Source organism: Phyllostomus discolor, chromosome 4 (genome assembly GCF_004126475.2).
Source record: "Phyllostomus discolor isolate MPI-MPIP mPhyDis1 chromosome 4, mPhyDis1.pri.v3, whole genome shotgun sequence".
In the NCBI taxonomy this organism is placed as follows: Eukaryota; Metazoa; Chordata; class Mammalia; order Chiroptera; family Phyllostomidae; genus Phyllostomus; species Phyllostomus discolor.
This window is the reverse complement of record NC_040906.2, coordinates 52,049,389-52,103,141: the sequence shown is the minus strand read 5'-3', so window position 1 is coordinate 52,103,141 and position 53,753 is coordinate 52,049,389. Positions and strand designations below refer to the sequence as shown.

General features: G+C 46.8%; 1 protein-coding gene across 2 annotated transcripts; it reads left to right on the top strand.

The window, feature by feature from the left end:
* The first annotated feature begins 11,912 nt into the window (after positions 1 to 11,912).
* Positions 11,913 to 53,214, top strand: GAD1 (glutamate decarboxylase 1). 2 transcript variants are annotated; one of them, XM_028509176.2, is made up of 17 exons: positions 11,913 to 12,223; positions 13,633 to 13,776; positions 17,133 to 17,195; positions 22,886 to 23,044; positions 24,390 to 24,632; positions 31,274 to 31,364; positions 38,306 to 38,418; positions 39,636 to 39,751; positions 39,836 to 39,915; positions 40,139 to 40,193; positions 41,542 to 41,658; positions 42,724 to 42,788; positions 45,935 to 46,013; positions 47,061 to 47,210; positions 49,403 to 49,510; positions 50,830 to 50,919; positions 51,769 to 53,214. In XM_028509176.2, exons 2-17 carry the CDS (start codon positions 13,695 to 13,697, stop codon positions 51,940 to 51,942), a joined length of 1,785 nt encoding a protein of 594 aa, XP_028364977.1. In that variant the 5' UTR covers positions 11,913 to 12,223; positions 13,633 to 13,694; the 3' UTR covers positions 51,943 to 53,214. The 2 variants fall into 2 exon arrangements, with proteins under 2 accessions (XP_028364977.1, XP_028364979.1); XM_028509178.2 differs by lacking the exon at positions 11,913 to 12,223 and adding an exon at positions 12,893 to 13,079.
* Positions 53,215 to 53,753: the final 539 nt, after the last annotated feature.

The window sequence follows — 53,753 nt, the reverse complement described above, 5'->3', positions numbered from 1 at the left end:
TGTGTGAGAATGTCCACTTGATGGACCTAAGATGGGAACCCACTAAAATAGTTTTATTTATTCAATAAATATTTACTGAAGGCCTAAAGGTATACCATGGAGAACAAAACCCATAAATAGCATTTATTTTTTAAAGTTAACTTTATTGTAGTTCAAGTACAGTTTTCTGCCTTTTTCCCCCGACCTCCCCCACCCCACCCCAGCCCATAAATAGCATTTAAATAGTGCTCTTAAATACCATTGTTGTGGTTGAAATACAGGGTGATAAACATTGTCATTGAGGACATGCAATGTGCCAGGCGAGCACACGGCAGACAGGGTGGCACCTGACCCAGGCCAGGCACCCAGGGAAAGTATTCAGAAGGAAATGAAGTCTCAGCTGAGAAGGTGGAACAAGCAGGAATTAGCCACAAGATGATGTGAGCAGTGTCCTAACACTAGACACATTCTGAGTCCAGAGAGTACGCAGGTAAGATTGGATTGCAAAATGAAAATGAACCAGTTAGAGTAGACGCAGATGGAGCTACAGTGATAAAAGAGCAGGATAATTTGAGGATCGTATAAGTGGGAGGCCATTGATTGGTTTTAAGGAAAATAATGATTGTATTTTAGAAAGAAAATTCTAGTAGCCAGGTGGAAAAATGTTTTCTCAAGCTACAGGTCATGATCCATTAGTTATGAAATCATTATAGTGAGTCACAAGTAGCTGGGTTTTTTAAAAATTGTGCACAATAGGAAATAGCACACATTACAAAAGAGAATGAATTAGGGTTTTGTGAAACTTTTGGTTTGAGCATGTGTGTGTGTGTCCTAGATCTTGATGTGAAATGTAGTTCTTCCTATGGACCTCAATTACAAATATTTATGTAATAAATATTTATGTATGTGTATCCATACACATACATCTGAAAATGTAGAGAACAGACAGAATACAAAACTCCACTGGCACATAGTAATCCTAGCAGTTCAAAATTGTAGCCTAGAAAGAGTCAGTCGCAAAGAGATACAATGGGATGGGGTTATCCCAGAGGTAGAAAGAACTGACAGGAATTCATGAGTTAAACATGAGGGAGAGGTAGAGAGCAAGGGTGACCCCCAGTTGGATAACTGGTTATATGGTGGTGCTGTTTCCCCCAAAATAAGGAAAACAGAAAGATTTGCTGGAGATGTTGGCAGTTAACTTACGTAAGTTAAGTATGAGAAGTATATTAGTTTGCTATGACTGCTGTGGCAAATTACAACAAGCTTAGTGGCTTAAAATAGCACAAATTTATTATCTTCCAATTCTGGAGGTCAGAAATTAAAAATGGGTCCCCTTCAGCCAAAATCGAGGGGTCAGCAAGGCTGCCTTCTTTCTGGAGGCTCTCGAAGAAAATCAGTTTCCTTGCCTCTTCTTGCTTCAAGAGCCTGCCTGCATTCCTTGGCTCATGGCCGCATCCCTCCATCTTCAAAACCATCCATGTCAGACAGAGACATTCTCACACTGCAGTCTCTGCCGTCTTTTCTCCCCTATCTTGTGATTTTTGTTAAATTAATACTTAGTAAGTAGAACCCTGGGGTGTTGAGCCAGGGTTCAACAAAGATCCAAGGGAAAGTGAAATAGGAAAGATTATTACACTTGACATGTGACTGGGGAGATCAAGGGGCAGGCAGAAAGTGAGTAGCAGGATCTGGGGTATATGTCTTTATTGGGGTCTTCAAGTGGAATGCTTTGGGGGTTCCCAGACTAAGATCAGATTGGTGGATTCAAACCACAGTGATCAGAGTTTTGGTAAGCCCAATGAGGGTATTATCCAAGGCAGTGCACAAGGGAAATTGTTGGGAGCAGGAAAGACTGTATCAACAGGGGCTTCAGAAAGTCATATCAGCCCTGGCTGGCATAGCTCAGTGGATTGAGCGCGGGCTTGCGAACCAAAGTGTCGCAGATTCGATTCCCAGCCAGGGTACATTCCTGGGTTGCAGGCCATGGCCCCCAGCAACCGCACATTGATGTTTCTCTCTCTCTCTCTCTCTTTCTCCCTTCCCTCTCTAAAATAAATAAATAAAATCTTAAAAAAAAAGAGTCATATCAGAAACGTACTTGTGACTCTTATCCAGGCCATGCACTTGAGGGAGAGACTAGTGTCAGTTCAAAGCCCTGGAGGCTGCCCAGCCACACAAAATAGATGACAAGGCCACAATATTAGTTCACTGATGCTCTCAACACTCCACCTCCCTCTTCCTCTTTAAAGACACCTGCAGTTTCCTTGGGCCCATGTGGAAAATCCACTGACTAGCAACCTTAATTCCATCTGTAACCTTAACTGCCCTTTGCCTGTAACCTAACATGTTGATGGGACCTGGGGATTAGGACATAATCCTAATGTCTTAATTAGAACATAATTAGGGTAGGGGAGCATTATTCTGCCTACCACATGAAGTATTGGATAGAAGTTGTTTTGGAATTCCTAGTGTGGAGCTTAGGACAGATACTTTGGCTAGAGGTATACACCTTAATTAGGAGTTATCAGTGTAGGCTGAATGAGGTAATGCATAACAGATATCTCTTTGATTAGAGATAGTGATCAAAGATAGGCAGTCGTAGCTCACAGAGAGAGTGAATAGAAGAGAACTGAAAATAGAATTATCTTACATGATAACATTTAAGTGATGGTCCAAGAAGAAAAATTCACAAAGGAGCCTAAGAAGATCAGCCAGGGAAAATCGGGAAAGCAAACTTCATGGACACCATTGGTTGGTGCTCAGCATCCATCCCCGCTGCTTCTTTGCTGAGAGAGCCCTGATTTTGTCCAGATATTCACTCCGCACACACAGAGCCACAGGACTCAGGAAAGACACCCTCAGCCAACCAGTGCATAGCGTTTCTCTGGTGACTGCTACTGTTCCAAAAGTGGACATGTAACTGACGTTGGCCCAACCAAATTAAGGACTTTATTTCATGACGGGAAGGAGGGGTTCCGCCATTCCCCTGGTTAAGAGCCAGGAAGCATGCTGCCGTATTTACAGCTGGTAGCCGTTTTATGGTCATGAGAGGAACTGATCTTAGGATGAAGCTGATGCTGTGGAGAGTAAGGGAACAAAAAGAACTCAGGTTGCTAGTGGTGTTCTGCCACGGAATCAACTGCTCTGCGAGCCAGCCCTCTGAGCTTTAATATCATGTGAAATAACTTTATTATTGTCTAAACCAGTTTGGATTGAGGTTTCTTTTAACTGCTACTAAAAGCCTCCTAACTCGTAGTGAGTACACCACAGAAACCCAGAAAAGACTTTCAAGGTCAGGCCCTGACTGCTGTGGCTCAGTTGGTTGGGCATCATATTGCAAAGCGGAAGGCTGGTCACTGGTTTGATTCCTGATCTGGGCACATGCCTGGGTTGCACGCTCCATCCCTGGTTGGGGCACCTACAAGAGGCAACCAATCAATGTTTCTCTCTCACATCAATGTTTCTCTCCCTCTCTTCCTCCTTCCTTTCTCCTCTCCCTAAAAAATAAAATCTTTTAAAACAAAGTACCAATAGAAAAAACAAATGTTTCAAGAATAAATTTTTTAAAGGTCTTATTTATTTTTAGAGGGGCAGGGAGAGACAGAGAGGGAGAGAAACATTAATGTGTGGTTGCCTTTCACGTGCCCCTGACTGCAGACATGGCCCACAACCCAGGCATGTGCCCTGACTGGGAGTCAAACAGGCAACCCCTTGCTTCCCAGGCCATCACTCAGTCTGCTGAGCCACACTAGCCAGGGCAAGAATAAAATTTTTTTAAAAAAACAGTTTGACTGGAAAGGTCTGCTTTGCCAAAAGTTAGAGAGAACAATTGAGATAAGAACTAAAAAGGGTGGATGGATAGTAACAAAGAGGTGGTTGGTGACATTAGGGAGAGCAGAACCATTTGCGGGGAGAACATCATATACGCATATTTGTGAGTGTGAGTGCATCTGAAGTGAGGAAAAGGAGAACAAGCAGTTTGAGTATGAAGGAAAGGAAAACGAGGAAGTATGGTTGGAGGACATAGGCACAAGGAGTATTATTTTTTAAATGTTTAAAATGAGCATGTTTAGGAAGAATGATAATTATATGTATTGATAAGCTATTATGTGTTAGGCATTGTACATTTCATATCTTAATGCTTTCTTCACAACACCAGTGTAGGATAGACATCATCATCTCCATTCACATATGAAGGAACTGAGGCCTAGGGAGAGTGAGAGTAACTTTGTAAAGACCACATGTGGGTCACTTTCATGAGTTTCTTTTGCCCCTTTGAAATACCTTTGGCTTGCTTCCCCTTCTATCCTGAAACAAGGCTTTTGGTGTTTCATGCCTTTAGGCCCCTAAGTGTGTCTTCATCTCTAATAAAATCATTCTAAGTGTCTTTCTATAGAATTATTTGAAAATGATCATTCTGTAAAGACGGTAAGTTTCAGTTTCCTCCTGGACGGTGCATTAGGAGGAAAATCTCTCCTCCATCGTAACTGGCACCAGATCCAGTTTCTCCCTGTTGGTGTTGGAAGAACACAACCAAAGGCGGACTGAGCACTTAAATCAGCAGCCAACACCCCCATCCCAACGCTGCCTTCTTCTCTGAGCTCGAAACCCACCAAGGAAAGAAAATAAGAGGAAAAATATTAAAAAGTACATGTACTAAATGGAATTAAAAGAATACTTTAAGACACTTGTCTCAAAACTTGCTAAACAGATCTTTCACAACTCATAGCAGTGGTTTGAATACTCACATACCTAGCTGCTCCCTTTTAGGATAACTGAAGTCTCCTAGGTGGCTCTGATTTTGGGGGACTTATTTCTTCTTTCTCTCAACTTCTCTGAATCCAGATGAAGAAAAAAACTGATGCAAAATGACTGCCCACCTCATTCTGCAGTTGCTAGGGGCCTTCCAAATGGCCAGCTAAAGAGGTTGGGAATGTAACGTCCATTCAGCAGCACAAATAAAAGACAGCAACATATCCATGGGGTAGTTACAGTGTTCCAGAAACCACTCTATGCTGGGAATACCTTGGTTTAAAAAAAAAAAATCCTGCCCTCATGGAGCTTACATTTTAGTGGGAAGAAAGGAACAATAAATAAATACAATATACAATATACCAAGTGGTATAAGAAAATACAGGGAAGGGACAGGAAGTACTGTGGGAGGGGGAGAATTGAAATTTTAAGTAGAAGGATAAAGCAAGGTCTCACTGAGAAAATAACATTTGAATGTTTGAGCAAAGACCAAGAACAGGGGGAACAAATCCCAGAGCTACTCTGGGAAGAGCTTCCTTCCCAGGCAGGGGAACAGTCGCTGTCAAGTCCCTGCAGGGAGCATGCCTCGGGTGTTCCAGACACAGCAATGTCCCTGAGGCAGAGGGAGGATTCCGTTCCCAAACAGGCTCCCTCTCACCCCTCGTCAGGTGAATCTGAACATCCCATCAGAAAGTTTTCTCCTCTTGGAATCGAAACTTCTCTGGGGGTTAAAAAACCTCCAACTCACCAGAGAAAGGGTCCTCAAGTCCATGCCAAGGGGTGATCAAGCTCCACTGGAACAAATGGGCAACAAAGTCAAACACATGTGAGGCTTCACTTCCATATCCGCAGAGACATTGAAATGGGCTCAGAATCATTGCTGAACTGAGGGGGCAGGACAGGAGCAGAGTTAACATTTGTTGCACACCATAAACGAGGCACAGGTAGACTTGCTGAGCGTTATGGACATCACATACGATAGCCCACAAAGCTGGTATTCGCCCTCATTTTACAGATGAGAACATTTGGAGCAGTAAATAATAGCTGATAAAGAGAATCTAGATTTGAACTTGGCTGACTGACTTGAAAGTCTTTGCTTTTCCTCCTGTAAGAGGCTGCCGGGAAGACCTCATGAGGTCCTCGAGAGGAGTCCTTAGCACTCACAACACAAGAAGACTCCCCAGTGAGAAAAGTCACACTATTACTATTAGTGTTACTAATAGTACTATTAGTAACACTAATTAGTCACACTATTACTGAAGTAACACTATTACTAAATTATTTCAGATAAACAAAGACTTATCTGGTCTCATCTGATATCCTACCCCTCCCATTGTGGGAGTCCAGAGAGATTAAGTGATTTCCCAAGGTCAAGTGGTTCGTGGCAGAGTTGGGAAGCCTCCCTGAGCAGTGTACAGGGCACTGGGACTGAAGGGGGAAGAATTTTCAGCCCACTTCCCATGAAGGGTGTGGTTTGAGAAGTTCTGGACGCTCTTTGTACTTCAGTTTCCTCACGAGCAAAATACAGGCAGTAGTTAAATGAGAATTCATACAATAAACACCACGTAATTTCCATGAGAGTTGCTTCTCACCTTTATAATATAAATTAATTATGTTCTAAAGTGTGAGAAACATACATACAGAGAACGATGGGTCTCTAACACACTCCACTTCCCTCCACCACTACCACCATCAGGCTCGCCTCGGCCCACAGTAAGCAATCAGGGAAGCCTATGATGCCAAGGCACCTCTGGGTCCCACTTTGGCTCTCCCTGGCTGCCTTGGTGTATATGTCAGCTACTGCCACAAAAATGATGTTTGCAGATCAGCTCCATTCTGGTGGCCAAAACAGAGTTGGGAGTGGGGTGTGTGGACCAGTGGAGTATAAAGTCCTGATCTAGAGAAGATGAAAAATTTTCTTAACCATTTCAAGTCTGCCCATGCTCTGACGCTTGCCTGTGGCTTGTCCCTGGCTATGAAGTTGAGAAAAATGTGCCTGTAGCCCCAGAGAGAAGATACTGTGAGACGGCTTGAGATTTCAGGTTGTATAGATCTCAGGGATCCCTGACACACCCAAAGGCAAAGAAAACAGGACTTCAGCCCTGGGACTCAGTGAGACAGAAAGAATGAGCTCCAGGTGGCCAACTGCTCCAGAAAAACCCATGGTGGGGATTTCAGATGACAGAGATGAGACCCTTGGGTGTTGAGTTCTTACAAGAAAGGGACTGAGCCAGAGCAACAAAAACGAGGAACCTCCTTCCTTTAGGTTCAGTTTTCTCCCTTGAGCAGCTGGCCAGGATTAGGTCATGAATCCTATCTGAAATAGAAGTTATCCAGTTCTCTGAAACTAAAGCAGAACTTTCCAGAACGTTCACAAACAGTAGTCCCATACATGTAAGTCTGAAACAAGGGCTAAATACCTGTTACTTTAAATAGTTCAAGAGTGCTTTACATGGAAAGAAATGGATAAAATATTACTATACCTAGTACCCTATCCCATACCATTTCACTAAGAGCATCTCATGGGAAATCATATTTTTTGCATCCCACTCTTTTGGGAAAGGACTGAATTTGCCTCATTTACTGTTGAACGAAGAACTGAAAACAGATACATCCTAAAAGCTCTCTGTCAGAATCGCAATCCAAATCTCTTATTTCCTTGGTCTCGTTTCGCAGAGAGACACCTTGCCCAAGAGCAAAGGGGGTTCGTGAGGGTATCTTTGAGGAGCACCTCTGTGAAAAACGGATACTCTGCACCTCCTCGTCTTTCACCAAAGCGACAGGGACTCTGGGTGTTCCAAGCCACTTCCGGCGGTATCTCTCCGATTTGAAAAGGCTCTGCTTTGTGCAACGCGGCAGGGGATGAGCGTGAACTGGAAAGGGCCTGCAGTTTCCCTGGAAGAACTGCTCCCTCGCGGGCCGTCGTTGGTTCTCAGAAATTGTTATCTGTCGCCACCTGGTGGCCCCTTTGTCTTCATATTCGGAACAACGAGAATTGGGCGTCTTAAGATTTGTACAAGATCTGCCCTAATGCAAATCACTCTGTCCTCCTTGATTAATTTCTTTAATATTAGAATACTTGCATCTTCTGGATGTCAAAGGGGAAGGAACCATTTGCCTATTATCTCGGCGATTCAGATACTAGGAGAAAAGGTGGTAATTTCCGGAGTCCTCTCCAGCGATCTGGCAGCAACTGCGCCTCCCTCGCCGCCCTTTTAACCCTTCCTTCCCTGTCCCCGGGGAGCGAGTGCGGCGTGGTCGGCTGGGGCAGGGGTGTCGACTCAGCTGTGGCCTCCAAAGTCCAGAACGACCTGGGGAATTACCGTTCAAGTTCACAAACACACTGAACACGCCTAAGCCCCGACCTAAGGGAAGCCGGGTGTCAAGTTAACAACGCTTCCCACAGCCCTGGTTTCGGGGAACAGACGTTTCCATCGTGAGCACTGCCATTCATTCTCATTTTCATTCTCTCTCTCTCTCTCTCTCTCTCTCTCTCTCTCTCTCTCTCTCTCTCTCTCTCTCTCTCTCTCATTAGATACTTAAAATAGACCCCAAAGAGCTAGCTAAAATGAACAGACACCATGGCTCTAAATCACCTTTCCCGGAGGCTGTAAATGCTAAATACGTCAAAAAAAAAAAAAAAAAGAAAAGAAAAAAATCGAGATTGACGTTTCTTATTTACTCACCTTGACGTGGACGCTATTTGACGCACAAAAGTCTCCCCCGCAGCCCGTGCGGGCGCCCCGTCCACGCCCGCCTCTGTCCCCACCCCCTCTCTCCCGCGGCCGAAGGAAAGGCGCTCTCCGGGCCCGGACGGACCGTCTCTAAACCTCCGGGGAAAGGGCGCCGGGGCGCGGGGTCGTGCTCGCGGCACAGCCCTCGCTGGCCTCAAGGGGGACGAGCCGGCAGCCGGGATCGCGGAGCCGGGGCTGCAGGGCAGCAAACCCCGGGGGGAGAGAGTCCGGGGCCGGCGAGCTCGCGCCCTCCTCCCGCCTCCGGCGCCGCGGCCCCGCCGCCTCCAAGCGCTCGCCCTCAGGTCGAGTGGGAAGGGAACAGCTGGGCGGCCGCCCTCCCTCCCGGGCCGCCCCTCCGCGCGGCGCCGCTCCCCGGGGAGGAAGCCGCCCGCCCGCCCACCCCCATTGTCCGCAGCTTCTCCCCCGGTAGTAATAAAAGATGAAAAGAAGAGTGAAAAACACAGAAATAACGATTCCAAATGTTCTGAAGAGCCAAAAAACGGCCACAGCCAACCCTCAGTACGATTTTTTTATGAGGAGGCGAGAAGGGGGCGAAATACTCCGCCGCCGCCGCCCGCGAGGGGGAACCAGCCGCAGTCACCGCCCGGGAAGGAGGCGGGCCGGGCGGGCTGGCGGGGAGCTACCGGCCGGTGAGGCCAAAGGAGCTCCACGGTGGGCGCTGTCCTTGGTGCTGAAAGGTCCGGGCCCCGCCTGCGAACTCGACTCGCTGGAATCGTGTGGGATTGATTCTACACGTCCAGTTCCTTCCCGTCGCCTCTGAGCCCAAGATTCCGGCTTGGGATGAGAGGTAACGGGAAAATCAATCAAAGTCCCCCAAGTCTGTTGCTCTCCCCACCTAGCTGGAATGTCAACTCCCTGAGTGCAGGGATAATACGCTTTGTTAGGACAGTGTAAGCTCCCTGAGAACAATGCCTGGCACACAGCAGGTGCTAAATACTCGTTTAATGTCTAATATTTAATTAAACATTTAAAAAATAAGCATGAGCCCCTATCCCTCCCGGTCCATAAAGGAAAAAGGGAGGGATGTCTTTGCAGCTGGACCCACTGAGTTTTAATTTGTGATACCTGGTCTTGTAGATTGCTTTTTCCAACGAGACTTTTCTTGGCTAAAACGTTGTGGGTGAGCGGTTTGGACACGGGGGTCCGGAGGGGAGGGGCTGGAAGTTTCTCGGTCTGATGACACAGGTGAAGGTAAGCAAGTCTTCCTCTAGGAGACTCGGGCCCTGGAGAACGTCGAGGAGACGGAGGGCCAGCAGGCGCCTTCCCAGAGCAGCTGACCCCGGGGGGCGCCGGGGTGTGTTCTCTCTTCTCTCCCGCCCCCCAGCGCCAGCGTCTGGCATAATTTAGCGCTGGCGCGGGGCTCTGTGATTGGTACAACGATCCCTTCCGGGGAGGCTGGAGGGGACGGCGTGCGTGGCATTCGAGCCTCACCTGACGGTAAACCGCGCGTTTCCAGCCCCGCAGAGCCGTGGCGCGGGGCGCGGTTCTGGGGAACGTTACCTGCGCGCAGTGGGCACGCCCACCCTCCCGCGCCCCAGACTCTGGTCTGGAGCTGCGGTTACCCCGGGCCCGCCGTTCGGGATGCTCTTGTGTCTTTAAAAAGTGCCCAAGCTTTTACTGTAAAGTGAAGAGAGGGCGACAGTATTTTCTTTAGTATCAAGGACAACGCGATTGTTTCAAACCTCCCAGCGAGATCTCTTACTGATCGAACTGTGTCTGCTAGGGGCGAATCTTCCATCTCCCTTACGGAATTTTCAATGATTCGTAAGATCTCTCCGCATTTCCACTGTGTCGTGGTGGAAAGGGAGAAGACGTTAGGAGAGGAGGGGCAGGCGTCGAGTGGACCAGCAAGGCCGCCAACGTGTCCATAAATAACCTTTGCCGGCTGCGCCGCAAAAGGGGAAAAAAAAAAGTCACTGTGAAAACGTGTAAAGGTTACCCGGTGTCATCCAGACGCATACAAAGATCAATTTTGTTTTGCCTTGAATAAGAAGAAGCTCAAGCAGAGGAAAGAGGGGAACCTAATTTAGCAACGAGGGTCGCTGAAGGGTGGCTTGAAGGGACAGGAGTGCGCAGCCAGCCCCTCCAGGTGTGGGCTCTGGCGCCGCAGGAGAGAGCCAGCTAGCAAAGAGTCTCTCGGTTTCTGGGTTTCTGGCGCCCTCTGGTGGACGTTTTTCCCCGAACGCCTTTATGTGGTGAGGGGCTTTCTGAACATGGCAATTCATTAAATATGCTTAAATATTGCAAAAGGAGAATCCTTAAAAATCAAGGGCTTTTACACACACAAACACACACCGTGACAACTCAGTGCTCGGGTTCCCCATGTGGGTAGAGGAGTGCTCGGGCATGTTATTAACCTTCAGATGTGATCTATCAGAATTACTTCTTTCCCCATCACCAAGAAGACCAAAACCAGTGAGGAACAGAAAAAAGAAATGAAATGAAGTCACTATAGTCAAGCTGCTAAATTACTAAAAATCAAGTAGGTTGAGGCATGAGGAAACAATTCCACTCTTATTTTAACGAATCTGGGAACTTCGACTGTTTAACTTTCCGGTCTTACCTCAGTGCCTGGATATACATCAAACCTCCAGGTAACCCTGCAATTACCTGTGAGGACTAAGGAAAGAGCATGCAGGGGTCCAGACCACTTGACAGCCGTTATCCTCACCACCCTGTCATCTAGAGGGTACCATCTCCCATCAACCTAAGAATGCAGGACTGAATTTTCTTAAGTATTTTTACCGTACGAATCCTCCGCTTATCTTCCTTCTTCGGAACTCTCTGGGTGTTGCTTAATCGTATTTCTAGTGTGCAAACCCTAAAACCCTTGGATATATCTTTACTACTTATTTCTAGCCCAAGCCTTCGATTCGTTTATACGAGGTGGACACTACGAGGGAACGCAAATGAGTGGGAACGGGACTATTTTCTCTGCTGTGGCCCTGGGTCGCTGTGCTGTACTTTGGGGAGACCTTGAACTGAACGAGAGAACAAATGCAAAGGAAATGGAGATTCCTTCGGGGGTCTGAGTGTCCCCCCTCGTCCCTGCCTCCTTTGCTTCTACACAATCCGGGCTGAGTGGAGAGCCAGAAAGCACTCAGGGCGAGCTCTCGCGCGAAGGGTCGCCGATCTGGGGAACTACTGGAAAAGAAATCGAGGCGAAGCCACTGCCTTCGTCTTCTCAAATGTATGGGGGAGGGGGAGCTGAGGGAGGAAGAAGCGCCAGCCAAGCAGAATTCCTCGCAGGAATTAGCTTTACCCTCGTCTTACCCGACACTCCCTATTAAAAAAAAAAAAAAAAAAATAGACCGCGTTGAGTACATTCTGGATTACTCATAGGGCTTTTTTTTTTTTTTTTTCCGTGCGCAAAACCGTGATCTGGATTTATAATCGCCGTATAAAGCTCCAGAGGCGGCCAGGCACCTGCAAAGGAGCCCCGCGGCGCTGCCGACTAGCTGCCCCCGCGAGCAGCGGCCGCGTGATTCCCCCGCCGAGCGGGTCCCGCCTCCCCACTCCGCCCCCGCCTCCCCCGAAGCCCAGCGGCAGCCTCTCCCCGGCGTTCTCATCTCCTCCCGGCGTTAGCGTGCGGGACAGAGCTGGTGCGAGCGCCGCGGCAGCTGGAGGTGACGCCGGGCGGGCAAGCCTGTGGCAGAGCCAGACCAGCCGACTGGGTCGCTGGGCGCTGCGCGGAGGAGCGGCGGGAGCGCTGGGCTTGCTGTCTCCGAGCCAAGGTGGGTAAGCGCGCGGGCGCCGGACTTTCCAGTGCCCAGCCTCGGCTCTTCCGCGGGGTCTTCTTCGCCCGCGGTTTTGCGGTCAACCCCCACACCGGGCGTCCGCCGCCCACCCTCCGCAGCGAGTGCCCACCGCCCGCCCCAGTGCTGGCTTTCCGCTGGTGCGCCGCGCGGAGACCCCCGCTCTCGCCCCGCTGGCGAGATGCTCGGCCCGGGGATGCACGGCTGAGACTGAGGCTAGCGCAGAAGTGGATCAAGAGTGATTTTCCGCTGCGTTTCCTGGCTGCCAGCGCGCGTCTCACCTGAGGACTCCAGGGCGGTAGCCACCGAAGGCGCGACTCGGAGCGGTAACCTGTTACTTTCTTAGAAGCCACAGCCTACCCACTGCCGGCGTTTCCGCGCGACTGCGCGCGCGGGGCCAGGCTTGGGGTCCTAGGGAGCATGGGGCCGCGGCAGCCGGTGGGCGTTACTCTGCGGGCTCCGAGACCTACCTGCCTCGGCCCTCGCTCTCTGTCCCGGACTCATCCGACGCCATCGCGCGGGGCGCGGAGCAGGGGCGCAGCGCACCAATCCTCATCCTCCGCCGCCTGCGCGCTGGGCGCAAATGTGTTTCCCTGGTGACGTTCCCCCTTCGCGCCTCCCTCACCCTCTCCGAGTCTGTGCGCCGAGAAATCTGGGGACCTCAGAGATTTGGGTGGAGAGGAAATACAGAATCCTGCACTGAGCCTTGTCCGGGACTGCGAGATGGCTCAGAGGGGGGTGGGACCGGAGGGAGACAGGTGAGGCTGCGACCCTCTCTCTGCTTTCTGGCTATTTGGAGTGCAGATGGCTGTAGTTCGTCCCCGGCCGAGTCTGAGTAAGAACGGAAAGATCTGGGCCTTTTCTTTCCTCACCTTCTCTCACCCAAGTCCTCGGTCCCGGAGCAGTTAGCCCCCTTCTTTCCAGGGAATGAGCCAGACACAACAGCGTGAATCAGACACCGAACCAGACGTGCCCGCCCCGCGCACCCTCCCCGCGTCTGCCCGCCCGCCGGCTGCCGACAGCCCAATGGGGCTTCTCGCGGCTCGGCTGGAAAATCGCGCACTGAGTCTCCCTTGCCCTTCTAGCCCAGTCCCCGTATCCTCGCGCACTGCACTTGCCTCGGGCTCCTCTAGTCTCAGCGCTGCACTCCTGGTCGCCCGGCTACTCCGCCAGACTGGAGAGCCGCCCGGGGCTACGTTGCCGGTGCTGGAGTCTCCGAGCTCGCGCGCACGTCCACCTCTCCCCCCCCCCCCCCCCCGCGCACCCCGACCCAGCGGGCGAGCTGCCCTTCGTCCCGCTTCTTCCCCCCCGGCCAGGACTTCAGGGCGAGCCTACGGCGCGCCGGACTCCGGAAGCCCTCCCGGCACAGCTATCGCTTTTCTTGACAGCCTGCCCCTGCACCTGACCCGCCGAGGACCCGGGACAGCAGAGGCCCCGGACGACCGAGCTGATGGCGTCTTCGACCCCTTCTTCATCCGCTACCTCCTCGAACGCGGGAGCGGATCCCAATACTACCAACCTGCGTCCCACAAGTAGGTCCTGCCCCAGTTTCCTCTCTAATAGACTGCGGGGAAGGCGAGGACTCTGGGGCGTGGGGAGGCTACCTTGGCGGAAAGGGAAGGGAGAGCGCGGTGATGGTGGCTGGAAAGAACTGGGTCCCTGACCCTTCCCGGCCAGAGGTCATTAGACTGACAGGGGTGCTAGGCGATTTGGGGGCGCTGGGGAGTGGGAACCTCGCAGGGCTGGAGTGGCAGCGATCCTTGAGGGCTTCACAGCGAGGGGGAGGGACGGGCGGCGAGAGCGTTGTTTTCGTTGTGTGTGGTTTCTTTGCTGAATGGGACGTCGGGGGTCTGTATGGGGAGCAGTGTGAGGAGCGGGGAGCCTCAGCGGGAACTGAGCTTTCTGTCTCCGGCGTTCGTTAAGCGGATAACTGCCCCCCTCCTCTTTCCCCCCTGCACTGCGCTCGAAGTCTGTAATCAGCGGAAATTTAGACGTTAATTGCAGCTTTTAGAAAACTCGGGGTCCCTAATTGCTCCAAATTTGCCTTGAGCTATTGACGAGTGAGAGAGAAGCCAAAGGCGAGAAAGGTGCATAAAACAGTTTGGGGGATGAGCCTGGACGTTTTAGACAATTAATTACATCTCAGAGACCAAAAAAAAAAAAAAAAAGAAAGAAAGAAAGAAAAGAAAGAAAGAAAGAGCGGAGGGGAGCGGCATCACTTATTGTGTGGAGGGTTGGGGAAGCAGGAGGCCGGAAGGTTTGCCCCGGCAGGGGGAGAGAGCACCCCTCTCTTTTCTGGGGGGGCAGGAGGCCTGTCTTCAACTGACATGTCCCGAAGAGAGAAGAAAGGGGGAACCAGAGGGCGGAGGCGAGGAGGAAATTTATGCTTCCTTACTCCTAGCTCAGTGAGCTCTTCAGCCCATTCCAGAATCTGTCTTTAATTCAGATTTATTTCCCACTTTTCTGTAGAGCCAGGGAGATGAGGGAATTGGTTTTCTTTTTCCAATTTGGATTGATATGTGCCTCCCTCCAAATCTATCAGCTCCAGATAGTAACAGCCCCAAAATTTCTATGTAAGGGAGGCGTAGGGATGGCAGTGTGTTTAAGAGGGCTTATCGCTGTGCTTTTGTAGGATTTTCTATGAGGTTAAGGGAACGTGGATTGTTTCCACCTTGGAAGACGGGGGGGAGGGGGGGTGTTATGGGGTAAGGCCCTCTCTCCAACCCCTTAGTGCTGTCACTGGCTCCCGGCTGGAGTCCTTGTCTTCAGTCCTTAGACTGCGTTCTAGTTCCCTTTGCAGCCGCCTCTCCCGGGCCAGCTACAATTGCCCACACAACAAAGAGGGGCTCGGGAGAGCCGCCAGCCCTGGCGGCACGTGAGTCCGGCACTGGCGGTGGAGCTGGCTGGGACAGGCCGAGAGGAACGGGAGGCCTGAGCCTCTTTGTCTGTTGCTTTGGCTTTGATGGGTTTCTTCCCAGTCTTCCCCACATTTCCCGCCCCTCTTCTGCTGCCTAGTGGGTCTGGGCGGCCATTGTGTTCCTCTGCCCTTGATTCCTGCATCCCCACCTCTGACCGAGCTCCTACTTCTGGGGGGAGCGGGGCAGCCGGAGGTGGAGTGCATGTGCCCAGCCCCTGGTCCAAGACCCACTGGAGGATCCGAACTGAGTTAGCACACGGCCTGACGCGACTGGAATCCGCCGAGGCAGACGGAAGATAGTCGAAAACCCCGCGGGTAAGAGCGTACACCTGTCAGAACACAGTGGCCCGCCGCCCGCCGACAGCCCTGCTGGGGCGTGAGCACCCCAGGCGGAGCACGCACGCCTGGCTCTCCACCGGCTCTCAGCCTCCGTTGCAGGCGAGGCCTCGCGGTGCAGCTGGCTCCGCTTGTTTGCCCCTGCAGGTTCTCCTGGGAGGTGGCCTCGCTCCGTCTGCACAACTGTGCTGGCCGCTTGCTCCAGCGACCCCTTGTCCTCGCTCTCCGCCACTCACTACATCAAAGGAGCTCTCTCAGTTCCTCTCCCCAATCTCTCTTTCCTTTTCTTTTACTATCATTCCCGACTCTGAAAGACCGAGCAATAAGTCTGAATTCCCAACGCCCCAGCTGAGTGACCTTGGAAAACTCGCTTAGTCTCTCTGAGCCTCAGTGTTTTGTGTTTGTGAAGTGATCTTCGATGAACACTCCTCTTGTTTCATAGCGCTGTTATGGAAAGTAGCTGAGATGGTGTTTGAAGTGTAAGCACTTCATAGGCTTTTTACCCGCCAGGTACTGTTCTTCGGGATTTGCTTCCCACCGATTTCCTGTCTGTTGTAGGAACTCCGTCTGTGACGGGCTGTCTCACGGACGTCGGGCTATTTCTTCTCCCCGCTGGGTGTCTGTTGTGCTCCGGTTTAATGGGTGTCGCTCTTCTTATGGCAGCCGGCAGTCGTGCGGGACTGAAGGCACCGGCTGGGCTGGGGTGGGATGGGGTGGGGGGTGGGAGTGGGCGGAGGAGCGGTGCTTTGAAGGGCCCGAAGGGAGCTCCACAGTGGGCTCACCACACCACTCTCACGGGACCTCGAAGGCACCCTCGCGCTCCTCGCTGGAAGTCGAGCCCCGAGGGCAGAATAGACCTTGAGGAGTCTGATAATACGGCACCTTCCAGGCCCGAGGTTGGGACCCAGACGAAAGGTGCTTGATTCCCTTCGCCATCTCCAGACCGCAGATGTCGAGGGGAGGGCTAATGAGGGGCAGGCTGGGCAGAAAGAACGGGAATGGAGACCGGATGCGCACTATTGTCTGCTCGACTCCCCGGCCAGACTGAAGAGCATTCAAGCGAGTCCGATCATCTAGTCAAATACTATTTTTCACCCAATTAATTCCTGAACTCTTCCGCGACCCCATTTCATGCCAGTTTATTTTAAGCTGCCACTCGGCTGGAGACCCGCCAAGAAATTATGAGACGTGTTGGTCCCAGATGCCTCTGTGTTCCCTTTCCGGGCCGCTGTGGTCGCCTTTCGAGTCTTAGGGCGGCGGAGACCGAGAGACAGGGCCTGGCGGGTGGGTGCCGGGCAATTCGAGCTGCAGAGCCTGGCCCTTTGTTCTTGGGGTCAGTCTGCCCCAGCCCGACCCCCCACCCCCGCCTGCGCGGCTCCCCAGCGAGGGTCTCTTGGAGGCCGGGCGGGGCACGGGTGCGTGGTCTCTCAGAGACACTGTTCTGTACCTGAGAGCGGGAGCAGGACACGAGGCTGCCCGTCTGCCCACAGATCTGCCTTCTTGCTCCTTTCAGGAAAGAGCTTTTAAGGAGGCGCCCTGGCAAAGACCTGTCCCCCCTTTCCCAGAAAAACCTTTGCCTTCACCCGGGTCTCCCACGGTGCAAGCCTCACTGATCGCCCCTCTCTTGCTTTCTAGCGTATGACACGTGGTGCGGCGTGGCCCATGGATGCACCAGAAAGCTGGGGCTCAAGATCTGCGGTGAGTGGAAGGTCCTGCTGGGGCCGGGCAAGGCGGCGCGGCCTGCGGGTTTAGGAGAGGGATGCACGCCAAAGGGGACCATGGCTGTTGGACCTAGTTTTCTACGGCATCTACAGCCCTGAGGCGGGGCGGAGGCGTAGCTCTACAGCCCTTGAACTTCCTCTGCCCCCTCCCGACCAGTCCGGGGGTGGGGGGCCTTTCCGCTGGCGTCCAGGACTAGCTGAGACCGCAAGGCTCCCCTCCGCGTGTCTAGGCTCGAGAGCGCCAGCACAGCGCCCCCGCGCGGCAGCGCGGCTCCTCCTGCGGCGCGCTGGGGGCCGCTCCTCCCCTGGAGCTCTGCCCCGCGCGTCCAGAAGGTCGTGCAGAGAAGGTGAACTGGCCCGGCTTTCCTGGAGAGCAAGCCTGTGGCTCAGTATCTGCCTAAAGCGGTGGCTGACACGTTGTCCCCCTTCCCTCTCTACTATCTATCCTGCGTTGAAAGCGGCCTCTCGGGCTAGAGGTTTTTGCTCCGAGACACTGTAACAGATTCAGGTTTCGTTCTTGGGGGCCTCGGAGGGCAAGAGAAAGGATTGTCTGCAGCTCCCGGTGCCCTGCCTGGGGCAAGTGCGGGCGGCTCAGGCCTGAGGGTTTGCTGGGCTTGCCCTTAAACTAGAGGAGGGAAGGGAAAGGGAGCAGGCGAGGGCGGGGGTGCGGGACCCGCAAGAGAGAGAGGGGGAGTCGGGTGCGGCTTGCCAGAGAAAGGAAAATAGATCTGGGAGCTGGAGAGGAGAAAGAACAGCTCTCTGGGGACGTGAGGGTCTGAAATGAAAACGCCCAAGGGATGTAATTTTTTCCAAAGAGAAAGGAGATTCGCACAAATGGACACAGCCGAGTGGCTCCGGCTGAACAATGAGGACTTGCTTTCCTTGATACAATTCACCGTCTGAAATCTTTAGCCTTATCGGGCTAGAAAATACGGGCGTCCCCGGGCAGGGGGTGGGGCAGCCCGGGAAGATTAACGAGGGGCTTATTAAAGAGCCATCCATCAGCTGCTGCGCGCCGGAGATAGCGGCGGAGCCGCACCGGGCACGCTCACCCGCCCCGGCCCCCGAGCACCCGCGGGTGGGCGAGCGGGGTGCTCTCTGGGCCTGCTTTTCCCGGATTCCCTGCGTCCCGGGTCCCCGGGCGGCAGCCGAGGGGTTATTTAGCAGCGTCTGAGTACCACTTCCCCCTTCCGAAAGCGTGGCGCCCTCCCTGCGTTTTCCGGGCTCTGTCTCCTGGATCCTGGAAAGGTCGTTCAACTCCAGATCTAGCCATTTTACAGGGAAAGCCCAGCCCCGGGGTTTGGCCTTCTCCCCAGCACGCGAGGCCCGTGGGGCGAGTCCGGTAGCCGGGTCCCTGGCGGGGGTAGCTGGCAGCAGCCTAGCTTTGTTCTATAAATAGCTCCCTCCCCTAGCCGCCATTCCCGGCTTAATGGTCCGTTCCGCGCCGTGTCCCTTCCTCGAGGCGCTGGGCTTCGGCAGCCGTCATTGTCATGCAGTCGGGCGAGCAGAACTGAGCGAGCCCTGGGCGCCTGGCGCGGTGGAGGACCGGGTGGGAAGGCTTGGGGTGGAGTTCGCTTTTCCTGCGGTCCTGGGCCTGCCCGGGGGGCAGCCCTCATCCACCCCAATCCCCGCCTCTTGGCCTCAGCCCGGGCCATGCTCCGTGCTGCCGGAACTGAGGGGTCTTCGCGTCCAATGGAAGAAAAGGTCTAAACTCCCCTTTGGGTAAATGTGCTCCTCTTGGCCCGGGAATAGGGGACCGGAGTTTGCATCGACTTTTCCTGAGAGGAGAGCTCTTGGGCATTAAGGGGCTACCTTCCCTAGAGAGTTTTTTCTCTCTTCCTATCCCCAGCCCCAGAGCTAAGTTCGGGACAGTCGAAATCCACGTGGCAGATCAGGGCTGGTAGTCCCTTAAGGGGAAATTGCTGCTAAAATGCATGCTTTTGGGTCTACAGCTTAGGAGGCTTCAAATGAGGTTTGATTCTGAAAAGAACCAAAACAGCAGAAGATTTGTTTTCCATACCTTGGGCCAACTCCGCTTTCCATTTTAATCTAGTGGAGGCGAGGCACACTCTTAATTTTGATCTGAATCCGCAGCCCCCTCCCGTGTTCCCCACACAGACATGTCCACTCACTTCATTCCAGACTTTCCATGACCGGAAGGGTGCGCTTTTGGCCTGGCACCATTTGGGGTTGGTTTGACCTTTCACCTTAACGGGGCAGAGCGACTAATGGTCTTCTTCCCTGTCCATTGCTCTGCCTCTCCCAAACTTCTCCAGTGCCTTGCCAAGATTCTACCCCCGCCCACTCTCCTGCCCCCTTCCCTGGAATGAAGCTCCATTCCCCTCCCCAGCTCCATTCAGGAATGAAGCTGCAGGGAAGACAAGTGGTCTCACCAGTGGTGTCCTTAGTTCTGGAGGCAGAATCCCTGGGAAAGGAATCACCTAGAAGAAACCCAGGGTCTTGTCGAGGGGTAGAGAGTGGGGTGGCTGCAGGCATGGCAGCATCACCTAAATAAACAGAAGGGGACACATCGTGCCCTAAGTTCTGGCTCTGAGCTCTGCTAACTTCCCAGTTTGTCCTTGCACATCCATCACTTACCTATGCAGAGGCCCCAGACTGGCTGCCAGTTAAAGCCTCTGGGCTCCTTAATGTAGCCTATGCAATGTGTGTGTGTGTGTGTGTGTGTATGCTTAATTTTGTGTCAGTTGCCAACTTTTATTTTTTATTTCTTTAAAGATTTTATTTATTTATTTTTAGAGAGGGGAAGGGAGGGAGAGAGGGAGAGAAACATCAATGTATGGTTGCCTCTCGAGTGGCCCCCACTGGGGACCTGGCCTGCAACCCAGGCATGTGCCCTGACTGGGAATCAAAACTGCGACACTTTGGTGCGCAGCCTGCGCCCAATCCACCCAACTTTTAAACATAGAGAGACTTCAAGTCTTCTGTACTTTTGGCTTCTCTTGAATAGTAAAATAAAAGGGGGCAGGGAGATCTGACAGGGTACTTTGATCCCATAAAAATCAGAACAAGAGCCCCTTCCTCTTGTTCAATGCAATTCCCTGTTTCAGCTGGTGAGGACAGGGGCTGGGCTTCAGGCCCCACTTACGCCCTTGGTCCTGTGCTTTTATGCCCCATGCCACTCACAGCCCCACTTGGAAACAACTGGCTGGTGTCAGGTGCTCCTCAGGTCCCCACGCTTCCCCCCACTCCCTGGGCCTCCTGGACCTTTGAGTTTGGTGGCAGCGTGAGGAACCAGCAGCAGGATCTCCCCACAGCCAAGAGGTAGAGTCATGGCAGGACTCACTTCCTGTCCCCCACTTGAAGCCTGACCAAAGCCAGCTGCAGCTTGGCTCTCCCTCTGTTATGCCTCTTTGCCTCTTGAGAATGGGGTGCTGGGTTACTAGTTACTCACCGTCCTGAACAAGGTCCTCACAGCGCAGAGCAAGAGGGAGTACAGTCTGCTTCGGTCTCAGGGACTTCTTGCCAGCCAAGGAGGTTGTCAGCGCACTGACCTCCAGTCACCCACCACCTGGTCATCCTTGCAGAAGCACTCAGTGCCTTCCCAGAGCTGCTCAGAGACCAGAGCCCCAGCTCATTCACCTTTTATGAGGCTCCCAGCATTTCAGAAAACAAATACCTTCCAAAAAATTGTTATCCCCATAACGGTATACATTAAGTGATTATACTATCAGATTAATGGTTTTTGCCACAAATTATAATGCAATGGAAGTATGCTTTTCGTAAGATCACTCTGGGACATACAGAAAATATGGATTCATGGGACACCCCAAGGAGCGCTGTCCCGGAATGGGATGCAGGTTTGAAGTTGTGTCACAGTTGTCGTCTCTCAGTCCTGTCAGGACACCTCTCAGATTTAGAGATAAAATCCCAAGCCTAAGTGGGCGCCCGAGGCCTTGTAGCTGCCCAGAGAAAAGGCATTTCTAAGAGGCTTCAGGTAGAGACTCTTGGCTTTTCCTGGGAGTGGATTGGAGCCAACCAGGGTGTAAGGACCTAAGAGTGGGATTTTAGCAGGCAGGACCTCACCGCCATTCGGCCACACAGACTTGGTCTTTTTGGCCTAGCAAATTCCACAGCTCCGTGTTCCATGAGCAGGAAACAGGCTCTGAACTCAGGAGCCAGGTGATCCTGCACCCCTCTGGCAAATGAGTGCTGGCTGAGTGTGCCTCCCGGTTTTGGACTTTGGGGATTTGGAAGAGGAATTCAGAAAGCAGGAGAAGAGGTGAAGGAAAAGATAAAAACCTTACCTTTATATCCAAGTATGGTGCTCTGTTATACATTAGTACAATGATCTTCAACCTTTTTCATCTCATGGCACACATAAACTAATTACTAGATTCTGTGGCACACCAAAAAACACATTATATTTTTTTGGCCAATCTGACCAAAAATAGATATAACTTTGATTCACACAGGACGGCTATTGTTGTGTTGACTGTTGTCATTTTTTATTTGACAGTCTGAGGGAAAAGAGGTCAGTGCCCCTGACTGCATGGCCAGGTGCTGCATGTTTTAAGACAAATGCCAGTGCGCCGCAGCACGCCGCTTGGAAATCGCTGCAGCAGTGTGTTTTCCCTCCTGGTGTCCTGTGGGACTTGAGCAATAAGTTTACAGGGTGCTGGGAACAATGAAGGGATGTTGCCTCTGCCTTCCTATTCTTCCCTCCAAAAATAGCCCCTGCTCCTGAGTGTGTGGGAGGACTCTAATCACCCCAGACTTCCCCCTGCACCCCTCCTACCTCCACCCCTCACCACTGAATTGCAGTCCTGGGGAAGTAATGCAAAATCCCTCAGATTAACTTGCCTCTTCTTGAACCTCCTGAGAATTTCCTCCAAGTGTGCCTTGTGATGTAAGTGACTCCCCAAGGATCTCAGTAGCTACAAAGACAGTTTGGGGGTCACCAAGAAGCTTAGTCCTCTCCTCCTCTTTTCAGTCTGGTGCATTTCCAGCCAAGGGGAGTGGGAGCAGGCCTGCAGACCCTGAGCCTGAGGGGATGAGGGGACATGTGGAGGCACTGAGGGAGGCTCTGTGCTCAAGGCACTTGGAGTCCCACCCTGGGCTCAGAGGTCACCTCCATGGAGTTCTCAGATGGCTTTTTAGCTTTATTACCACATTGGCCACCACCTGCCAAACTGGAAGCCCCTGGAGGTTAGGGGTCTGCCTCATTTATCTTCAGAAAAATTATGCTTACATTCAACCTGTGAGCTGTCCTTGGTGGCTGAGGACAGCATCTAATCCCTGCTGCTGGTCCTCACTCCTCCCTCTAGTTGCACAGCCTGGAAACCCAGTGCTGGCAGCATCCTCTCTGGTCATGTCCTTCCCTTGAAACCCCATCCTGGGGCTGGTTACTGGAGTGGAAGCTGTCCAACTGACTTAATTCTGAGCTCACTGTCACATTCAGAGAGGAGAATGGGCTTTGCTTACTGTTTTTCTCTCTTGCATGACTGGGTCTGTGCCACAGATGACACTTGGCACTGCCCCCTCCCCGCCTGAAGGCAAGCAGTGCCAGAGCCCTTACGTATGAAATGCAGACCCTCAGCTTCTCTGGAGAAGTGAGAACCCTGCTTGCAGAGTCCACCTGGCTCGGCAGCTGACCCTCTGACGCTGGAGTTCAGGTCGCTACCTCTGACCCAGCTTCTTGTGCTGCAGGCTTCTTGCAAAGGACCAACAGCCTGGAAGAGAAGAGCCGGCTTGTGAGCGCCTTCAAAGAGAGGCAGACCTCCAAGAACCTGATTTCCTGTGAAAACAGCGAGAGGGATGGCCACTTCCGGCGCACGGAGACCGACTTCTCCAACCTGTTTGCCCGAGGTAGCCCCTCCCCACCCTCACCCTTACACCCATTCTCCTGGCTCCAGTGCTATCCATTGGCCTCCCTATTTGAGTTTCTTGATGTTTTCCTGAAATTTTACCTCTTTTACCAAAAATATCCCTACTTTCTTTGAATTGCCATGAAACTACTTTTCCAATGTTTGAATCCTTCCTTCCTCCATGCCCAGGTCTTCCCTGCTTTGGAAGCCAGATGAGGGTAGGCAATAAGAGAGTCAACGCTAAAGACACTTTCAAGGACAAATGTGGATTCATAGAATCTCAGAATCCATAGGACTGTTACATGTAAGAAAATCCAGTAATTCCCTTAATAGCATCTACCCTCCAAGGTCAGCGACAACCTCGACAACAGGGAGAACAAAAGCACTGGCGGGGCCTCGTGCCCAAGTGCTGTCCTGAAGCTCGTTTCCTTTCCTCATTTACTGTGGCCCCCATCACTGGTCTCAGCGGGGGCCTTCCCTGTCTCTCTCCCAAACAGCTCAAGGGTGAACCCACCACCGCCCCCTTCCATTTACTCCCCACAGGCCAGAGAGCCCAGACCAGAACAGGACACGAGAAGACTTTAGTGAACCTCAGAGATAACCCAGGGAATAGACACAGAGCATCACATAGAACTGTTCTGCTTCTGAGCTGTGGCTGACAACCTCAGTTGGGCCCCTCGGGCTTTCCACTCGAACCCCTAGCCTGACTCTACCTAATGGAGGCAGTAACCCAAATTCATCTGCAGACACCCCAGGGTGCAGGCCAAAAGGACAAGGTTAAAAGAGAGGTGGGAGTTTCCCCTCTCACCTCCCTGAGTCTCATCTTCCAGTTCTAGTTTTCGGTCTGAGGATGCCACAATGGACCACCCTCTTCAGGGAATACCTCAGCCTCCACTCACAGAGGCTTGCCCTCCACCACCAATAGATCAAGTGTATCATGACACCAAACCAAAAAGCCCAGTGTCCCAATCAGATGTACAGGGACACACTGGTACCGGGGGAGCAAGGTGGAAGGCCCCTGCTCCACAAACCTGACAGGTGTCTGTTCAGCCTGAGAATGCACAACTGCGGCGGCAGCTGCTCACCTCACCGGAAAGCACTCCATTTCTCTTATGAGCAGCCTAGCTACCAGAAAGCCTGTGGACACCCGGAAAGGCGTGCAGAACCTCTGTGTATATTCTCATGTGCATTTTTCTAGGGAGATAGTACATCAGATTCTCAATGTGCATACATATCCTGGGATGAAATTGGGCCTATAAAGATATCATGGCTGACAATAGGATTTCTGGGCCTAGGAAAGGCAGATATGAGTCAAGTGATAACCACGCATTGGCTCCCCCTCCCAGATCTGCTTCCGGCTAAGAACGGGGAGGAGCAAACTGTGCAGTTCCTCCTGGAGGTGGTGGACATACTCCTCAACTATGTCCGCAAGACGTTTGACCGCTCCACCAAGGTGCTGGACTTCCATCACCCACACCAGCTGCTGGAAGGCATGGAGGGCTTCAACTTGGAGCTCTCTGACCACCCTGAGTCCCTGGAGCAGATTCTGGTTGACTGCAGAGACACCCTGAAGTATGGGGTCCGCACAGGTAAGGGGAGGAGCCAGGTGGATGAGCAGTGGCGAGCTTGCCCTGCACCACAGCCCTTCCGGTTGAGAGGATGTCAAACTTCTGTTGGAGGAGAAGCACAAACCTAGTGAGGGAAGGAAGCAAAGTGCTCAGTGACCACACAGCAACCACGGACAGTGACAGTTCATGGAAGAAAGGCCCCAACCCCAGCAAAAGCCCATCATCATTTATTGTTGCAAAAGTAGGTTTAAAAGATGTACAGTACATGGTATTATGTTGAATTTTGTAAAAAGTTTTCATTACTGCTTCTAAGCCGTTCACAACCTAAAGATAGCAGAATGACCCATTTTATGCCTATTTCATTCTGATAAATTCTACCCTTGCATGTCCTTGAAACTGGGGAGAATCAGGCCTATATCTCTCCCTTTCTGTAGAAGTTTCCTAATGCCGTCAAAACAAATTACCTCAAACTGAGTGACTTCAAACAATAGAAGTTTATCCTCTGCCTGTTCTGGAGGCTAAAAGTTTGAAATCGAGGTGTCTGTAGGGCCAAGCTCTCTCTCTCTGAAGAGTCTTGGGGAGGATCCATCTGTGCCTCTTCTAACTTCCGGTGGATGCGGGTATTCCTTGGCATCCCTTGGCATGGAGATGCATCACCCCAGTCCTGACCTTCACCTTTACATGGCATTCTCCACGTGTCTGTGTCCAAATTTCTCTCTGCTTATAAGCACACCAGTCTTTGGACTAGAGCCACCCTAACCCATTATAGCCTCATCTCAACATCTTGCCTTGATTACATTTGCAAAGAACCTATTTCCCAATAGTCACTCACCAGGAGATAACACTTGAACATATCTTTTTGAAGGTGTTGAATTCAACCCTTAACACCTTCTATTGGCTAGGCCAACACACATACTTGGAATTCTATTCTTACCTCCAGAGTTCAGACACCCTAAACCCCCAACTCTTATCTCCCACAGGAAGCCCTGGAAGATACTCTCTTGCCTCCTTTTCTTGTTACATGAACCCTCTCTAATCAGCAACCCTGGCCAAAATGGTTACTTTCTTTTTTAAAATTTATTTACTTCTTTATTTTTAGAAAGAGGGGAAATAAGGGAAAAAGAGAGGGAGAGAAACATCGATAAGCAAGAGAAACATAGATCAGTTACCTCTTGCACATCCCCATCTGGGGACCTGGCCCACAACCCAGGCATGTGTCCTGACTGGGAATCAAACTGGCAACCTTTTGGTTTATGGGGCAATGCCCAACCCACTGAGCCATACCAGTTAGGGCTAAAATGGTAACTTTTCAATTGCCTCAAGCTCAAGGACATCTTGAATCTCTCTCTGGCTATTTTGAGGTCTAGGAGTTAAGCAGTGGTTTCTTCTCCGTACTGTCTTTCCCCATGGCAGCCTGGCTCTCCAGAGCTCTTGACCAGACAGGGAGGTCTACAGGAACTGGCACCATGGCATAGTAGCCACCCAATGGGAGACCCTAAGGCCACAGCTGGTAGCCTCTTGTTCTTTTGTCTTCTTTTTCTCTCTTTCATTATCCCTCTCACTCTTCCTAGTCATTTGAAAGTCTGAGTGGGGACGCTGGTGGTGATAGAGCTGAGTAAGGCCATTAGATGCCAGAACCAAAGTGTTATAATGAAACAATGAGGCTGTCCAAAGAGGCATTTTTAAATAGAGAATCCCAAACAGCTTTTGAGGTCTGCCAACATCACTAGAATAAGTGTACCTCCTTCAAATAACTGTAGGATAAAGACTTAATTATATTACAAAGTCCGTGTTTGATTTTTAAATTAAAGCATGCTCATACATTCAGTTACATCTCACCTTGGTGTCTGATGGCTAACTCATTTCTGATGGAGGTCAAATAGTGTTATTTGGCTGGATAAAAGGAGTCAGCATTCTCCACGTATGTTTTAGCTTGACTTACTTTGGTCCAGAGGTTCTTATTTTGTCAGCTCACTCTGCATACACTTTCTCAGAGAGATGAGACACCGTACTTTTATCCCTGAAGCCCAGGATAGTGTTGTCCCTCAAAGGAAAGTACATGGACTTGGCATAATAGCAACTTTATTGCCCATAAATCTAAAGCATCACCGGGTCAAAGAAACATGAATCCCTTTTTAAATCATATTTTTCAATTACAGTTTACATTCCGTATTAGTTTGTATTAGTTTCAAATGTACAGTGTAGTGGCTAGACAGTTGTACATTTTCCAGAGTGGTCCCCCCAATATTTCCAGCACCACCTTGGCACCACACACAGTTATTACACTATTGTTGACGACAAACCCCAGGTTGTACTTGACATCCCCATGGCCATTCTGTAACTGCCACTTTGTGCTTCTTAATCCCTTCACCTGTTCCACACTGCCCCCCTTTCCCTCTGGCAACCAGTGTCTGTTTGCTGTTCTATGCCTCTGTTTCTATTTTATTCATTTATTTTGTTCCTTAGATTCCACATATAATGAAGTCATATGGTATTTGTCTTTCTCTGTCTGACTTATTTTATTTAACATAATACCCTCTAGGTCCATCCATGCTGTAGCAACCGGTAAGATTTCATTCTTTTTATGATCAAGTAATATTCCATTGTTTTATGTAGTGATGGACACTTGGGCTGCATCCGTATCTTGGTTATCGTAAATAACACCACAATGAGCATGGGGTGTATATGTTCTTTTGAAGCAATGTTTTGAGTTTCTTTATATTCCCAGAAGTGGAATTGCTGGGTCATAGGGCAGTTCCATTTTTAATTTTTTTGTGGAACCTCCGTACTGTTTTCCATACTGGCTGCACCAATCTGCATTCCCACCAACAGTGCGTGAGGGTTCCCCTTTCTCCACACCCTCACCAACACTTGCTATTTGTGGATTTATTGATGATGGCCACTCTGACAGGTGTGAGGTGATATCTCGCGGTGGTTTTAATTTGTGTTTCTCTGATGATTAGTGACGTTGAGCATCTTTTTATATGTCTAGAGGCCATCTGTAGGTCCTGTGTGGAGACATGTCTTATTCAGGTCCTCCTCCCATTTTTAACTAGATTGTTTGGGGGTTTTTTTGGTGTTGAGTTGTATGAATTCTGTATGAATTTTAGATTTTAACCCCTTACTGGCTGTATCATTGGTGAATATCTTCTTCCATTTAGGAGATTGACAGTGGTTTCCTTTGCTGTGAAAAAAACTTTTGAGTTTGATGTAGTCTCATTTATTTTTTTTTCTTTTGTTTCCCTTGCCCAAGGAGATATATCAGAAAAAGATATTTCTAAAAGAAATGTCAGAGATTTTCTGTCTGTTTTCTTTTAGGACATTTATAGTTTTGAGACTTATATTTTAAGTCTTTAATCCAGCTAGAGTTTACTCTTGTATGTGTCCAACTTTTCCAACCATACATTGAATAGACTGTCTTCACCTCATTGTTATCTTTCCTCCTTTGTCATATATTAATTGACCTTATAGGTGTGGGCTTATTTCTGGGCCCTGAAACATGGACTCTTTTTAATCCAGGTTATGAATCCACTTACATATTCACCCTGCAGCCATCCAGCCCTGTTCCTCAGAGAAGCTTCTGGGAGCGGGTATTTCCAGTTATAGAGTTTACTGTCTCCCAGACAGTGTGAAACCTCCTGCTGCTGCTCAGGGTGTCGACCTGGCAAAGTGTGCTGGGGCTGCCATGTGAAAACAGCTCCTGGATGCTGGGCTCTCTTTAGACGTAGATACCAGAGCACTAGGATAAATGCCGCAGGTGGCTACACGTAGTGGAAGATTTCTTTTCTAAAAAAGGATATTAATACTCAGTCAAAATAATGAATTGCATTCTTTAAATTTTTAAAAAAGACAGTATTTATTTTTAGAGAGGGGGAAGGGAGGGAGAAAGAGAAGGAGAGAAACATTGATGTGAGAGAGAAAAACATCGATTGTATGTGCCCTCAACCAGGGACCTGGCCTGCAACCCAGGCTTGTGACCTGACCGGGAATTGAACTGGTGACCTTTTGGGTTGCAGGATGATGCACAACCCACTTAGCCACACCAGTCAGGGCTGAATTGTGTTTTAATAGTGCAAACATGCTGATCTGGGTACACTCCATGAAGGGATGATGATAATGGCATTTGGAGATTTCTTTACAAATTAGCAAAAGACTTCTGAAAAAAGGACCAGTATATTTAGATTGTCCGTGAACTGAGACAGATGCTAATCAGCCCTCAGTCACAGTAAATATGTTGACTTCCTTAATTTTTCTTTTTAACTTTGTATTATGGAAAGGTGTAAACATATACAAAAGTAGAACAATATAAAAAACGAGCCCTATGTACCCAACACCCAGCTTCAACCATTATCAACTCCTGCCAATTTTGTTTCATCTTTCCCCCAGACCACCGGCCCGTCTTCTTTATTATATGGAAGCACATGCCTGACATAATATTATTTTATCCATAAACACTTTTTACTATCAAGGTCTCTTTAAACAAAAATAATCACAATATCATTATTACATCCAAACCCCCACAAAATTTACAGTTCCTTAATGTCAAATATTCAGTCAGTGTTGAAATTTTAAATGTCTCATGAATGTCAGAAATGTTTTGTTTTGTTATAATTCATTTGAGTCAGAGCCCAAATAAGTCCCTCACGATGCAACTGCTTGATACGTCTCATAACCAAAGTAGATTTTCCCTCCCATTTCTCCTTTTCTTTCCTGAAGTTTGTTTATTCAAAAGCTTTACTTTAAAAAGTTACTTTTTCTTTCTCCCCCTCCCTGACTCTTGACCATGTGCTGCTCAATATCGTATGTGTCATCTGTTATTTTCATGGAACAGAGAGAGTTGAAACTGAAATTTAAACTAAGTCATTTTGTTGCTTGATGTGAATTCTGGTCTTAGTTGTTGAGGGCATAAGCCTGTAGCTATAAGAGAAAAGTAAGGTTTTAGGGGACTTTGTGTCCTTTATATTTTAATGGAGAATGACATACTGTTTCACCTTTGAGGGCATTTCTGTCAGTTTGTCTGTCTTTGACGCTCTTTTGTCTTTGCCAGCTTGTGTGGTTTTCATGCATTGTCAAATAGTGTCATTGAATTTATTTATGATTCAGTTTTGCATTAAAATGGAAGGGTTTTTTTGTTTTGTTTTGTTTTTAAACAATAATCTTGTTCCTTTTTTTAAGATTTCTTTTTTTATTTACTTAGTTTTAGAGAGGGAAGCGGGGGAGAAAGAGAGAGAGAGAGAAACATCAATGTGCGGTTGCTAGGGGTCATGGCCTGCAACCCAGGCATGTACCCTGACTGGGAATCGAACCTGCGACACTTTGGTTCGCAGCCCGCGCTCAATCCACTGAGCTACACCAGCCAGGGCAAAATGGAAGGTTTTTTAAAAGTTTTCAAATGGGTATGACATGTATTTTTAAATGAATTTTAACAAAATTATTACAGGAGAGCTTCCAGATTCTGTTGACACTAAGCAAAGCAGAACAAAATAGGCTAGTTTAAGATATTTAGTGTAGCCTACATGGATGTCTGGAATCCCACCTCATCCTTATATTTATGCCTCTTTTATTTATTCTAAAAATCAGTATTATTTTTGAGGACTGTTGAGATTCAGGGATCAGACTATTCTAGGAAGTAAGACTCCAGAGGTTCTGCATGAGTCCCCATCACACGTGGGAAGGAACAGGCATTCTCAGAGAGGAAATGTAGGTGAGGAACATTCAAACGCTAGATTTCTGACAGTTATTTCAGAGGCTAAAGCAATTTCCACGGGAAACACAGCAGTCAGCAGATCTCTCCAGCACCAGTTCTCTGTCACATACCCCGAGATAATCTATCGCGTTGACTCCTTTGGGTCAGCTGAGCCAAGCCTGCTGATGTGGGGTTGAGTTTTCCTGTGAATGCCAAGTTGGCCAAAACTTGGCAACAGTCCTCAATTTGCTGAGAACAAAGCCTGTGAAAACATGCTCTGGGTTGCAAAGGGCTTCAAAGTTACATAATAAAAACAATTATTTTACCAACAACCCAGTGAGTGAACAAGGCTGGGTCTGCCCATGTTTCAAAGGGGAAATGCCAGGTCATCTCAGCAATAAATTTAGTTTAACAGCCACTTGTCTGTATATAGGCAAACACACTGATGCTTGATATCACCTCTGACTGACACAGAGACCGAGAGAGGGATGGCATGCCCTCAGCATCCGCACCACAGCGGCACTTTCCCTGGGCTTGGACGGTCTACACCGCACACAGTCTCTGAGACCTACAGCCTCCCCTTCGTTAGTAAGCCTTGATTTGGGCATTAAAGGTTGAAGTATTTATGAGGAAAATCAGGACACTACACTCCGATGTGTAATTAAAAATATACATACAATGAGGATTTCATGTGGAAATTAATCAAGGTATTAGAAAGATTATTAGTTTCATAACATTGGATTTTTTATTTAAAAGCATTATGCTTTAGAAACATAAATTTGGGGGACATCATTCATGCTAGAAGTTGGTGTAGGGCACGTCAACCTGACCTTCCTTCTCATGTCCCTGGCAGCCCTGTTAAGCCGTTCGGACGGCGGCCCCATCGGTGTGGCCCTAGTAGAGCAGGATTTTGCTTAGAAGATAGCTGGAAAAAGCTGGGTTTGCCTTGATGCTTGCCTGTTACTTACCTCTCCAGGTCATCCTCGGTTTTTCAACCAGCTCTCCACCGGACTGGATATTATTGGGTTAGCCGGCGAATGGCTGACATCAACTGCCAATACAAATATGTAAGTCCCTCTTATTATTTTCATATAAGCAACCATGATATGTGACTACGGTTTGTTTCTTTAAAAATCTAATCCAATGGCTTTATAATAATTTTATTACAGTTACCCTAGTCATCTTTTCTCTTTAAATTTTTTAAGTTTATCACCTTATAAATCTCTTAGGTTTATACTGATTTAATATTGGATAATAGATGAAGTGCTTTTTAATTGAATGATTCATTTTAATAAAAGCATAGTTATAAGAAATAATAACTCTGGCTTTCAAAATTTAGTGTGAATTCCATGTTAAAAACTCCATATTTCTTAATGATGTATTAAAGAGGTCATGTCTTAGAATATGATCTTGGTTCATTTTCCTATCCAAACACATTGGTCCTTACATTGCAGTTGTATTTTTTCATAGTTAAAGCTGCCTTAAAGCCACAAACTAATTTGGTCAACCTATTGCTTAGCTAAAAATTCCCAAACAAAATTCAGCTGGTCATGATACAGTATATATTCTTCTCAAAATCATTGTTTGTTTTTTTGATTTTGACTTTTTTTCCATGCTAGTTTGAGTAGACAAAGCCTTTGTTTGGTTCTGAGCTCTTGTAAATTTATAGGAAACTGACTCTGAGGTCCCCGGGAGGTGGGGGTGCATGTACTACCTGGGCAGCCAGTCCTGACAATTGTCTCAGCTTCCTCGACATACCATTATGCTTTTGGAGACAAGGACGGGTGATAAGGTGATGGGGGATCCTGATGGCCCACCAAGTCCTCCAAGGCACGAGGGTCATGTTTTACCATTCTCTGTCCTCCAGACAGCGGCCACACCTCTGTTACAGTATCCAGGAGAAATGATGAAACAAGTTTCCCACAATAGCTTTAAAATAACTACATAAGAATTATATGGGGTTTAGTGACTGTGGAAACATTTAGAAAATAATCATCCACCTTTTAAGTTCATGGTAAAATAGATTTGAAAAATAAATTTAGGTGAAAGGGTGGTATTATTTAAAATAAGCTCTTCCATTTGACATCAAGATAGAATGTAAGTTATTAAAGTTCAAAGTCCTCTATTTTTCTTAAGCAAATTACTCCCAGCCACAGAATCTGAAAGGGTACTTTAAAATTACTTATTGAGTCGTATGTGTTCCAAAAAACACTGTTTAATGCTGTGACTCAAAATCCTTAACTACTTGTAGAAAAGTTTATATTAATTAAGGATTCTTGTTATGTGTGCTAATTTAAGACAACAATGACAGATTTTTTAAAGCAGATGTGACAAGTGAAGCCTTTCATGCTAAAAGGCGTAAAAGATTACGTTGATTGAAATCGAAAATGTTTTTCATGCTCCCTGCTTGCCAGTCACGGTTAAGTTCACGGCGTGTCCGTGTTGGGCCCTGCAGCCTGCGAAGGGCAGGCAGGGATTCGGGTCAAAGACACAGTTGCTTGTCTGGTCTCCTCAAACAAAACACTTGCCTTTGCAGTTTTTGCTGTGGTATAATTTGTGAGATAAAAGCATATCAGCAAGCACAGACATCGTAATATACTAATTATAACTTGAAAAGACACTAATGCTTAATTGGAGCATCTCACACTAAGGAACAATTTTAATTAGAAAGTACAGCTTTTAAAAAACTTAATTATTTGGTAATGAATGAGGAAAAATAGAGTAAAAGATACATATCTATTAAGGCCCGAATACTCTTATTAATATAGGCTCTGCATTTACCCAGCACCTTTAAGTGTATATTCTGTAGGCCTCTCAGCTGCAGTTCTCAGCTGCATGGATTATGTATATATACACACGTGTATTATTTACCTTGAGATTGGGATATATATATATATACACACACACACATATATACACACACCCACATATGTACATATATATATATATATATATATCCCAATCTCAAGGTAAATAAAAGGAACTCACCCCTTTGAACCATTTATGACCAGATATTCTCCTAAAAGGCTTTTCTTCAACCAGAGAGTTCTCACGAACTCTCCTTTTTTTAGTATGTGTTCATAAAAATCAAAGTCCCTTATTATTTCCTTACCTCAGCTCAGCCATGAAACACTGAAAAGGTCCCAGCCATCTGAGGTCAAGGCCAGTCCAATGAAATGGCACCTAGTAATTGCAGCTGGACTGGACAATGGACATTTATAAAATATGATCCGATTCCAACAGATCGATAGAGAAGGTTATTTAAAATAGTGAAATAGTTTCTGTCAGTTCTGGAGACAAGGCATTGTCTGAAGAAGTAATCAGTATTATCTAGAAATTGTTCTAAGCCGGTTCCCCTGGAAGACCGTGAAATGTGGCAGCTCTGTCAGGAGCGTATGCAGAAATGTGCTCCCTTGTGACAGTTTCTTCTCCAGCTGCGGACAGAGCTCAACGTAAGTCCGAGAACGAACGGCAAAAGGCTCTTGTTGTGGCAGATTAGGGTTGAGTGGTGTGCTCATTTTTGTTTTACCTGCACTGTAATTAAGTTTGGGTGTGCAGATAATAGGAAAATATTCCTCAGTATAGTATTTATTTTTACCCTCACCTGAGGATATACTTACTGGTTCTAGAGAGGGGGGAAGGGAGAGAGAGAATCATCGATGCAAGAGAGAAACATCAGTTGGCTCTCATACATGTCCCGACCAGGGACTGAACCCACAACCTAGGTATGTGCCCTGGTTGGGAATCAAATCCACGACCTTTCAGTTAATAGGACAACACTGCAGCAACTGAGCCACACTGGCCGGGGCTCAGTACAGTATTTTTAAAAGAAATGTCCACTATACTAATTCAAATGGCAAAGTGTTAGATGTCTGACTGTCGGAGTAAGAAGAACGTTGGTTTTCATGCATTTATACCAGCCTGTGCATACATCTTTGAGACATGTTGTTCCAAACAAGGACCCAAGGACAATCCAAAGAAGACTTCACAAATGTGTAGTTTCTGTGGTGGGTACAGCTCTTTTCTTCCCAAACAGGGCCAGCAGGCACAACCACGCGGGTCGAGCAGCAGTACCCAAATGTAAACAACAGCCTTCCCGCAAGTATCTGAGCACAATACATAATCTTTACGGCGAGATCTATCACAGCCCTTTGTTATGAGGTTATGATTTCAACTACCTCGTGCTTTATTTTCATAGAAATTACCCAGGAGAAATTTTCTATGGGAGTTATCAGTCATTTTGTGCTACGGGGCAGGCTGTCACAGAGGAATCCGCAACAAACAGTTCTTGTTTGTCATAGGAATGCAGCTGTGACACGAAGGACTTGGAATTCTGACTCTGAAACATACTGACTGGGAGACCGTAAAACAAATCACTGAACCTCCCTGAACCTCAGTTTCTTCTTCAGGAAAATGGGGGATAATAATATCCATTCTGCAGAGTGGTTCTGAAGACTGACACAGGCACTAGTCTTAAGCACCCAGTGTATGCAGGGTGCGGCGCACACGCTCACACTGAGGAGAGGCAGGCAGTCACCCACAGTCTCTGTGGTCATTCAGCACCTCTCCCTTCAGCCTCCCGGCTCTCTTGTTTCTGTCTCTCATCATCTCTGGACACCAGAGGGGCTCACTAAGCTCCCTTCAGGTGTGTTAGCTTTGAAGGTGAAGATGGGCCACCTGCCACGTCTGTAAGGAGAGGAAATCTAAGAGGAGTGTCAAGATGGTCAACATAAATTATGTCTGTCTCTCATTAAAGAACTTCGGAAGTCACCAGGCATCCGGATGCCCCGTGCCTTTTTCACCCCTATTGTTCTACGTAGCCCTAGCATCACGTCCATGTTCCAGACCTCAGGAAGCTGGGAGAGGGAGGGAGGGAGGAAGGAAGGAAAAGCAAAAAAGGATACACTCTGCTAAGAAACTTCAGAAGCTCCACCTCTTTCCCGCAGCATCTCTGTAGCCGGGACTTAGTCCCGTGACCACACCTAGGAAGTCTAGGAAATGTCATCTTTGATCTGGGTGAACTGCTACCCCAAGATCGATACTGGTTAGCAGTCAGCAGACTTTGCGGCAAGAGAAATACAGCTTCTTAATCAATGTGCCTTGGCTCTGAGTGCATCCCTCTGGAAAGGTGAGTTGAACTATGAAAAAAGGACTGACTCATTACCCTACTCAGAACACAGAATGGCCCAAAAGTCTCCTTCAGTGTCACTCTATGGCTCTTTTACATCCCTGCTTCCAGTCCCATCTTCTTGTGCTTCAACTTAGAGATTTTTGCAGGTTTAGTTCCTTGGTCTCTGATTCTGAAATATAATCTTGTACTCTAACTCTAGCATCTAACCAACTTCTTCTGAATCCATATTTGACCTTTGATCTCTCGACTTTAATCTGCTTTCGTCTGTCATTTAGGGGAGGGGGACCTAACCTGGAATCCAGGTTGCAAGAGGGGTGCCTCCTACAACTGTGTACTAAGTGATGTGTGTGTCCTCATTTTCTTCCTGGGAAAAGGGGCTATAGCTTTCCTAGGAGTTCTAAAGGGGTCCATGGCCCCAATTAAGTTAAGAATCACTGCTCTAGGGTGAACTTCAATGCTTTCTACAAGGTTTTGAGTGTAGGCAGACTGCCAGTTATAATCATAGCCCAGGCTGGGAGGGCAGGGTCACAGAAATGTCAGATACAGGGAGCACCATGTCAGCCCATCCATCAGGCCCAGCTGAGGTTCAACAGCCATGGACCAACCTATATGCTTCTAAGAGAGGATGTCAGGACCAAGGTCAAGACTCAGATAAGCTTGTCTTAGCTGTGAAATAACTGGTCCTACAGAGCCAGGCAGGAACCATCAAATGAGATGCAGCTAAGCCAAAAACCAGATGCTGGATTCATCCTTGTAAGTTTCTTCCTCACGGTTGAGAATGGCGTCCTATAACATCTTTGTCTCTTTAGTACGTAACATGCCACCTGACAGAGAATAGTCATTCCGTAAGCATTTGTTGAACAGAACTGAAAGAAAGGTTTATGAACTGAGTACCTGGCACAAATAAGAAATCTGAAAAAGATAAGATCAGGTGGTTTCATGATCAAACTCCCTAGACTCTTTCTCCTAGTCCTGAGAGTGATGGCCACGCTCCTCCCTTATCCTTAAGTAGGAAGCCTAATTCTAAGACTAAACCTGGGGCCTAGATTGGTTCCAATCATGAAGTAGACCACCCCCACCCTGGCCTCCGGCCCCATCCCTTCCCCATTTCCCATGTAGTCCCTGCCTGGCCACCTAACACTGATTTGACTCCAGTCAGCTTCCATCCAGTCCATGGTAAGGTTCTGATAGTGCCGTATATAATTTCATGTTCCTTGCCTATTGTGAGATTCCAGCACACACATTGCCAGCAGTACCTATGCACCATGCAAACATTTTTGCCATTCCAATATTTCCAAAAATCAGTAGCACTATCAACACATTTGTTTAAGAATGATCAGAAACACATCATAAGTTTGACTCTTGGTCCAGCAAAGGCTAAAGCAGGGACCCTTCCCTTCTTCTTCCTTTATCATGCCCTCAGACATGAGGGGGTGTTGGTTTCTGCGGTGACAGGGCTCAGAGCAGAACCAAAGCAGGACTGTGACCTCCAGAGGTGATGATAACGGAACACCTGATTTTTGAGACTCTTCCTCCTAAATTTCAAGTGTCTTACTAAAGAAAATGAACATATTCTTTTTTTTTTTTTTGAAACAAAATTCTTCTACCAACAGATATATCCTAAGGATCCTCCAGGATATTTTTGCGCTCTTTTACAGCCGTGTGATTAGTTTGATTGCTTTTTTTCTCCATGATTAAAACTTAGTACCTTCACCTGTGTCTCATATACAACAATTGTTATCTCATCCTTGCAAATAGCTCTGCTAAATCATTAAGCCAGCAAGAATTCCCATTAGTCCTCAGCATTGACATTCAGCTCAAACACCTTGTCCAATGATAAAGTGTCCCCCTATCTGTCGGCTGAGTCAATCTAGGCATCTCTCTTCAGTGAGCATGGTCTGAGTCGAGCCCCAGACTCCAGTGCTTGAGAAGGTCAAGCAAAGGAGGGTAGACAAAGAGCCTCGGAGTCAGTGAATATCTTTCTGTTTTCTGGCTTGATTTTCTGTGGATGCACCTTCTTTGATTTCTCTTAAGCCCTGTGTTTGGCACCACAATTTTGTCTCAATGACTAGTCTACCAGACTGCGTTCTGTTTTGAATTGCTTTGAGAATAGCATGGCTTGCTACTTTTAAATCAGTTTGTTAGAAGACGAAGGTAACCTACCAGGATATCTGATGCCCACGGTTAGCTGTTGATGCCAATTGACCATCTTCTTGTTTTTTATAACTGGTAATTAGAAAATCATCCTTTATAATTATTCCTGACAGCTATCAACTTCAGAGAACTATAGAAACATAGCTGCCCCTGGGGATTATCAGTAGAAAAACCGTGTAGATAATTACATGGAGATCTTTGAAACCTGGGTCAATATTTCCAATTATCTCCACAGTTAGCTTCCAGATGTTTACATTGTTTTTAAAAGATGGAGTTTGTCTCTGGGTTTTATAGATTCTACAAGTGTGAAATTAGCACTCTTTTTTTAATGTTGCAAACCAATTTTATATAAAACTTAGAATACACGTTTTCAATTAACATTTGCATCATCCGATCTTAGAAGTGAAAGGGACCCAGAAAAGTCACTTTCTTTCCTTCTATTTCTCTTGGCGGACCACACCCAAGACACTCCATTCAGATGAGCATCTATTTTGTTTGTGAAGAATCAGAGAGCAGGTACCTCCACCACCTCTTTTGGTAACCCAGGCTGGTTTCTGACGTTTTATGACTGGCGACTTAATGCATTTCCAGCAAATGAATTGTTTTAGTGGTTTTGAGCCTCTTTTTTTTAAGATCCCAAGTACAAATACTAAACCAATCATCTGTGTTCCCCAAATAAGTGGTTGACTTCTTTATTTTCATTCATTTTTACCACCTTTCCAGGTTTACTTACGAAATTGCTCCAGTGTTTGTCCTCATGGAGCAAATAACGCTTAAGAAGATGAGAGAGATAGTTGGATGGTCAAATAAAGATGGTGATGGGATATTTTCTCCTGGTAAGTTGCCGTTCTCTTTTCCTGATGCTCCTCCAAGTTTGTAGTATGAATCCTTAGGACCTTTTTGAGAATATTAAACATGGAATGAGTTTGTAGAAGAATAATAACCTTTAAAAATACTGGTTTTCTATACTCCACCTTTCTATCTTTGTCAGGGTGAAGGTTAGCAAGAATGCTGCATTCTATGTGTACTAACCCACAAAGGCTGCGCCTAAATTATGCTAAACAACTCCAGTTTGTCAACAGCAGTTTGATTAAGCTGAGGATCTGTGAATCAAGATTATCAACGGACTAATCAGTTTCTGCCAAAATAGTCTATCTACTTTGAATCTCTAGCTTGATGTAGATAGGATAAGAATTTTTTTTAAGAGGACAGATGTTCTTGGTGTTAGGAATGACTTCGGGGTGGTGTCAGAGGCAGTGTGGTTGTGTACGAGGGAAAGAGAAGAAATTGTCCAGGTGGCTCAAGCTTCCCACCAGTTTGCCTGTTTGAGTGTCAGGCAATCATTGCAAAAGTGAGTTTGTGTTGGCCAGATATACCTAGTTACCTCAGTTCTCCTGAGTCCTGTGAGGAGAGTATCCAGGCAATGGCACTGTTTCCTTTGGCCTCCATTATTCTCTCTTTCTCTGTCTTTCTGCCTCAGGGAACAAATTCATCTTTATTCAGTAAATAGATTCAGCAGAATGTGGCAGCAGGGCTCTGGCTGGCTAGTTCAGTTAGTTAGAGCATTGCCCTGACATGCCAAGGTTGTGGGTTTGATCCCCAGTCAGGGTACATACAAGAATCAACTAGTAAGTGCATAAAAAAGTAGAACAACAAATTGATCTTTCTCTATTTCCCTCCTTTCCTCTCTTTAAAAATCAGTAAATAAAAAAAATTTTAAGTAAAGCAGAAGCAGGGAAGTTGCAACTCACCCATCTCTTTGCAGCCACTGCCATCTCTTATGTCTAGGCTTTGGCTGGGGTGGGCCCTAGGGTATGTGACTCACCTCCAGCCAAACTGCTTCGATGGTTTTGATGGTGAGCATAGCTGCTGTGTTCCCAAGGCAAAGGGGCCAGAGGGAAGCCCTGGCAATAGGAAGCCATCAAAACCTATCAAGATATTGTCCTTCCCCTCTCTGACCTCCCTTGTCTCTTGAGACACCAGCTTAGCCTTTGCTGTTAGAAATAATAATGAAGGAGCTCCAACACCTCCCAATGTGTCTGCTTGCCGATAGGGGGAGCCATATCCAACATGTACAGCATCATGGCTGCTCGCTACAAGCACTTCCCGGAAGTTAAGACAAAGGGCATGGCGGCAGTGCCCAAATTGGTCCTCTTCACCTCAGAACATGTGAGTTGGGTGCTCTTGCTCATGGATTGTGGTGTTTTTCAAGGGACTCTCTAACGTCTAACTTCAAGCCTCTGTTTGTTACAGAGTCACTATTCCATAAAAAAGGCTGGGGCTGCACTTGGCTTTGGAACCGACAATGTGATTTTGATAAAGTGCAATGAAAGGTAGGCAGGGGAGAGTGGATATTCAGTTCTTGATGTATTAAATGTGTTCATCTGTTAAATTTGTTTTATTGTGCTTAAGGACTGACTCAGTACAGCGTGCCAAGCTGCTAATGGTCTGTTGAAAATATCCGATTAAATTACTTTTTGCTGTTGCTGAAGTTTTTTTCATGTGCAGTCTCATTGATTTTTCATATTCATTTCTCTCCTTTTATAATAATTACAGGGGGAAGATAATTCCTGCTGATTTAGAGGCAAAAATTATTGAAGCCAAGCAAAAGGTACATACTCTACAGTACATCTAAACTCTGGTGAATACAAATTTTAAAAAATACCTTTTTTCTGCTGTGGACAATAAAAGTCTTTGATAATATAAGAAATTACTTCATTGTGTTTCTAAAACTCTGTTTTCAAGTGTTTATTTATTTACAACTTGTGAGATGATTTGGCCTTAAAGCTGTGTCTATACCATATCACTTTTTTTGAAAAATGAAAAATTCAGTCATTAAACCACTGGTTCTATCTTGATTGTGCCAAATGATTAGTGTGATATACTTCAGTAAATCCACTACCCAACCACCATGAAGATATAGCCTCTTCAGGTTTTCACTTGCTACATGTTAGGTGTAACCTTATTTTAACAAATATCATTTTAGCTTAGGATTCTGTTTAACAAAGTGCTTCTGTGCCCTGGCAGATGGCCAGTGATGCCTGGTGAATCAGCCTCAGCAAAGCCTATTGAACAAAAAATCTCATAAAACAGGTGTATCCACAAGACACTGCCAGGTAGTTGTCAGGCCATTTACCAACTCGTTTTGGTTACGTTCTTCACCTCTTTCTCTAACTGTAGTTGTTTGCTGGGGTCTCAGTAGGTGAGACTGGAGGAAATGTCACTAGGACTGAGCAAAAAGCAGAGGTGGAGCTGAGCTTCAGTAGAACCCGGGACTCACAGATTTCCCCAAGCCTGTCTGATTCCATGTGCTCATTTATTTCTTGTTCACATCAAAATTTTACCATGTCCACTCTTAGTGAAACAATATATATCCAGTTTTAAATAACCAAACAATGCTTTGGTATGTATTATTATTACATAAGTGCACTTAAAATAACACAGCTTCTAAAACTACAAAGCCCAGATGATATTCAGAGCTACCTGCCTAGCACTTTAAACTTATTATTACTCTTGCCTGCTTTACTGTCTACCATAGAATTTGCCAATAGCAAGCATACTGTATGTTTTGCTTACTTAATTTTGCTGGTTATCTATCACTGCCCTCTAGAATGAGGACAGTGATCTGTCCTCTGTTTGAGACAGATGACTGTCTCATGGAGTTTGAGACAGTCATCTGTCTCAAACTCCATGAGGACAGAAATCTTCATCTGTTTTGCTCACTACTGTATTCCCCACGTCTACAACAGGGGTTGGCACATAACACCTGGCTCAAAAATTGTTCGTTGAATAAATGAATGAGTGAGTGAATGTGCCAACAAAGAATACTCCCAGATGTAGAGTCTGACACCACATCAGGTCAGCTGACCTCCAAATAAGTGCCATTGCAATTCGCCCACTTCCTGTGGAAAGGAGAAAGGTTAAAAAAGGCTAATCAGCCTGTCTCTCTTGCCTCATAGGGATATGTTCCTCTTTATGTCAATGCAACTGCTGGCACGACTGTTTATGGAGCCTTTGATCCGATACAGGAGATTGCAGATATATGTGAGAAATACAACCTTTGGCTGCATGTTGATGTAAGTGCTATAACTCACAGAATGGCCCAGTCCAGTCAGGGGTGGAAGCCACTCTGCTCTGTGGTTCGCCTCAAGCTTCTCCCACTGCCCCTGCTGGCTCTCTGTCCACAACGCATTAGTTCTGCTCTTCCGTGGTTCATTTCAGAATATAGTCTCTATCACCTTCCCAGGTAGCTTTTATCTGGAGAAATAGCTACAGAGAGAAATATAATTGATTTCAGAGGGGAAAAATATAAGATACAATGTGTAGAAAGTGGCCATGAATCTGGACACCAGGCTAGCTGCCTTCAGCCAGCCATCTATGACGCTTTTCTAAAAAAAAAAAAATACATATCTGGTTCCTGTAGGAAAAGTAAGACAGTAGATGGAAGGAGTTATTAACTAAGAGATTTACTCCCAGATTTTCCCAGGAACAGAAAAGATACATAAGTGACTGAGTATATTTTTCTCCTTTTTCTCACTCCAGTCTCTTACGGATATAACTTCTCACAGCTGGACAGTTGGGTCGCCTGTGGTACTACTGAACAAATGACTAACAAAGGCTGTTCTTGTGTCATGTGATGTCCCAAGCTAGTCCATAAACGTATGCATCAGTGCACCCACAAAAATGTCGGGATGTAGCAGGCGCTGTGGTGGGACATCTAAGTCTGGCAGGGCTGCTGCTTTCTGAGTTTGCAGAAGCCCATAGGATTTTCCCTTCCAGAGAACCAGATAACAGGGTCCAGGCCTTTGTGCCACTCCTAGAGCCACCCTGCGGGGTCATTGAGTGTCCTCTCCCTTTGCAGAGTACTTACTTGTAGGCTTTGGGTGCTGGCACCATAGGCTCACACGAGATGTACCTGTACTGCTCAGAGCTACTCTGACTTTAACCTAAAGGAACTTATGAAGAAGTGACAAGTGATGAATTACAACTGCCACTGGTGAACAATCAGTGTGGATTCCTTTTGTCAGAGAAGCTTATGCTTTGTGACCATTTGCTTTCTCATGATTTAGTGGAGGTGTGGAGTGACTGGGTTGGATTCTTAAATGTCTCTGCCCCCCTTCCCCCTTTCTGTGTCCTGACAGGCTGCCTGGGGCGGTGGGCTGCTCATGTCCAGGAAGCATCGCCACAAACTCAGCGGTATAGAGAGGTAAGGGCCAGGGTCCAGGCCTCCTTCCACCCGGGCTGTCATGCAGGTCATCTGCAAGTCTGCCGGTGCTCCCAGTATCGCATTTCAGTCTGACTAAGCTCGCTCTTGCTCAATAGGCATTTATTGTACACGTATAGTATGCCAGGCACCGGGCAATCAAAAATAACTGCTTTTTCAGTCAAATGACTCCTCACCCCAATGAGTTCACAATTTAGAGAGAGAGAGAGACAAGTAAACAAATAGTTGCAACCCAACGTGATAAGCACAACAATGGATGTGATTACTAGGTGCCCAGGTAGGAGAGAAGAGAAACCAAGCAGGTGGGAGATTTGGAGGCTAAATGAGTTTGCCAGGGTTACAGGAAGGGGCACTGATTCGTTTCACTCTCCCTTCTCATTAAGCTTACTGCTGGGAAAAGAGGAGGACTCTCAGCTCATCCAACTTAATTGTTTTGTTCACCACTGAAGTTCAGTGGGTGTGCTAAACGAAATATGATTTTGACCTGACTCCAATGTGTTGATCCCAACTGATCCCACTGATTCAGCAAACATTTCCCGAGCACCTGTCGCAGGCAGGCAGACATGAATGTGTGTGCTCGGTTCCCCGCCTTCGGTCCAGCCATCTATGGCACTTTCCTAACAAACGTGTGCCTGGTACATGTATGGAAAATAAGGCAGTATATGGACAGTATTAGATCGACTAAGAGATTGACCCTCCTGAAGCTTACATTCTGGTGGGCTGGCTGTACATAAACAAAGAGATATTTCATCTCTCTTGTAGTAAAGAAAACTAAAAGAGGGTTAAATAACAGTGAGTGCCAAGGCATGCTGTTGGAGACAGGGTAGTCAGAGACCTTTCTGAGGAGGTGACATTCAGCAGTACTGGAATAACGGGAGACTGGAAGCAAGGATACAGGGAAGCGTGTTCTGGGTAGTGGGAAGGACAAATGCAAAGGCCAGGAGGCAGGACTGTCCTTGGCAAGGTGGTGGAGGACCATCAAAGAGGCCAGTGTGGTTGGAACAAAGCGACAGGGGGGAGCAGACCAGGCTGGAGAGGGGACTGGGAACAGGCACACCAGTGGCTTCTCTCACAGAAAGAGCTCTGGCTGGAGGCATTGTTGCCTCTGCCGTGGCTCTTCCCTTCTGGCACAGTTTCAAAAGGCCAGTGTCAAGGTGAGTGGGACAGACTCTTTGCAGCATAGTTATTTGGCTCCATAACTTGAAGGATAATGTATTAAATATAGATGAGCCAGTTCAACTGTACTTTAGAGTTGTTAAGCAATTTTCATTTTCCCTCTTTGAGTGTAGGGACCCTGGAAACAGTTTGCACTAGCCTTTTTCTTATCTAACATCTTAAAACACATATGTCTTCTGAAGGAAACTGAATCCATATCATATCTTATTACTTCCCATTTGTAGCAGCAAAGGATCATTTACTTCAGACCCTTAGGACATTGAAAAACCACTTAATATAAGAGATCTAAATATAATTTTTAATAACTCAGTGGTGATAGCTATGAGAAAATTGATTAAATCTACTACATTTAAAATATGGCTTGACACACTAATGCATTTTAATGACTAAGCATTTAGTCAACTTTTCTTAGAACTTTTCATAGGTCTCTTTTACAAAGGTTTTCTTTATTATACACTCAGGGGTACAGGACTTCAGTCCTTTCTCTCTTACCTTTTTTTTTTTAAAGATTTTATTTATTTTTAGAGAGGGGAAGGGAGGGAGAAAGAGAGGGAGAGAAACATATTGATTGCCTCTCGCATGCACCCTGACCGGGGACGGAACCCACAACCCAGGCATGTGCCCTGACTGGGAATTGCACCAGCGACCTTTTGCTTTGAGGAACGACACTCAACAAACTGAGCCACACCTGTCAGGGCTCTCTCTTATTTTTGAAACACAGTGTACACCCTATTGTCACCATTTACACTAAATCATTTTTCCTCTAAAGGACCTAAGCAAGATGAAGAGGTTAAACATTTATGGCAAGGATTTAGCTCTAGGGAGTACAGAGTCCATATAATTCAGAGCCAGTTGCTGTGTCTGGGGAAAACACCCTTCACAGGTATTACAGCATGGAGCCCAGCTGTGGACCAGGCCATTGGGAAGGTGTCTAAACCACTGAAGCAAGTTACCCAAGTTTTAACCGTCATGCATTATACTTAGTAGTTTCCGTAATGTCCTAGCTAGTGTGCTCCTTACCCATTTAATTGTGTCTGACAGAGTGATGCAGTTGCTAGGAGACCATGCTTGTTAAGCTATCTTTGCAGCCTAAACCGGCAATGTCATGTTCATTTAGCATTTAAACAAGGCTGCCAAGGAGTCAAAGTCTAGAATTGTTTAAGTGATCCTTGTTTTTAAGTGTCACTCTTCATACTACTTCATAAGTAGTCAGGTCAGCGTGGCCAGACCACTTCATAACTAAGAACAGGAAGGCAGAGCAGCCAGAGCCTTGCATAGAGGAGGCAGGTGGTGGAGGGGCGAGGAGCACTGGCTCTGCAGTTCCACTCCCTGGACGTGAACCCGGGCTCCTACACCTCCCAGCTGTGTGACTTTGGGTGATCCATTTAACCCTTTTGTGCCTCAGTTTCTCCATCTAAAATAGAGACTGGTTCCTATATCAGAGGGTTGTTGTGAGAATTAAGTATTCCAGGCACAGTTATCAGCAATATGTATTTATTAACTCATTTTCTCCTGTATTCAATTCTATGAAAAATACTCCCCATTTTACAGATGGGGAAGCTGAGGCACAAAGGAGTTATGGGACTTGCCCAAACTAGCAAATGTCAGAGCCAGGATTCAGATTCAGACAAATGAGCTCCAAATTCCTGAGTTGTTCATCTTGAAGCCATACTGGCATAATGCCTGTAAAGCTCTCAGAATAAGAGGACACATAAGTTCTTTGTAAACGGTAGCTGGTATTAGTAGCAGTTGTTTAGAAGAGGCAATCTGCAACTTAGTACCCTGAGACTGCCTGCAAAACAATTGTTTACCACTTGGTTAGTCAGTTTAGGGGACTAGGCATCGAAAACATGGACTGACTTGGGTTGCGCTGGGTGGTGTTTTCTTTAAGAGGACATTCACCTCTTGCTGATTCCTGCTCCTTCTTCTCAGAGCACATGTGTTTCTTTCAGGGCCAACTCAGTGACCTGGAACCCTCACAAGATGATGGGCGTGCTGTTGCAGTGCTCTGCCATCCTCGTCAAGGAGAAGGTCTGTACTCCCTCCAGAGATGAGCTGCTGGCCTGCATATCCTTTAGAAGGCACCAGAGAGCAAAGCATAGGGTCTTGTTACAGCGCTGGGTGGCAGACTCATGAGGCGGACTGTCCCGTTGGACCGTCGTTGCTGCCCGCCCCGTGCCCTCTCCGTTAGTCTGCGGCCAACCCCGTGCCTCTCCCTGGGCTCTCGCTTGCCGCTGCCCTTCGCTCTCCCTCAGTGCTCAGGGCCCTGTCCGAGACAGATTCCAAGGGCAGTATTTCATTTCACATTCCTCATGCTCTACAAGCAGAAGGGAAAGCAGCTGGAGTACCAGCTCTTACCTCAGAACAAAAGAGTGGTCATTGGAACATACTTGAGCTTCTTAGCATGAACTCATGATCCCAAGAGCTGAAAAAGAGTTGACCTGTACATGTTACAAATGTCAGCTCAGACTAACAAGAGCTGTTGACCCCAAAGCTCCTACAAATGAGTTAGTGTATTCCCCTCTATAAGCATCTAATAACAGGACGCTGCCCTCAGGCATTGGTGCTCCAGGGAGGCATTCCAAGAAATCTGTCACCTCACTGAAGGAGCCAGAACCTGCCCAAGCTCTTTACCCTGCTCCTAAGTAGAGTGCCTGTGGACCTCATAAGAGATCCTGAAAAAGATGGGGAGGCTTCTTAGGGCATGCTTTTGGGGAAGGAAAGTCTTTGCAACATGAAACCGTCCATCCCCTGCCCACTGAGTGCTGCCACTCTTCCCAGCCTTTGAAACAACCCAGAACACACATGCCTACTTCCAAATGCCATGAGGGGGACAGTGGGGCACTTGTTCTTGGCCTCTGAGACAAAAGATTACTTTCTAATTAGACTGACAGAGGGAAAGGAGCAAAGGTATTTCCAAGAGTGGTTTCAGAGAAGAACATGAGAACAAGTGTGCGACCTGCTAAGACATTAGAAGGAAGTTTGCATGCGACCCGAAGTCCAGCCAGCCCTGTTTCAAAGCCATCCACATCTCTGACCTGTGAATACAGATGCTGCCTGTCTTGATTTCCATGATAGGGGATACTCCAAGGATGCAACCAGATGTGTGCAGGCTACCTCTTCCAGCCAGACAAGCAATATGATGTCTCCTATGACACTGGGGACAAGGCAATTCAGTGTGGCCGCCACGTGGACATTTTCAAGTTCTGGCTGATGTGGAAAGCAAAGGTACGAGAAAGGGAATTCAGGAAATAGAGCAGAAATGTAATTTGCACAAGCTGGTTGGCAAAAGAGAGGAAAGATATATCACAGATAATTCACTATGTGTTCAATCAATATCTAGGTAATTGAGTTAACTGGGTTTTCTTTGCAATGCAATCACTTTATTTTTCAAGTCAAATTTTCCCTTCCTTCATTCAATCTCCTCAGTTTGAATTACTGTGAAGTTTCCTTATAACTTCCTCTTCTAACAACCAGAAATGATGCCAAGATAGGGACTTCTACAACAATCCTTAGGGATGCTGCAGTTATTTAGTGCAGATGTAGAAGGAGAGATAAAGATAAAACTACTGCATTATTGTGTACAGAACACTGAATTCCTTTATGAGGCCTCAAATCATGGGATACGTACGACAGTTTTAAGTTCTGTTCAAATAATGGCTTTCCCTTTATTTGTACTTTACACACTATTCTGGAAAATATATACTTTATTCTGAGAAATCCTACTGCTAGACTGAATGCTGGTTCTGCATTCATCAACCCTTCAGGTTACATTTCTGTGTCTAGAAAAAAAAAGCAGGCCCTGGCTGGTGTGGCTCAGTGGATTGAGTGTAAGCCTGTGAACCAAAGGGTCACTGGCTCAATGCCCAGTCAGGGCACATGCCTGGGTTGCAAGGAAGGTCCCCAGTAGGGGGCTCACAAGATGCAACCACACATTGATGTTTCTCTCCCTATCTTTCTCCGTCCCTTCCCCTCTCTCTAAATATAAGTAAATATAATCTTTTTTTAATATAATCTTAAAAAAAAAACTATTAGAATTTTCCCTGAAATATGAGTGAGGGAGAGGATTACCACTTGACTATTTGTTTCAAAGTACTTTTATGCAATCAAGTAAAGGCAATTTTTATTTTACAACTGTATACCATATCAATTATTTTTATTTACCTACTGAAAATTAACTTTAATAATTTCCATGATTAAGATTGGGTCTACCTAACACCAAAACAACAAGGCTTTCCAATGAAATGTCTAGTCAAATATTTTTTCTGTAGGAAGAATTGGACAGATCATTAGTTCTTTTTCTCATTTAGCCATTTTGTAGAAATAGTCTGAATACAGAAATAGTCTGAATTTGATGTCTACAACAAAGTAATTATAGGTATTTTAAGCACATAAATAGCCATAAGCAAAAAGAGAAAGAGCCACATCATTTAGAAATATAAAAACCACACTGTCTCAGTAATTTGCACCTTCATTTTGCCTATAAATAACCCCTTAAACCATCTGCTGGAATTTTGGCTCCTTGTGTTTGCTTGCTGGGGTGGGACCCTGGTGTAGGCTTGCTTCCTGGGTGCAAAGTGGCCTGGGCAACGTGTACACCCAGTAGTGGCTGCTGCTTTGCCAGGGTTGGACTTCACCCAGGCCCGTTAGCCATCCACAAGCCCGCCTTGTGCATCTGCTCTGGTTAACACTGACCCACTCAACAACCGCCACACTGCTGTCATTAATCAGTCATGCTGGCTTCTGAAACTCGTGCTCAACCAGTTTGTCAATAGCTGGAACTATTGCAGTCTCAGGGCACATACTGAAACCAGCGGCTTTCCCATCTGCCTGCCTGCCTGTCCCCACAAAGGGATGCTACTGCCTACGGGGAAGGCAGCCTCCTGGGAGTGTGGGGGACATGTTTGACCCGGACTGACTGCTGCGGAAGGTGGGTTCTAAGGTAGTGGTTCTCAAACTCTCCGTGGTGAAGAGCCAGTTGGGTTTTTTTAACCTATCATAGATCAATACCATAAAGATAAATTGCTTGAAAAATAAAATTTAAAAACATACAAGGTACAAGCACCAATTTTTAAAATTAGATTCAGTAGACATTAAAATTATTTTTTCAAATTGCTGTACAAATTTCTTATTGCTTAATGTCAATTTTTGTATTCATCTTATCATGGACTGGTTACAGTTTGTGAACTGAGTAGCACTATCATACAGCAAACCTGAAAACAGGCTTCCGTTCCAGGCTGCGAATAACTAGCAGGGAACTGAAAGCCTGTTGAGAATAACTGCCCTTCTTTCTAATCATCTCCGAGAATATTCTTTTGTCTACTTCCAGAAGACAAGGACAGCATAGCCTTCTCAGACGCCCATCGCAGGGAAATACAACCTCTCGCCAACAAACTTGACTTTTCTTTTTTTTCAAACAGGGAACAGTGGGATTTGAAAATCAGATCAACAAATGCTTGGACCTGGCTGAATACCTCTATGCCAAGATTAAAAACAGAGAAGAATTTGAGATGGTTTTCAATGGTGAGGTAAGTTGTCGTCATGGATTAGATACGCAGCAGCGTTTCCCGAAAATCCATTGAGAGGAGCTCCGGAAGCCGTATTTTCCCACATTGCCAAACAGCGTTTCTGAATTTTCATTCTTCTGCATGATTCATTCAATTCTGTCTGTGTCCATGAACTTTTCTTCCAGTAGCATTGGGATGACTTTTCCCCTTCACCTCTTTGCAGACAAGAGGTCTTTCCTTGGCAGGTCTTGGCACTTTTGGTTGATCTTATTATCGTGTTGAATCCTCTGGATAAATTATTTCTCAGTTCCAAGAAGCTTATAGAATGGGCAGATACTTGTCCCCCAGGACTGGTTAGGAAATGAAGTTCTACTTTGCATAGACTCATTACGAGGAGAACAAAGTACAATGGTTCTGGCCTGCGTTCCCTTCCACTGTGTACAGTGCGGTATTTGTCACTCCAGTGTAGACTGAGTGCCTGCCGGGTGCTCGGCCCCTGGCCAGGAGCTGGCTTACGTAGTGGTGACCAGAACAGACATGGTCTCTGCCCTGATGGGGCTTACAGTTGGCTAAAAAAGTTCCCATCATTGAATGGGGGGCGCTGTTGAATAAAAGAAAATCTACTCGTAACCCAGTATAACGTAACAACAGCTACATTCAGCTTGGTCCACTTATTAGGCAGTCTAGACTAGTAGGAACACCCTGGAGAGTCACCAAAGGAGGAAGAACGAGCCCAGAGCAGTTCGAATCGGTGATACAGTGCTCATGTGTTCACCCACCAGACCTTGCTCTGATCATCTACACTGTTTTAAACATCCTTCAGGTTAAAGGTGTGATGTCTAACCAGCCCATTAGAGGCAGGCACAGTGAGGACAAACAGCAGCTAGGAAGGAAACTGAAAAACTGTAGCAAGAATCTGGAAGAACTAAAAAATGTAGCAGTCTTTAAGGGAGGGACCCTAAGTAGTTCCAGCCATGACAGTTAGTCCTGTCCCACGGGTGAGAACCAGTATCAATGTTCATTACGATAATCCTGAGTCATCAAGAAAAGATTCAGTATGCCAGTATCATAAACTCAATAAAACACTTAGTTGTCAATAAAAGTGTGTTTCAAGCATCTTACAGATATGAAGCACCACAGAATGGCAAGATGGATAATACCCTTTTTTAAAAAACTACCCAAATGCAATTATTTTTTAACATTTCAATGTTTTTCCTTTTTTTGTTGTTCTTTTTGGTTAGAATTCCACCAAGAGTCATGAGAGGTGTGGGAAAAGCCTTCTGTCACGTTCTCCTAATTTTCTCTTTTGCTTATGTATTTGTTTGTGAAAATCTCTGCAGCCCGAACATACAAACGTCTGTTTCTGGTACATTCCGCAAAGCCTCAGAGGCGTGCCGGACAGCACTGAGCGACGGGAAAAGCTGCACAGGGTACGGAGTCTCCCCTTTGTCCCTTCTCACCCTTGGCATTGCCCTGACTGGTTGGAACATCCTTACACTCATGTGTCTTTCTAATGAGGGAGAGATAAAAATTAAAGACTTGGGGTGGTGGGGAGCCACCTCGTTATATTCTCCTTGGATCTGGATTGTCCCCTTGCTGTGGTTCGGACACAACAGGAACCTCTGAAGGGTGTGTTCCTGTCTGAGGCTGGTGTTCTTTATTGAAGGATGGGCCCAGGGCAGGGCACTGGAATCCTATACATGTTCCTAGGAACTTCCATATTACCCTATTTCTCTCACAATACATTTTCACTAAGTTCACGTCTACTCTAATGCCAACCCATTCTGATCGATTGTTGATTTCTATGTCTGGTTCACATATGATTGCTACTCGTTGGTATATTTCATTCACATAATGTTTCATTCATTCATCCAACCACTCAACAAGCATACACTGAGCACAGTCTCCCTGCCAGTCTGCATGCCAGGCAGAATCCCAAACCCCGGATTACACGGGAGCCTTGATTTGTGCCATCACCGTACGAGTTTTTTGGTTTTTATTTTTATTGTATTATCATTGTTCTACGACTGACTGTCAAAATTCAATCACACAGTATTTTCCAAGGGAACACATGACTGGGTAGACTCAAATAGTCATTAGACTTTAGTCACTGAAGAAACCTAGATATAAGATATTTCTTGTTTTTACATCAGTATAAAAAGGGTAAAAAGCAAACTGCTCTTTTTCCCAACCAAGAAATGAGCTGCATTGTTAAAAAAAAGGGGGGGGGGGTGGTGTTGACATCAGCCTTGAGCTTTGTTCTATGTTTCCATCACAAGGTGGCTCCCAAAATCAAAGCCCTGATGATGGAGTCCGGCACGACCATGGTCGGCTACCAGCCGCAGGGGGACAAGGCCAACTTCTTCCGGATGGTCATCTCGAACCCGGCCGCCACCCAGTCCGACATTGACTTCCTCATCGAGGAGATAGAGAGGCTGGGCCAGGACCTGTAGTCGCCGCTCGCAGAGCAGGCGTCTGTGGGTTCCCTCCCCCTCCGGCACTCTAGAGCAGCCTGTGTAAGTTGCTGAAACAATAGGCCATTTCACTGCAGGTGAATATAATATCTTGAAGAATGCTGTTAATCCCTTACTTAAGCTTGTTATAGTTAGCAGGAAATAATGTTCTTTTTAAAAAGTTGCACATTAGGAACACCGTATATATGTACAGTTATATATACCTCTCTCTCTATATATATATGTATGTATAGTGAGTGTGGCTTAATAACAGATCACAGCATGTTCCCACTCCAAGACTATTCACTTTCCCTTCAGCAGCTACCTAGGGACCAAACCTGCTGCTAACCAGCTCGCTGAGCAACCCCAGGGAAGATGTTTCTCAAAATGTCGTGTTGTAGGGACCGAGGGAAATTCTGTTAGCAGGAGCTGACCTCATTATCATTGTTTTTCCCACCCAAAGTGGTGACGGATGAGAAAAAGCACCATTCGATGACAAGGGTCACACCCTCCCCATTAGTGTCCTGTTAGGGAAACATAGTAGCAGATTCGTCATTTCAGGTGTGCTGTTGCTGTATTTTCAGAGATTAATTTGTGTAGGCTGTGCATATCTCTGTTGTCTGACCTTGGGGGCAGGGGGGAAACACATGTAATGATTTAAATGACTGTTTAATTGTAGGTAAATGAAATATTTGCTTATTTATATTCAGAGATTTACCATGTTAAAGAGGTGTCTTGTATTTTTTTCCATTTGTAATGTACCTTATTTATATATTAATGCAGTAAGTTCTGAAAATTGTTTATGGTATTTTTGTGCATTTGTGAGCCAAAGAGAAAAGATTAAAATTAGTGAGACTTGTATTTATATTAGAGTGCCCTTAAAATGACTTAAGCATAAGTTTACCGTCTATAAGAGAACCCTGATACTGTACATAGAGCCATATATATGGAAACCCCATGACTTAACCAGCATCTGCTCTCCTGTTACCCTCTCTGTCTGGCTGTATGTCTGGTGTTCCCGATGCTTTTCTAGTAACGGTTGGATAATAACTAGATCTCCTGTAATTTTGTAGTAGTTCATGACCAATCTCTGTGACTTGCTTAGCTCAAACCTAAGGCAACGTTGCCGAAGTCCTTCTGAAGATCTCAGATACATTGACCAGGCTCACCACTGTTTTTGAGGAAAAGGAAATTCACACTGTGCGTTTTAGAGTATGCAAGAAGAATATAAATAAATAAAAATATTCTCCATGGAGAATTTAAACAAAATCTTCTTCCAGTTTGTGTTTCATGCAGAAGGAGAGATTTCCAATTACAGTCGCTTGGGTCACCACGGCCCCTTCACTCCTCCACGGCACTCAGTACCCTTCTCAGGCTGGGACTCAACCCACTGTCACAGGTTCCCGAGCCCCTTAGCTATAAAATTGTAATGACTATAGTGTTTAAAAAATTTGCAGTGTAAGCCTGGGGAAAGAAAAGCCACCTCTTTCTCATTTTCCTCTTTGTGTCTTAGAGTTCCATTCGTTCAGTCACTCGGAACCTGCCTCTTCCTCTGTACCAGGCACTGTCCTCTGACAAATTGTCCTTCTAGAGGGACTCCATGTCACCTGGTGTCCGTGGCATTTGAGTGCCTCTAAGATTACAGGATTGCACCATCCTGCTGCTTATGCTTGTCCAGTGTCCCGTCTTACTTCCTTGGGAAATCTGTTTTGATGCTGGATCCTTAGGAAATAAGGCCCACGTTTTGATGTTCTGTTAGGCTGTAATAAGACTATCTCCTGTGTTTGCAATACAAGGAGATCCCTGTTTAG

What these genes read in the sequence shown, in the direction of transcription:
- GAD1 (XM_028509176.2), top strand. Translation starts at nt 13,695, where the DNA reads ATGGCGTCTTCGACCCCTTCTTCATCCGCTACCTCCTCGAACGCGGGA. An exon ending in GCTGGGGCTCAAGATCTGCG is followed by an intron (nt 17,196 to 22,885) that starts GTGAGTGGAAGG and finishes CTTGTGCTGCAG; the next exon opens with GCTTCTTGCAAAGGACCAAC. An exon ending in GGCTGATGTGGAAAGCAAAG is followed by an intron (nt 47,211 to 49,402) that starts GTACGAGAAAGG and finishes TTTTTCAAACAG; the next exon opens with GGAACAGTGGGATTTGAAAA.